At 39.3% G+C, this 71470-nt stretch overlaps 2 protein-coding genes across 2 annotated transcripts; both read left to right on the top strand.

Moving 5' to 3' along the window:
- Window positions 1-25215: 25215 nt before the first annotated feature.
- Window positions 25216-63928, top strand: LOC139469525 (coiled-coil domain-containing protein 110-like). The gene is made up of 16 exons (XM_071251716.1): window positions 25216-25255; window positions 26213-26373; window positions 26526-26610; window positions 30430-30608; window positions 31195-31276; window positions 34446-34597; window positions 36763-36868; window positions 38511-38692; window positions 39353-39410; window positions 39523-39707; window positions 43409-43472; window positions 55182-55357; window positions 60572-60644; window positions 61602-61625; window positions 62942-63198; window positions 63845-63928. The coding sequence occupies exons 1-16, from the start codon at window positions 25216-25218 to the stop codon at window positions 63926-63928; spliced, it is 1908 nt and encodes a 635-aa protein (XP_071107817.1).
- A 701-nt stretch (window positions 63929-64629) lies between these two features.
- On the top strand, window positions 64630-66693 carry LOC139469524 (transient receptor potential cation channel subfamily V member 4-like). Its single transcript, XM_071251715.1, has 2 exons — window positions 64630-65266; window positions 65471-66693. The coding sequence occupies exons 1-2, from the start codon at window positions 64630-64632 to the stop codon at window positions 66691-66693; spliced, it is 1860 nt and encodes a 619-aa protein (XP_071107816.1).
- The last annotated feature ends 4777 nt before the right edge of the window (window positions 66694-71470 follow it).

Here is a 71470-nt window from a genome sequence, read left to right as displayed (position 1 = left end):
AAGAAGGGGCAGTCGCAGCTACAATTACAAACAATGTGAAAAGCGATGATAGGCTTCTTTACACCTTAATTATTAAATAAGATTTATTTACTAAACAAGATTTACTTGCACATTCAAAACAACTAAGGATTAACAGAATGACAAAGTCAAAAAAGAGTTGTGAGAAGTTGTCATAGGTTGTAAAAACTTCATTTTGAACCTGTATGCCGCTTGGATTAGATTAGACCTTGGATAAGTTAACAGCCTGAGACGGACAATGCCCATTCATATAATAGGGGTGAGGCACTTAGCATTTGAATTATTGTCGGCGAAATGAGGTGTAGGCGAAATGAGGGCAAGCCGGAAAGAGGCTTGATACAGTCCAGACACGTGCGTCACGTGATCGGTTTACAATTACCAACACGCACTGGTCTAAGGGAGGCAAATCCACTGAACTGTGGTAGGGTGCCTAGCCTCCCACGTAAACAAATTTGTTTCATACTGGCTTATCACATGCAAGAATCCAACAAAACAACAATCAAACAAGAGTGTTAGGTAATTGATTTATTTGACGGTCGTCCTTGAATTGTATCTGATTTCGAAATTCATATTATTTATCATGTGTACATATTTCATCTATAGAGGTGGGGTGTGTATGGGGGGTTATAATGACAGGCGGATGTAAACAACAAGCAGATAGAGAGGTGTCCATATGCATTCAGTCCCTATGTGTTGATAAATTCCTTGATCTTCCCATCATCAGTCACAAATATGGAGCCATGTTTGTCCGACCAGAGACCTCGTGGAGAGCTTACACCATCCTGTGACGTGAGAACATCTCTGACATACTCCCCCGACTCTGTCAGCTGTATCACCTTGTTGGTGTACCTGTCTACAAGCAGGATGTCTCCTGTGCCTATAGAAAAAAAATGAAAAGAAAATTGTTCAAAAACTCAATATTTACACTATGTCGCCCATGGACCTGCCCATGGGCGAAGATTGGCCCATGGGTAGGCCCATGAGCGAGAATATGTTCCTTTACTTTACTTACTCCACACCCTGTCAATTCACGTTGTAAGGGCATTCACATGCAGCAAAACATTGTAGCCGTGAGCCTGTCTTTGTATGTCATGGCGACAAACATGTCTACGCCAAAATACAACAGCCGTACGGCACACCCACTCCTTGAGCACCTCTTACCTGGGACCAGTCTTTCGAGAGACAACCGACACTGCACATTGAAGCTTTAGACGCTCAATTGAACACATTTCACGGAAATAGGTAAGTTGTCTTGTAACTAAGCAGTAAACCTCTTCAGTATTGCTTACATATTTACAAACACTATATGTTTTGTGTATGCGATGTTTCGTTTTGTGTCTTTTACATTTTGAAGCTGCATGTCTTACACTAATGTCCACCGGGCCACTCTATGGAGACTCCTCCGTGTAATGTATGTTATATGCGTTGTACACGTGTATGTAGATATGACCTGTATCAATAGGCCACAGGTCGGCATGTACGCGTTGATGTCCACAGGTCTATATATGATTTCACCATGGCTTTCAACTTGTATATTCCTTGTACATGCACAACGTTTTGATGACACATCTTGCCAATTCATCATTTGGATGACAACTGATGCAATTATTGAATTTAAGAATGACATCATATGATAACGAGATCATTACGCTTGTGTGTTTGTGGATGTAAGTATGCTGTATTAGGAATACACACTTAGCCCATAGTCTAGCTGGGATTTCAGTTAATCCTGTGAGAGGGTCCAGGCAAGAGCTGCATCTGGCTGTGGCCAGTTTTACTCACGTCTGGCCATCACAGTCCAATTCAGTTTTGTTTCAATTAGTTGACATTTGTCTCAATAATCCGAAAATGCATCTACGCTCTTGCAAAGATATACCATGTGTACTTACTTTCTAGTGTTTTGCGCCATGAGAATGTATTCAAGTCGTTTCTATTTTTTTACCCGTACAAGTACATCGGTGTTGCCAAGGTTACGTACAGTATACAACTAATGAACTGCAACCAGTGATAATAATTGAGGCGGTGAGTTGAGATAAAAATGGGTTTCAACGTCGTTTTCAAGATTATTGCCTATACCGAAAAGCATGCATGCTATATAAGTCTTATCTTCCACAATAATAACACCAAAATGGCAAATGTACATCTCAGAGTGACTTGGATAGTGTGTGAGAGGCGTACAAGAAAGGTGTTATGGCGGGTACAGGTTTCGTTGCAAAAGCAGCCAACGTGATGACACAAAGTATTGGAGATGTTGCAACTTTCAAATCGTGAAGACAGAATTAACAAGCGTATAGTTGACAAAGTCATCTATATCCCCCGCCCATTTTAACACGTTATGGTCCCAAACCAGGTAACTGACCCAACATTTCTCTTAGCCCATGTCAAAATAGCTGCAATGGAAATTCTAAAATAAACATTTCTAAAACTTCTTAATATCAAATGGCACTTGTTCAGTATGCGCTGTATATATAGAGATGCAATGTTTGGCAAGGAAATATTTAACAGTTTATTTGTTATACTACTTAAGTAAACCAATCCTATATTTAAACTTAAATCCAACTTGTTGTCATGGAAACATAAACAATAAAAATTTCTAAAAGTGCTATATATCAAAAGGCACCAGTTCAGTATGTGCCTGGTAGACATGCAAAGTTTTGTAAGAAAGTATTTAACGGTTTTTGAGTTACACTCTGGAAACGAACACCACCCCTGTAGAACCTAGGTCCAACTTATTGCCATGGAAACGAGAAAAATAAACTATTCTAAAATTCCTAAATAGCAAGAATCACCAGTTCAGTATGTGTCTGGTAAACACGCACAGTTTTTGTTGGAAAGTATTGAATGGGTTTTGAGTTATGCTCCGGAAACGAAACTCTACCCTATAGAACCTAAGTCCAACTTGTTGCAATGGAAACGTAAAATATAAAATTTTATAAAATTCCTAAATAGCAAAAGGCACCAGTTCAGTATGTGCCTAGTAGACATGCAAAGTTTTGTAAGAAAGTATTTAAGGATTTAACAGTTTTTGAGTTATGCTCCGGAAACGAACACCACCCTTATAGAACCTATGTCCAACTTGTTGCCATGGAAACGTAAAACATAAAAAATGATAAAATTCCTAAATAGCAAAAGGCACCAGTTCAGTATGTGCCTAGTAGACATGCAAAGTTTTGTAAGAAAGTATTTAATGGTTTTTGAGTTACGCTCCGGAAACGAACACCACCCTTATAGAACCTAAGTCCAACTTGTTGCCATGGAAACGTAAAGAATAAAAATTTATAAAACTCCTAAATAGCAAAAGGCACCAGTTCAGTATGTTTCTGGTGAACATGCAAAGTTTTGTAAGAAAGTATTTAACGGTTTTTGAGTTACGCTCCAGAAACGAACAACACCCTTATAGAACCTAAGTCCAACTTGTTGCCATGGAAACGTAAAACAATTTTTTTTTAATAAAATTCCTAAATAGCAAAAGGCACCAGTTAAGCATGAGTCTGATAGACATGCAAAGTTTCGTAGAGAAATATTTAACTGTTTCTGAGTTATGCTCCGGAAACGATTTCGGGACGCACACACGCACACACACACACGCACACACACACACACACACACACACACACACACGCACGCACGCACGCACGCACGCACGCACGCACGCACGCACGCACGCACGCACGCACGCACGCACACACACACACACACTGGGGTGGGGGATAACAAGGTTGAACAGTTGGCCCACACTCATCCTGCTGAACCATTTAAGATGGAATTAGATGCATTCGAGACCAATATTATCTACCGGGCAGAAACCACTACTAAGAACATTCAACACCTATATGCGGTCGATATTGTCTACGGCGATGGTACTTTTTGCACTGCTCTGCGCCTGTTTAAGCAGATATACTTCAAAGTTGCTTCTGGGGGTGGTGTGTTTAGCTTCCTGTCCTCGGAAAAGGAGCTGGCTAAGTCATTTGTTTTGTTTTTATTGCTGCTCTAAGACCAGACTGTGCACACTCGTACAGGTAATAGCTGTTGAATGCTTAATTATTACAAAAATGTAACGTTACTAAACTAAAGAATCCTTTTCGGCTAAGAAGAGGGTCACATGAACATCTGAACGCTTTTGAACTGTATGCCAAATCCGAAAAAAAGAAGTTAAATACTGTAAAAATTTTGGGGATTGATTTGATTGATTGAGTGAGTGAGTTAGTGAGTATGGTTTTACGCCGCTTTTAGCAATATTCCAGCAATATCACAACAGGGGACGCCAGATAGTGATAGTGATTCATGACACTTGCTCATGATATAGTCGGAATCGTACAATTGACTCTGCTTTATGCAGAGATTTCTATTGGATGTGGAAAGAGTTTTGTCGCTTTAATCATTGCACAATATGGAGTTGGGTTGGCTCAGTTATAGTGATACCGCCCCACACCATAACCAATATGTCCAAAGGTTTCAGATTGACGTTAGCTTGACGTTCATTTCGATGCCACCAGACACGCTAACGAAGGTACAATAAACTACGGTTGTAACGAACTCAAATGGACCACTAATTTTAGTTCGTTATAACCGTAGTTCGTTATAAGCATATATACAACATCTATACAGCAAATGGCCGGGACCAAAAAACTAAGTTCGTAATATCCGTCAGTTCGTTATAAGCGTGTTCGTTATAAACGTATTTTACTGTAGTGGAAAAGTGATTCCAATCGTCGATTTGATTCGCCGTTTGAGCTTGATTTCGAATGGCCTTGCTACAAGCCAATCGATCCGGTACTCTTGACCCGTGAAGCCCTTGTTCATTTTGTAATACCATTTGACGGATTGGAATAGGCAGTTTGAAAGATGCAACATGACAAGCAACACTTCATTGCATCTGACGAACTGGTAATTTATTTACTCAGCATTATTTGGTATTATTGGCGCTATTATTTCAAAAGTCTACATACCACTCACATGATACTTCAAACATTAAGTTGGTATAGATAGATATTATTTGTCAATATTCATTTTGCGAATATTGACGGGATAAACAGCATTATTTGTGAATGAAGCCTTCTTCCACGACACAATCATTAAAGGCAGTAACTTAATTAAAAAAAATATTGGGTGCCTACCGTAGTGATTAGGTATACTTTCAATGCTAGCTACTGTTTCCTTTGTGAGATAACTGATACAATAAAAAACATATATGAAAAGACCTTCTTGATTTGTAGTCCTTACCGCTACCACTCACGCTACATGACTGAGTGACATCCGTTTTCCGCTTTGAACACTATTTCTAAATGTCTGAATGTGTCAATAGCCTCAGAGTAAGTGAGTGTGTGAGTTGAGTTTAACGCCGTGTGAACAGGGTTCTAGTTACATCACAGTGAAAGAAAGAAAGACCGAAGTGACGCTTGTCTCAGACGTATACCTCTTATATTAGTGAAACCAACGAGCACGGGTATGGCGCTGACAAACCCAGAAACATAATCGTGGCAAACCGGGATTCGAACCCACGATCATATGTTTCTGGCCCAAGGGACGAAAATCTGCACAACAAAGGGCGGCAGTTTAGACGACTGGGCCACCCGTGCCATATCAATAGTATCAACAATAGTTGATGGGTATGAACTAATTATTTAGTGTGATTGAGCAGAATGCGCCACTTTCTAAAAGTTCATAAGAACAGTTAAAGTTAACATTAATGTGTAAAAAGTACTCTTACTACCAGAAATGGTGCAAGTGACTACCAGAAAGCGGATTGTGTCTATAAACTACAGTAACACTTAACTAGTAATGGCTTTAATGGAAGATGAAGACACGACATAACTGAAACGACGAAACGCTGTGATGGTACCGATGAACGATGCTCACAACTTTGTATCGTCGAATCATCGAATCGTACCATCGTGTCATCGTCTCGTGCCATCGCATCATCGAACTGTATCATCGAATCATACCATCATCCTATAGCATTATCGTGTATCGTCTCATGATCTCGAACCGTCGTACCATTCTGTCATGTCATCTTGCCTTCTTGTCATCGCATCGTTCCTTCGTGTCATGACATTAGTACTTCGTGTCATCGCATCGTGCATTCTTGCCATCGCATCGTACCGTCGTGTCATCGCATCGTTCCTTCGTGTCGTGACCTCATGCCTTCGTGTTAGGACATCGTGCCATCGTGTCATCGCATCGTACCATCGTGTCATCGCACCCTACCTTAGTGTCATTGCTTGGTGCCTTCGTATCATGGCCTCATGCCTTCGTATTATGACACCGTGACTACGTGTCATCGCATCGTACCATCGTGTCACCGCATCATTCCTTCGTGTCATGGCCTCATGCCTTCGTGTAATGACACCGTGCCTTCGTGTCATCGCATCGTGACTTCGTGTCATCGCATCGAACCATCGTGTCACCGCATCATTCCTTCGTGTCATTGCCTCATGCCTTCGTTTAATGACACCGTGCCTTCGTGTCATCGTATCGTGACTTAGTGTCATCGCATCGAACCATCGTGTCATCGTATCATTCCTTCATGTCATTGCCTCATGCCTTCGTGTTATGACACCGTGACTTCGTGTCATCGCATCGTGCCTTCGTGTCATCGCATCGTGACTTCGTGTCAAAGCATCGTGCCTTCATGCGACGACACGTAGATAAGAAATTAAAGGAATTAGGCACGATCTTGTGGATCTTGTCAGACCTTGTGGACAAATCAACTTAGAGGTTGAAGTGTTTACATATATCCCGTACGTACAATCTCTCTCAGTTCGACCAGAAATTCCACGTATTTGATACTTGGGATATATATGGGAAACATAATGCAGTACGAATCTACTTATAGACTTCTGTTATTGACATCCTTCTCGTGGAGTAAGAACAGTTATAGAGAATTAAACGTAATTCACTTCACGTGACTACTGTCAGACAAGGATCCCATAGGCGAATGGTGCTCCCGTGTCGAAGGTCTGTCAACTTTTGTCGTTCTCCCAGTGACTCCCATGCTATTTCCGCGCAGCCAAAATAATTTCCAAACAGTTATAAGATTTTGTGAACCAAAATACCAAAATTGGTTTTCTGATAAGTATGTAGTGCATTCATCGAAGAACCGTTCTAATAATTTATGAAAAAAGGCTTGGAACATTTTATGCAAAATCAAAAAGCCAACTGGGTTTCGACGCAAACACTTACTTTTTTATGCAAATTGTGTAGGTGGGAGCTACAGGTCATCACAGATTTTCAGTGATCCATTCATGTCGTATTTATCACTATTTTGCCTATTACGTTCAATAGAATCTCTTTCGACGGATAATCGAGACTGGTTATTCTCTGGCGTTGACGTGTTACATACTGTATATGATCCAAGATGAATCTTTCATTATATGATTGTTTGGAAAGTTCAATGCATACAAAGCATACAAAGTCTATTCCCTGGCATTGACGTTTTATATTTCCGAGTTCATATGCCTGAAATATTTGCATAAAAGATATTGTCACAGTCATAAATATATATGTCCTAGGCCCCCATGACCCATTGACCTCACACTGTTCTGAAGAAAACATTACACATTAACATTCCCCATGTCACGCCGCGTTCACCTAAATGTTGTTTAAGGTGTTTGTGACAGTTATACATTTGATGCAGAGAAGACGATAGGGATAAACTAAGATAGAGTATTTCATGTTTTGAGCTAGCATATAGTTTGAAGTAGTACTTTTCAGTACCTTACTCTGATCTGACATCGTTATGTTACGCCACAGTGGGCGGTGTGACGTCAAAATAGTCACGTGCAGTGTACTTCACGTGACCACTAAGTCTTTATGTTGTTGTTTCTGATCAATCACGTGATTGTCTGGCTTATCGAATGACAGGACTGCTGTGTGGGGTCAGGTACCGTCAGAAGCGGGTGCTACCTTTTGGGAAGAACATGCTAACCCTTTTCGCGATCACCTGGTGTCATCATTGGTTTTTCAGTGATCAGTTCACGTATTTGGCCCCGCTATTACGCCCGGCGGATAATCGAGACTGGTTGTTCTCTGGCGTTGACTTTTACAATGTACGAATCCCTGCGCTACGTAGATAGACAAACCACTCAAAACACTGGACTCGAGCCATGACATCGGAAGAGATCACATTTTCATGTTGTCATGGTTGTAGGGAGATACAATCATGTGGTCCCCATGGAGCAGGACTACCTCTAGAGTTACACCGTGTTCCCTATTCTCCTTATTGCATGTCGGTATTTCTGATAATATTTCTTTGTGTACTTTATGTCTCCACGTCAATGTTTAACGCAAAGCTGGCCAGGAACTGTCATGCTATGAAATACATACATGCAAAATAGACAACTGAAAGAGATCCTACCAGGCAGATATGTTTCTCAAAGACAGATACCTCAAGAATAGCATGTATGTCCCAGTCGTGATAAGGAGTCATATTGCGTGAGACAACGCGAGTTTTGGCATGCATGATTACGTATGAATGCCATGCCTTTCATGAACTACCCGTGCTTGTTTCGTGGAAAAATAAAGCTGTGCACTCATGGCAGACGACGACAGGTAACCGCAAGGTGTGTATGAAGGTAGATGCGCCTGTATGAAGGACAATAAGGGATAGAACAGTTATGTGAGGTGAGGTGAGGTGAGGTGAGGTGAGGTGAAATGGGGTTTAACGTCGTGTCCAAGATTATTGCACATGTGACGTGCATGTACGTGTGTGTGTTTGTGTGGCTGCTTGTACTAGTCCGGACTGATGCCGATTTATAGTGATAGCTCAGTGACATACCATGCCGCAGTTTAACATGAATATCCCACTCAGACACAGTATACTGACTCCGAGCCGACCAGTCCTTGTTTTAGCCCCTTAATGCCGAGTGCCAGACAGGGTAACAACAAGTACCATCTTTTAACGTCTTTTGGTATGACGCGGCCGGGAATCGAACCCCGGACCTTCCGCTCTCCTGGCGGACGCTCTACCACTAGACCACGGAGGCGGTCGAACAGTTATGTGAGTTCTTAAAAGTTAATTATAAAAGATTTGTTTGTTTGTTGTTTAACGCCGCAATCAGCAATATTCCAGCGACATGACGGTGGTCTGTAAATAATCGAGTCTTGACCAGAAATCCAGTGATTAATATCATGGGCATCGATCTACGAAACTGGGATATGATGACATGCATCAACCACGTCAGCGAGCCTGACCACCTGATCCGGTTAGACGCCCCTTACGACAAGCATAGTCGCCCCTTACGGCATGGGTTTCTGAAGACCTATTCTAGCCCGGATCTTCAGGGGTACCAACGGTTATGATGTCGGTACCATTGTAAACGAGCTTGTCTATGACGAGGTGTCACCAGCCCGACCTCGAGAAGTCCGAGCGGAGACCAGCAGAGCGTTACCTGCTCTTTGTGGTGGTCCTGATAATGCAAACACGTGTGACATTAAACTGCTCATCCCTTAAAGACGTGACGACAAGGTTAACAAGGTAATTGTCCCGCCTCTTTGCTGTGACATAAGGACGTGACACATGCAAAAAGATCCAGTACTTTGGTATCGTTGCAAGAATACCCAAATACTCTGGGTGGCGTTAACATGTGCTGCCACCTGACGCTGAGTGTAACCAGTTTGGAGCATCACCATTGTTCAGGAGTGGTGTTCAACACTACAAATCGATGCATTGGTACAAGTGGCTACTGCCATCTGTTGGTCTTTATGAGGTTGGAGGGGCGGTCGGGTAGCCTAGTGGTTAAAGCGTTCGATCATCACGCCGAAGACCCGGGTTCGATTCCCGTCATGGGTACAATGTGTGAAGGCCATTTCTGGTGTCCCCCGCCGTGATATTGCTAGAATATTGCTAAAAGCGGCGTAAAACCATACTCACATACTTTATGAGGTTGGTAACAATGTGTCCATACCTCAAGCTGTACGTGTAATAATGGTATTTGTGGGTGTTACCTTTCTGTAACCCGGAATCGCGTTCAAGTCTTAAAACTATGACAGTTTTAGTCAGTGTTTACCTGTTGTCATTTATCCTTTTTCGCAAATAGTTTGAATTCCATTAATAATCCCAAGGGTTTCATAATCATCCTATTATGATCTCAGCTGACCGGGGTTTCCTTATCGTATATTTGTAGTTGTGAACAGGACAACTTCAACTGTTGAGTATAATAACAAAAATATGTTCAAATCCATCAATATTCATTAAGCCATTATCGTCAGCAATTAAAACAATTACTACACGACGGGAAGGATGACGGAGATAAATTGAGATACTATCGCCTCGCTGGGTTTTCCGGGGCAAGAATGGACCCCAGCATCTGTGTGTGTATATATAGGATCGTGTGGTTGCAATTTGTGATAATGTTTTGACAATGTGATGATGGTTTCTCAACCTACCAACCGCTGGTCCAGAACCGAATATACTCTGATCCGAATACCCTTAACTCAATTGTCTCATAGCATTTAATGACCTTGAAGTAAACTACTACCTTATCGTATTGGATAGACATTTAGAAGTTGGGAAAACATGAGTAGATAACTTTGGATAACTATCCCCCCTCACCCCCTCATTTGATGACGTCACAAGTGCACCTAGTAACCCCACGTGACTGATGACGTCACATAACCTTGACCTTGGGGTTGGGGGTGGGGGGTGTTGTCAACGTCATTGCCTCATTAATATGTAGAATAACTCATTAATTTGCAAATGTATGCATGACGTCACAGGTCGATTAGGTTAATAAAGGGTCAACTGACCAGATGCAATCATGCAATTAATGACTTGACCATTCGTTAACCGTAGAACACGGGATAGTAATGAATGTCCCTATATGCACATGATACTACGACCGGGGGTTGGGTTGGGTCTTGACTCACGCGGAATGGAATGTCATTGTGAGACCATTTTGGCGCGAGAACATGTGGTGAACATTTGAACCTTTTGCATTGAAGACATTTCTCTGTGGGCATTCGGTGGCGGGCTATGTGTGATAATATTAAAAAGCCCAGGAACAAGTTTACATAGAAAGATCTCCCGATATTCAATTACGTTAATTAAGGGTCAACTGATTGGATGCAATCATGCACTTGACCATTCGTTAAACGTAGAACAACATGTGTCTAAAAGCAAGATGGCCGACGTCGCCATGAACGCTCACGGGTGTCACGTGTCCTCGGTTTGAATCTCGCTCCTGACCTACAAGTTAGTTCTATGGGGCCCCCGTTCCACAAAGCGATATGAGACTAAGTTGATCCGCAAGTGCATTAACTCATTTATAGTCAAATATAATCATGACGTCACAGGTCAGAAAGGGTAATGAGAGGTCTGTTGTTCCAATGCATGAATGCAGTGTGTTAATGAGTCCTTCATTAAGTGAGAACAAAGCATAGTAATGAGTGTCCCTATATGGAAGTGGCTACTACGAGGTTCAAATGTTATTCACGGGGAAAGGAATGTCATTGTTAGACATATTCCATTGATGCATGGATTTCGGTAGTAATGACTGTCACATGTGGCAAAGAGGGGTGTGAGTTGAATTTCCATAGAAACCACATGTCCAGTTCTTAACTCTTCTCGTGTTACCCATTATAAGTTCCTTTTAACAAACAGTTGCCATGACAACTATAAAAAAAAATAAGGGTTAACAGTCTTGACTCCTAGCTAGAGGTTAGCTCGGAGAAATATAGAGTCGGTATCGCGAAACCCGTGTGTTGAAGACTGTAATGTATGCCAGTCTGGTATATGACGTTTTAATACTGTAAAATTCTATTCTTTTTTCTCAAAGATGTTTGAGTTCAAAATGTCGGTTCAGTTTCCCATTTCAATGGAAAAAATACTCGTTTAACCCATACCCAGAATAATTTTTATGAGAAAAAATAGAGTGAAATAACGTAGTTTAGTGGATAACTTCTAAGAGATAAGATTACTTGAGCATTCATTAACAAAGAACAATGGATAATAATGAATATCCTTATATGGAAACTTAGGTCACCAATCCCTCATTAATATGCAAGATAACTCATTAATATGTAAATGTATAAGTGATGTATCAGGTGAATTAGATGAATACAGGGTCAACTGACCAGATGCAATTTACTTACATTAACAAAGAACAATGGATAGTAATGAATATCCTCATATGGAAACTTGACATCGCACGCGAAATGGAATGTTATTGCGACTGAATTTGGCCGCCTTTTTGCCCCCTCTCTACATGCTCATTCGGGAGGCTGCGTCTGCTGAGATTATCAGCCCAGGAATAAGAGTGTGATTTATGTCAATATGTGTTATAAAACTCAACGGTAGTGTTGAGTGACTGACATTTTCACTCTAACCTTGCTGACAGTATTGAAGACGGAATGAATGAGGAGAATGGAGGTCACGTGCTACTGTGTCAGAGTCGTCTTAGGTGAGTAATAATTTTAATCTAAATATTTTTACAAATTATTTACTGATATGTAATTAGTTACATTGAAATCTTTTTTCTTTCTTTCTCATCTGTCTACCTCTAATGCATATTTGTGTAAAGTATTTTTGTAATGTTATGTATGCATTTGTACACCATGCTTTTGATAAAATAATTCATATTATTTAACAGTTAAACTTAAAACAGATTCTTATTTTACCAATCCATTTGTAGAGTTTAATACCCAACAGAAATTAGATATAATTCTTCTTTTTTTTGCTGTTGTTGTTGATAAAACATCACTCGTTAAACATTTTACAAAGCAAGAAATAGAACACTCATAGTGATTTTATGAAAATTTACTTTTTATGAAATGTAACAAAGTGATTTCTGATACAGACTATACTTTGGTGTGCGAGCGGCGCACAACTTTTGGGTACATGCTATGGCATTGCGATTCCTGGCTGTAGATGTTATAGTCTGTTTCTGCATGATGTATGATGTGTATGAAAAAAAACCTTGATTGAGTTTATTATGTTATCATGAGTCCAACGAATTCTCATTTAGGAAAAAAAAGTACATGTTCAAATTCAATGTTCCCTTTGTTCAAGGATGTGTGCACCACAAATGGCGTCCCATTGAAGAACCATCATAATTAAGAGACATAGTGATGTAGTTACCTTTACCTATGTGCTCTTTAATATAGTCAGACATGATCGATCAATGTATTCTTATATTGTCTTTTTTTTATCTCTTTTTACAAAACAGTTACGATTAATCTTAAGGTTTTAAAAAGGTGATCTTAGCATAGTGTTAGTTAACCATTGTCATGATACATTTCTATGACTCGAGATAAAGTTAGAATATTCTGAATTTAGCATGATTAGTTTTTTAAAACCTTAAGATTAATCGTTTGGTGTATTGTGTCCTCTGTCAGTGGTCAGGAAGATAACCCGATGATCAATTCAACGCAAGCTTCACCAAGTACATATTCGCTGGGGAGTCACGTGATCACCTTCTTTACAGCGCTCAATGGGCATAGTAATATTTCCATATTTAGTTAGTGTACTATGTACACAGTTGTCGACGCATCTAACAGTAGATCACATTGCTTATATTGTTACAAGTGAGGTTTATTTTACAACACTCCGAATGAGTTCGTATATGCTATACACATAACACCTTGTTTTGTCCGTGTTCTATGAGGCACCATTCCACATCTCAGGCTACGTTGATCCATAAGTGCAATAACTCATTCATTGTGAAATATAATCATGACGTCACAGGTCAGAAAGAGTAATGAGAGGTCTGTTGTTCCAATGCAAGAAGGAAATGTGTTAATGAGTCCTTCATTAAGTGAGAACAAAGCATAGTAATGAGTGTCCCTATATGGAAGTGGCTACTACGAGGTTCAAATGTGATTCACGGGGAAAGGAATGTCATTGTTAGACATATTCCATTGATGCATGTATTTCGTGTAGTTATGACTGTCACATGTGGCAAAGAGGGGTGTGAGTTGAATTTCCATAGAAACCACATGTCCAGTTCTTAACTCTTCTAGTGTTACCTCTTATAAGTTCCTTTTAACATTCAGTTGTCATGACAACTAAATAAAAAAATAAGGGTTAACAGTCTTGACTCTAAGAGGTCAGCTCTGAGAAATATAGAGTCGGTATCGCGAAACCCGTGTGTTGAAGACTGCAAAGTATGCCAGTCTGGTCTGAGACGTTTTAATACTGTAAAATTACATTCTTTTTCTTAAAGATGTTTGGAGTTCAAAATGTCGATTCAGTTTCCTTTTTTCAATGGAAAAATACTCGTTTAACCCATACCCAGAATCATTTTTATGAGAAAAAATAGAGTGAAATAACGTAGTTTAGTGGATAACTTCTAAGAGATAAGATTACTTGAGCATTCATTAACAAAGAACAATAGATAGTAATGAATATCCTTATATGGAAACTTAGGTCACCAATCCCTCATTAATATGCAAGATAACTCATTAATGTGTAAATGTATAAGTGATGTATCAGGTGAATTAGATGAATACAGGGTCAACTGACCAGATGCAATTTACTTACATTAACAAAGAACAATGGATAGTAATGAATATCCTCATATGGAAACTTGACATTGCACGCGAAATGGAATGTTATTGCGACTGAATTTTGCCGCCTTTTTGCACCTTTTCTCCATGCTCATTCGGGGGGGCTGCGTCTGCTGAGATTATCAGCCCAGGAATAAGAGTGTGATTTATGTCAATATGTGTTATAAAACTCAAGGGTCGTGTTGAGTGACTGACATTTTCACTCTAACCTTGCTGACAGATAAGACGTCCGTTTTCAAAATGAAGAGAGTTTCAGAGGATATATTTGGACCTACAGTCATTTTCACAAAGCATAGCAAGACCAAGTCGAGAAAAACATGTCGGAGAAAATCAATGGCATCAAAGGGGTCGCCGAAGAGACTGGTTGCATCTAAGAAGAAAAAGATGACAACCAAGAAAGCGAAAATGACTATACTGAAAATGCAACCCCTGTCGAAAGTAAAGGCTGCATAAACACCCTCCTCCTCCTCCTCTTCCTCCTCTAGATAAACACCCTCCTCCTCCTCCTCCTCCTCCTCTGGATAAACACCCTTCTCCTCCTCCTCCTCCTCCTCCTCTGGATAAACACCCTCCTCTTCCTCCTCCTCCTCTGGATAAACACCCTCCTCCTCCTCCTCCTCCTCCTCTGGTGTTTATCCAGAGGAGGAGGAGGAGGAGGAGGGTGTTTATCCAGAGGAGGAGGAGGAGGAGGAGGGTGTTTATCCAGAGGAGGAGGAGGAGGAGGAGGAGGGTGTTTATCCAGAGGAGGAGGAGGAAGAGGAGGGTGTTTATCCAGAGGAGGAGGAGGAGGAGGAGGAGAAGGGTGTTTATCCAGAGGAGGAGGAGGAGGAGGGTGTTTATCTAGAGGAGGAAGAGGAGGAGGAGGAGGGTGTTTATGCAGCCTTTACTTTCGACAGGGGTTGCATTTTCAGTATAGTCATTTTCGCTTTCTTGGTTGTCATCTTTTTCTTCTTAGATGCAACCAGTCTCTTCGGCGACCCCTTTGATGCCATTGATTTTCTCCGACATGTTTTTCTCGACTTGGTCTTGCTATGCTTTGTGAAAATGACTGTAGGTCCAAATATATCCTCTGAAACTCTCTTCATTTTGAAAACGGACGTCTTATCTGTCAGCAAGGTTAGAGTGAAAATGTCAGTCACTCAACACGACCCTTGAGTTTTATAACACATATTGACATAAATCACACTCTTATTCCTGGGCTGATAATCTCAGCAGACGCAGCCCCCCCCCGAATGAGCATGGAGAAAAAGGTGCAAAAAGGCGGCAAAATTCAGTCGCAATAACATTCCATTTCGCGTGGGATGTCAAGTTTCCATATGAGGATATTCATTACTATCCATTGTTCTTTGTTAATGTAAGTAAATTGCATCTGGTCAGTTGACCCTGTATTCATCTAATTCACCTGATACATCACTTATACATTTACACATTAATGAGTTATCTTGCCTATTAATGAGGGATTGGTGACCTAAGTTTCCATATAAGGATATTCATTACTATCCATTGTTCTTTGTTAATGAATGCTCAAGTAATCTTATCTCTTAGAAGTTATCCACTAAACTACGTTATTTCACTCTATTTTTTCTCATAAAAATGATTCTGGGTATGGGTTAAACGAGTATTTTTCCATTGAAAAAAGGAAACTGAATCGACATTTTGAACTCCAAACATCTTTAAGAAAAAGAATGTAATTTTACAGTATTAAAACGTCTCAGACCAGACTGGCATACTTTGCAGTCTTCAACACACGGGTTTCGCGATACCGACTCTATATTTCTCAGAGCTGACCTCTTAGAGTCAAGACTGTTAACCCTTATTTTTTTATTTAGTTGTCATGACAACTGAATGTTAAAAGGAACTTATAAGAGGTAACACTAGAAGAGTTAAGAACTGGACATGTGGTTTCTATGGAAATTCAACTCACACCCCTCTTTGCCACATGTGACAGTCATAACTACACGAAATACATGCATCAATGGAATATGTCTAACAATGACATTCCTTTCCCCGTGAATCACATTTGAACCTCGTAGTAGCCACTTCCATATAGGGACACTCATTACTATGCTTTGTTCTCACTTAATGAAGGACTCATTAACACATTTCCTTCTTGCATTGGAACAACAGACCTCTCATTACTCTTTCTGACCTGTGACGTCATGATTATATTTCACAATGAATGAGTTATTGCACTTATGGATCAACGTAGCCTGAGATGTGGAATGGTGCCTCATAGAACACGGACAAAACAAGGTGTTATGTGTATAGCATATACGAACTCATTCGGAGTGTTGTAAAATAAACCTCACTTGTAACAATATAAGCAATGTGATCTACTGTTAGATGCGTCGACAACTGTGTACATAGTACACTAACTAAATATGGAAATATTACTATGCCCATTGAGCGCTGTAAAGAAGGTGATCACGTGACTCCCCAGCGAATATGTACTTGGTGAAGCTTGCGTTGAATTGATCATCGGGTTATCTTCCTGACCACTGACAGAGGACACAATACACCAAACGATTAATCTTAAGGTTTTAAAAAACTAATCATGCTAAATTCAGAATATTCTAACTTTATCTCGAGTCATAGAAATGTATCATGACAATGGTTAACTAACACTATGCTAAGATCACCTTTTTAAAACCTTAAGATTAATCGTAACTGTTTTGTAAAAAGAGATAAAAAAAAGACAATATAAGAATACATTGATCGATCATGTCTGACTATATTAAAGAGCACATAGGTAAAGGTAACTACATCACTATGTCTCTTAATTATGATGGTTCTTCAATGGGACGCCATTTGTGGTGCACACATCCTTGAACAAAGGGAACATTGAATTTGAACATGTACTTTTTTTTCCTAAATGAGAATTCGTTGGACTCATGATAACATAATAAACTCAATCAAGGTTTTTTTTCATACACATCATACATCATGCAGAAACAGACTATAACATCTACAGCCAGGAATCGCAATGCCATAGCATGTACCCAAAAGTTGTGCGCCGCTCGCACACCAAAGTATAGTCTGTATCAGAAATCACTTTGTTACATTTCATAAAAAGTAAATTTTCATAAAATCACTATGAGTGTTCTATTTCTTGCTTTGTAAAATGTTTAACGAGTGATGTTTTATCAACAACAACAGCAAAAAAAAGAAGAATTATATCTAATTTCTGTTGGGTATTAAACTCTACAAATGGATTGGTAAAATAAGAATCTGTTTTAAGTTTAACTGTTAAATAATATGAATTATTTTATCAAAAGCATGGTGTACAAATGCATACATAACATTACAAAAATACTTTACACAAATATGCATTAGAGGTAGACAGATGAGAAAGAAAGAAAAAAGATTTCAATGTAACTAATTACATATCAGTAAATAATTTGTAAAAATATTTAGATTAAAATTATTACTCACCTAAGACGACTCTGACACAGTAGCACGTGACCTCCATTCTCCTCATTCATTCCGTCTTCAATACTGTCAGCAAGGTTAGAGTGAAAATGTCAGTCACTCAACACGACCCTTGAGTTTTATAACACATATTGACATAAATCACACTCTTATTCCTGGGCTGATAATCTCAGCAGACGCAGCCTCCCGAATGAGCATGTAGAGAGGGGGCAAAAAGGCGGCAAAATTCAGTCGCAATAACATTCCATTTCGCGTGCGATGTCAAGTTTCCATATGAGGATATTCATTACTATCCATTGTTCTTTGTTAATGTAAGTAAATTGCATCTGGTCAGTTGACCCTGTATTCATCTAATTCACCTGATACATCACTTATACATTTACATATTAATGAGTTATCTTGCATATTAATGAGGGATTGGTGACCTAAGTTTCCATATAAGGATATTCATTATTATCCATTGTTCTTTGTTAATGAATGCTCAAGTAATCTTATCTCTTAGAAGTTATCCACTAAACTACGTTATTTCACTCTATTTTTTCTCATAAAAATGATTCTGGGTATGGGTTAAACGAGTATTTTTTCCATTGAAATGGGAAACTGAACCGACATTTTGAACTCAAACATCTTTGAGAAAAAAGAATAGAATTTTACAGTATTAAAACGTCATATACCAGACTGGCATACATTACAGTCTTCAACACACGGGTTTCGCGATACCGACTCTATATTTCTCCGAGCTAACCTCTAGCTAGGAGTCAAGACTGTTAACCCTTATTTTTTTTTATAGTTGTCATGGCAACTGTTTGTTAAAAGGAACTTATAATGGGTAACACGAGAAGAGTTAAGAACTGGACATGTGGTTTCTATGGAAATTCAACTCACACCCCTCTTTGCCACATGTGACAGTCATTACTACCGAAATCCATGCATCAATGGAATATGTCTAACAATGACATTCCTTTCCCCGTGAATAACATTTGAACCTCGTAGTAGCCACTTCCATATAGGGACACTCATTACTATGCTTTGTTCTCACTTAATGAAGGACTCATTAACACACTGCATTCGTGCATTGGAACAACAGACCTCTCATTACCCTTTCTGACCTGTGACGTCATGATTATATTTGACTATAAATGAGTTAATGCACTTGCGGATCAACTTAGTCTCATATCGCTTTGTGGAACGGGGGCCCCATAGAACTAACTTGTAGGTCAGGAGCGAGATTCAAACCGAGGACACGTGACACCCGTGAGCGTTCATGGCAACGTCGGCCATCTTGCTTTTAGACACATGTTGTTCTACGTTTAACGAATGGTCAAGTGCATGATTGCATCCAATCAGTTGACCCTTAATTAACGTAATTGAATATCGGGAGATCTTTCTATGTAAACTTGTTCCTGGGCTTTTTAATATTATCACACATAGCCCGCCACCGAATGCCCACAGAGAAATGTCTTCAATGCAAAAGGTTCAAATGTTCACCACATGTTCTCGCGCCAAAATGGTCTCACAATGACATTCCATTCCGCGTGAGTCAAGACCCAACCCAACCCCCGGTCGTAGTATCATGTGCATATAGGGACATTCATTACTATCCCGTGTTCTACGGTTAACGAATGGTCAAGTCATTCATTGCATGATTGCATCTGGTCAGTTGACCCTTTATTAACCTAATCGACCTGTGACGTCATGCATACATTTGCAAATTAATGAGTTATTCTACATATTAATGAGGCAATGACGTTGACAACACCCCCCACCCCCAACCCCAAGGTCAAGGTTATGTGACGTCATCAGTCACGTGGGGTTACTAGGTGCACTTGTGACGTCATCAAATGAGGGGGTGAGGGGGGATAGTTATCCAAAGTTATCTACTAACATGAATACATTGCACTTTTTATGGATAGCAGCTTCTTTATATCCTTTTTCGCGACGTTTCGGGGCTACGTTTTTGTTGAACCAACGAAAAGATGGACACAACTCTATAAGGCAAATTGCCCTCAACCACTTAAAGCCTCACGTAAATAATGCGACAAAACACTTTCCATATCCAATAGAAATCTCTCCATAAAGTGAGTGAGTGAGTGAGTGAGTTGGGTTTAACGCCGCTTGTAACGCCGTATTCCAGTTATATCGCGGCGTGTCGGCTGATTGTGAGAGGAAAGTCCGAAATGATGCAGGTCTCAGACGTTAACCACTTCGGTGAAACCAACGAGCACGGGATGGTGCTGACAAACCTAGAAACATGATCGGGGTCGAACCGGGATTCGAACCCACAAACATAGGTTTCTGGCGTGCCGAGGGACGCAACTCCGCACAGCGAATCGTGGCGCCTAAGACGACTGGACCACCCGTGCCCCCTCTGCATAAAGCAGACTCGATTGTACGATTCGAACTATATCATTGCCATGTGTTTATGAATCACTATCATATAGTAAAAGGCAGTTATGTCTGTTAGACCACCTCCGTGGTCTCGTGGTAGAACGTCCGCCCGGATAACAGAAAGTCCGAGGTTGGATCCCCGGCCGCGTCATACCAAAAGACGTTAAAATATGGTACTTGTTGTTACCCTGTGTGGCGCTCGGCACTAAGGGGCCAAAACAAGGACTTTTCGGCTCGGAATCAGTATACTGTGTCTAAGTGGGGTGTTCATGTTAAACTGCGGCATGATATCTCAGTGGGGTAGCACTGTAAATCGGCATCAGTCCGGACTAGTACAAGCAGCCACACACACACACACACACACACGCACACGCACACGCACATACGTACACACACACGTACGTATACACACACGCACGCACGCACGCACGCACGCACGCACACACGCACACACACACACGCACGCACACACACATGCACGTCGCTATATGAGTGCAATAATGTTGGACGCGCCGTTAAGCCCCATTTCACCTCACCTCACCTCACCTCACCTCACCTCACCTCACCTCACCTCACCTCACCTCACCTAATGTCTGTTATATATAATGTACCTGCATGACTACTCGTTTTCTTTCTCTGAACACCAAGGTCATAATTTGACACAGAGCTGTTTATACATTCTACTTCAAAGAAAGCTCACACACGTTCGCCATGTACGTCTTAAGTTTAGTAGAAACGCTAACCAGATATGTCGATTGTGTAAAGAGTCCCCGTTAGATACCGTTGTTTTACGAGTCTAATTTGAAACGTTATCTACCCTACGATCGATCATAGGCAAATGCAAAACCTCACTGACTTGACATATTAAAGTCAAATATATATGTGATATTTTTAATAAACGTGCATCGTATTTGAACGGGAGATCTCTTCACGGATGAATACTAACGAGTTACAGTGTATATAGCAATGAGGGGGGTCCTTATTCCAGGAATTCACGTGACACCTGTTTTATTTACCCATGGCTGTTTTGAGCAAGTTTAAAGCTGTGCACCAATGACACACGACCATACATACCAAAGGGTGTGGGTGAATGTACATCTATCTGCAGAACGATTGGAGACTATACATTCATGTAAGTACTTCATAGTTAATCACTACAGTTCGGTCGGTGGGGTAGCCAAGTGGTTAAAGCGCTGGATCGTCATGCCAAATACACAGGTTTGACTCCTATCATAGTACAATGTTTAAGGTCATTTCTTGGCCCTGTCGCCGAGGAGGCCTCAATTCGCAGTTCATCCCTTAGGCGTGCCGTGATCTGTGGTGATGGGTTCGAATCCCAGATTTACCTGTTTATGATCATTGGTTTGCAACAACCGTCCGCACCTATCTTCACAGGTGTCATGGAAGTGGCAAACCTCTGGCTTCTGCATGACGATGTGCTTTCTTTCAGTAAGATGATACGCCGTGATAGAACTGAAATACGTTCACCGGACCATGCAGACTCTGAATCAAATACACCCAATACAAGTCTATAAAAGTTGGCAAATCTAGATCAGTGCAGTTTCAATTTCTGAAAATGAAGAAAGTCTCTGCGCTTCTTTGGATTATATTTCATTAGGATAATTTAGCAACTGTTTTTCTGGAAAATATTTTCATTTCGGAGACTAGATATGTCTTTCAGTTTTGGTAAATGTATCTATTTTAATCATGTTTCAAGAAGTATCGCATTGGCCTTTGACAGACTTGATAGCGTACATTTTATTGCTTAAATAACGTGCTATATGTTTATTCTTTACCGTATGCGACACTATCGTAAATTTTCTTGTCTAGTTCACCAGTACAGGTTGAAGTGGTATATAAATTTACAGTAAACTACGGTTATAACGCACTCAAAGGGACCACTAATTTTAGCTCGTTGTAGCCGTAGTTTGTTATATGCATATACACAACATAACTACAGCAAATAGTCAGGACAAAAAGTAAGTTCGTTATATCCGTCAGTTCGTTATAAGCGTGTTCGTTATAAACGTAGTTTACTGTAATACTTCCAATTATGCCGTCGTGTTTTGAGCGCATCTTACAAACAAAGTGAATGAGTTGGGTTTTACGCCGCTTTTAACAGTATTCCAGTTACTGTAAATCGTGAAATTAATGCAAAATCCAAAAGAATGCGACCGTTTTCCCCTAGCCAAAAGTGCGACTCGATATGAATGCGGCAACTCCCTCTTCTCAAGAATCAGTGGATTTATATCTAAAGAAAATTTCCTCTGTCAGGTTTACAGGAGAATCCTCATCTTAGTCCAACCTTACATTAATCCAATCACTCCAAATAGCACCGCTTATGAACGCTGAGTAGAGTACTACTGACCCCAGCAGTGACAATTCACAGGATGTAATTAGTGTTTGAATGACATTGTTTATATACTTGTTACACTTGCTGCTCAATAAACAGTTATGTGGAATACATAGTTGTTTGTTTCCAGCGTATGTCTAAGTAGGTATTTTCTCCTATCCAAAATGTCTTATTGTTGATATAAATGCGATGTTTAATAATGCGAGCAAAGACCACTCGCATTTTTCGCATTTAATTCACTCTCGCGTTATTTTCAAGATTTACAGTATATCAGCTTAATGTGGGAGGAAAGCCCGAAGTGATGCAGGTTTCAGACGTTTACCATTTCGGTGAAACCCACGAGCACGAATATGGTCTTACAAACAAAGACGTGTTATATATATCAACAACAGATACTATATTACTTATAAAGTGAGTGAGTGAGTGAATGGGTTTGATTTTACGACGCTTTTAGCAATATTCCAGCAATATCACGGCGGGGAGACCATAAATAGGATTCGCACACTGTATCCATGTCAGGAATCGAACCCTGATTTTAGGCGTGACGAGCGAACGCTTTAACCCCTAGGCTACCTCACCGCCCCTTACTTAAGGTTATTCCTCCTAGTTCATTCTGAAAAAAGAGACACTCGCATAAAGAGAAATAATTTAATTTAATCATATATTCTTTAAACCTGTATTATTACAAAACTGAATTTGATTTTTGTTTCATAATTGAAACAACAACAAATTAAACTGCATTCACCAAAATGCCTCGATTGGAGGAAACGTTCTTTGTATAATAAACGAACAAGGAGAAAATACATCAGATTCTGTCCTTGAGAACGCTATGCAAAGCGTCCATGTGAGGGTCACGTATATCAGTTTTGAACATTGCGTCGATAACTATTTTCCGTAATATTTGTTTATTATATTCTTTATGCAAAATGTGTCAATGGCGGGTGCTAATGGCAGAGCAGGACACGTTAACCCTTTTCGCGAACACATCGTGCTACCACTGATTGTTAGTGACCAATTCACATATTTACATGACTATTTTGCCTTGTACGCCTAATGGAATGTGTTTCGAATTATATACTGGCTTTGACGTTGTAAATTCAATAGTCATAAAACTGTATTCTAACACCTTACTTAATCCAGTATTAACATTTATCCTGGCCATAAACAGTCGTGTCACATATGAACTTTTTATGAACGGATAAATACATCCATATAATTAGTAGAATTTTAGTGCACAAATTATATGTACTATAGCAGACAAGTAAAACGTTAGATTAACATATATTGATGTCGAAACACATCACTTTTATTTACAGGTACATTGTGTAAGTAACATTCTTGTTCAAAAGTATGGCGACACGAGGCCTTCATGATCTGCATGCACTGTGGGGAATGTCGCTGACTTACTGAAAGATTGATCGCACAGCTGGGGTGGAGGTTACAACAAGCTAGTGTAAGCTACATACATGTATATTGAGGCGCCGTCCACCTATTGATCAAGGACCTTAAGTAGAGAGCGATTCAATGACGCATATCACATGCATACAGACTACGGAAGGTAAAAACTGGTCAGGCAACTCTCTGGCAACTGACTGGATTCTATTCACACTCAAGTCCCTTATTATAATAAGATATATGTCAGTTTGCATGAGTACAAACTCGATTTGGAAATCTTTTAAAGTGACTAAAATTAAAAGACGGCTCTACGCCCAATTGAATCTGTTTCGGCGGATAATCGAGACTGGTTATTCTCTGGCGTTGACGTGTTATATATATACTTGACCCAAGATGAATCTTTCATTATATGATTGTTGAGAAAGTTCAAAGCATACAAAGCATACAACATTCATATCAACCAAATTTTCATGACGAATTATAAACATTTGCCCACTTCAAGGATGGGTGCTGCTGATGGGTCACTGAAAGCGCCCTGATGAAGCGGCATGTACTCACTAGCAGTGTAGACCCACGAAGGTCCGGGTGAAAATAGGTCTTCAGCAACCCTTGCTTGATGTAAAGCGACTGTGCTTGGCTCGCTGACTTGGTTGATGCATGTCATCGTATCTCAATTGCGTAGATCGATACTCATGATGTCACTGGATTGTCTGGTCCAGACTTCATTATTGACAGACCGCCGTCATTGCTGAGTGCGGCGGTAAACAACAAACAAACAAACAAACACTTGCAGTGTTAGGCTGTTTATAATCAAAAGCCGCCCGTCTCGTATCAATAACGGTGAACAGTTCATTTGAGTAACGGTTTATGGAATGGTGTCGGGGAATATGGTGACGTATTGGAATAGGTTTTGTTGTCGACGAAGAATAATCAAGCCTTTTGGAAGAAAAATCAAAATGACTACTACCCTGCAGACACCCAAGAAGATAAAAATAGAATTTTCACAATGCACACAGTGTCACGTATTTACGACATTTTGAAGCTTCATTGGTGCAATAATATTTTATCAATTTGAAAGGGTTTGTGCCAATGTTTATTTTTTGATTCTCTGATGTTCCAGTAAAATCACGATGGGCGTTGTTGTGTCGTCCCCAGTTCACCCATCTGAAAGTAAGTATAACCATTTCTTTCAGGACCAATTCCATCCCGTGAATCTCTATTGTTTATTGGTTTCCACCATCGATGCTTTATGAGTATACTTTGGTTCACGGCTCATTCCCAATTGCTTCTAACCCCTCTACCTTTTTTACTAGAAAACCGGGGGCACGGGTGGCCCAATCGTTTAAAGCGCGTCCCTTAGGCACGCCAGAAACCTATGGTTGTGGGTTCGAAACCCGGTTCATCCCAATTATGTTTCGTGGTTTGTCAGCACCATACACGTGCTCGTGGGTTTCACCGAAGTGGTAAACGTCTGAGACCTGCATCACTTCGGGCTTTCCTCCCACATTAAGCTGACACGCCATGATATAACTGGAATACTGTTAAAGCGGCGTTAAACCCAACTCACTAACTCACTACTAGAAACCCGTGAAATCCGGGTTAAATTCGTGCTTCTTGTAAGAGGCAACTTTCGGGTGGTCAGACTTCCTGACTTGGGTGATGCATTTGCGTAGATCGATGCTCATGAAGTCAGTCGTACATAGTACTCGAATATTCACAGATTTCCTTAAAATAGATGGAATATTACTGGGTGCGGCGTTAAACAACAAACAAACAGTTCTCCAAGTCTGGCTCCAAGTGACTTACACCTATTTTCAAGTGTGCAGAGTCGGCGATTTAACCAGGATCAGATTTTGACTTTGTACAAAACTAACCTTCAGAAGAGAGGGACTGCAAGGATAGTACTACCATCTCGAAAGATCACGACATTATTTCAGCTCTATGTATCCTGGACTCGAAACCGTTCGACAAGACCTCGTTCTTATCGATGCAATAAGACAAATTCTTACTCGTAGGATGCTCATGAACTTATGCTTCAAAGACCTTTGTATCCTGATACTCTGTACTCGTCAATGTCAGGTTATCTATTGGGCATTGGAAGCTTTAGTTTATGTGGTTTACTTACAGACGTACTCGTCGATCTTGACGTTGCACTGGGAAAGGACCAAACAATCGAGGACAACAGAAAGGAAACGATAGGTGTACTGAGACGTTTGCCCAAACTCAAGAATGTTACCGAGAGGGATGTGGTGGACACTTGCGTCCTTCTTCAAGAGGCAAAAGAAAAGGTGAAAGAATCACAACGACCTTAGCTTAGACCAACAGATAAAGTTATTAATCTATGTCATCTGTCGCCAAGCATTACATTACTTCATAGAACAGTGACACACTGAATAGCTGGTGTATACAATTCAAGTAATCTGTAATCTTCTTGTTGTAGAAGGTTCAAGTAGCGCAAGGAACAGGCTCTATACCCAACAGATTGACGCAGAAAGAGATAGATGACCAGATACGTATTTACAACAGTAAGTATATGTTACAAGAATCACTTTAACCACTATAGCCATTATAGCCATCGACACTATCTCGAAGATGGATTACGTTAACGCCGCCTTTGAAGAGTTCGTTAAATTCATGCACCAACAACTCGATCGGACTGTTGGACGCGTCGGGTGTCGGGAGTCGCGGAGGTCTCGCTTTAAATCCGTGTACAAACCCTATTGGTGTGAGGAACTGCAAACACTCTGGGATACTACGTGTCAAGCGGAGCATGAGTGGCTCAAGTGTCGGGGATCTCATAAACGGAATCAGTTTAAGTCAGTTTATATAAGCAAAAGGAGACAGTTCGATAAAACCTTACTAAACATAAACGATCTTATCAACACTTCACAGCAGAGACACTTAGACGAATGTAACTCCTATAACTCCCGTGACTTTTGGAAAGCATTGGTAGGATATAGGTGTTGCAAATGATAGATCTCATGGCATTCCGTGGAAAGTATATAAAGTGGACCGTATATCTACTAATAAACAAACAGTTTTGAACACGTGGAAAGAATCATTCAATTCCCTGCACGCCGACGATAACGATAACTCATACGATGACGATTATTATAGGCATATATCGGACGAATTGCTTAAACAAATGGCTGAACCTTTTCCATCTGCGATAAACTGTGATGTTTTAAACAGCCCTATAAATTTGTGTGAGGTACAGAGCGCCGTATAAGATCTAAACGAGGGAAGTCACCGGGACAAGATTTGATACCCGCTGAAGCTTTGAAAAACGCACAATTTCAACTTCTGCTTCGAAAACCAAACATATCCTGAACTTTGGAAACTTAGCATTATTCATCCTATTAAGGAAAACTGACCCGAGGGACCCGTTAGGATACCGAGGAATATCGTTGCTGTCAGTCCCAGGTAAAATATACTCCGATGTACTAAACTGTAGACTTTCAACTTGGCTAAAAGATAATGAAATACTTGTTGATGAACAAAATGGTTTCAGAAGAAAACGGGAAACGCTTGAACATTTGTATTGTCTTTATTCTATTTTAGAAACTTGTAAGCTTAATAAACAATCAACGTTGTGTGCTACATCGATATAAAGAAAGCCGTAAATGTTTATGGTATAAGCTACAACAAGTTGGTGTCACGGGAAAATTCTATGAAGCAGTGATGTACGAAAATACATCTAGTCGGGTCCGAATAAATGGTCAATTAACAGATATGTTTCCGGTATCTGTCGGGGTTAGACAGGGATGCGTACTCTCGCCAACACTATTTTCAATATTCATCAACGATTTAGCTAATGATATTAATTCTTTAAAATGTGGTATTAACGTAGATGGATTAATCTTGAGCATGTTACTCTATGCCGACGATATTGCACTAATAACGCCCAATGAATCATGCCTTCAATCGATGCTGGACGTTTTAGAAGAATGGTGTAAGGAATGGCGGTTATCTGTAAACGGAGATAAAACTAAAGTCGTTCATTACAGATCAGCAACCTGTTTAAAATCTAATGTGTTGTTCAATATCGGAGAAAAAGTGATCGATTATTCCAAAGCCTATAAATACCTTGGATTGTGGCTACATGAGAATCTTGACCTTAACTTTGCTGCCAAGGAGTTAGCTAAGTCGGCTAATAGAGCTCTTGGTGTTATTATCAGTAAATTTAAAACTATGGGCGGAATGGCATTTGAAGTTTATAATACTTTATAAAGTAATTTAGTACAAACAATTTTGTCTTACGGGTCCGGAATCTGGGGACTAAGAGAGTTTAGATGTTTAAATAACGTCCAGCACCGTGCATGCCGTTTTTTCTTGGGCGTCAGCTGTAAAACCCCTAACTTGGCTGAGGGGAGAGATGGGTTGACTGTCTTCGCTTACCCTGCAGAGAATTGAAGTCATTAGGTTATGTAAGAAGTTGTCGATCATTGAACAAGCCAGAATAGTTCATAAAATCGCCGTGTGGTCCAAAAGAAGATGTAAACCCTGGATAAATAACGTTCGATCAGTCTTTGCGAAGTTAGGCATCGATATCCCAAATATACTGCAGGTGTCAAATCAAGATTTTAAGACCATTAAAGAACATTTAATCCATATGGACTCTGTTACGTGGTTTAACGACCTGTGGAATGACCGGGGACTAGCCAACGGTAATAAGCTTCGTACTTATAGGAAATTTAAAGTTAATCCCTGCACAGAACCAGACGTTAAATTAATCAGAAGCAGACAACATAGAAGTAATCTTGCTAAATTGAGATGTGGCACTCTACCTCTTCAAATTGAATTAGGAAGATTTAGTCGACCACCAATTCCTCTAGAGGAAAGAACATGTAACAATTGTAATCAAAATATCGTAGAAGACGAATTTCATTTCCTAATGAACTGCAGACTATACTCAGATATCCGTTGTAACTTACTGATGGATGCTCACACCACCGACAATAATTTTCTCAGTTTAGCCAAATATAATCAGTTTGTTTACCTTATGCAAAACGAGGAGATACAACATTGCCTAGCTGCAACAGTGTCCCTGATGTTTCGACGACGTATGGATGTAAATATATCATAATAATATCATATGTTTCCATCGGTCTGTATCCGAATATTACACTGCGGGTCGTCTTTAAGCATTGTATTGCAGGTTATATTTAGATATTACATCGTGGGTAATATTTGATATTGTAAGTGCAGGTTGCTCGTGTGACCCAATACTTATATGTTTTAAATATGTGATTTAGTTTATAATTTGTTTATATGTTAAATGTCTCTCATAACCCAGAATGGGTGGCCATGTTTTATCTTGTGTGACAAAAATAAACAATTTTTCTTCTTCTTTATTATCTTGATGATGATGCATGTGTATATAGCGCATAAAAGGCGCAAAACGTTGTGTTCAGTGCGCTTAGCATTGACAGTGTTTGTTTAAAGGGTGGGCTTTGAGGTGTGATTTAATAGACTGAAAGAGATAATTTCACATTATTTCGAAGAGAGTCCCATAGAATCGCTGCGGAATAAGAGAATGTTTTTTCGCCGTACGTGGATGTTCTGATTTTCGGAATAGAAAAAAGTTTCTGTTGTTGAGATCGGAGAGTTCTCTGTGGAGAGTAGACTGGAAAGAGATCAGTGAGATATTTTGGGGCAATGTTGTTGAAACATTAATATGCAAATGTTCGGGTTGATTTATACCTTATTTCAAATTTGGCTTTAAAACTGAGATGTACAAAAGGGATGGCACTAAGGTATGATGACGTGACAGTGTCACGTTCATATGTTTTCAATATTTCCAATCTACCGTAAGGATAAAATACATTTCATCCACCTACAGTAAACACTATGCTCCAGTAACTTCTTTGAGGGGCATTTAGAAGTTGGATTACTAAGTAAGGATAAGATATATGGATGAACAACTTCTTTATAACAATTAGGAGCGACCATTATCAAGCAAGTGACGATCGGTGTTGAATCCATACAGAACGGGTATAGTGCACATTTAAGCTGCTTCTTTGAACAAGGGCGACATATGTGTATTTGTATACTGACAACATAATGTGAGTAAATGAGAGCTCTTTAGTCAGCAGTCCTGTCATGGATGACACAACATCACCAAAGTCATCAAGCATGACTAGCCTATAGTCATTACTCGGCTCTACGATCAGCATGGGGCATTAGGAGAAAGTTCAACAGAGATATTCCAATGGGGATTTAAAGTACGTGGTGATGTCTCATTAAGATGCGCCCCTGGTGCCAGCAGGTGCTACTAATTACATGTTTACATGCATGTCTTCCGATACATTATTGCATTCTCATGATTCTTGTTTTTATTACAGCCGAGAGGTTGTGTGTAGTCATTGATCATGGGATCAGAAGACTCTATGAGGACGACTCCTGGATTACGGGACTAACATCTGGAAAAATAAAAAACGTGGAAGTGGGCACTCATGAACTGAATTTTGCTCAAGAATACATGGACGAATTCCGGAAAAAGAGAACTGAAAAGCAAGACCAGGTTAGGCCAAACCAAAGTTATTGGGTTTCTTTATTAAAAAAAGATTCAGGGCCGGTGTTGCAGGCTCAAAACAATCCCCTATAAATTCACTCTGGAGCGATTTGAGCCTAGGCTCAGGTCTCTCCCCTCTACTAGGCCTAAAACACTCACTCCTGGCTCAGATCTCTCCCTGTTGGGCTCAAATCAGTCCTTTACATTTAACAGGATCCCATTCCTACTGTTTTGGCATAATGTCCTGAAACTTTCATGTTGTTCATGAGACCTTTCTTTTTCTTACCTGAAAAAAAAGGGGGGGGGGGGGTCGGGTAGCTCAGTTGTTAAAGCGTTCGCTCGTCACGCCGAAGACCCGGGTTCGATTCCCGACACGGGTACACTGTGTGAAGGCCATTTCTGGTGTCCCCCGCCGTGATATTGCTGGAATATTGCTAAAAGCGGCGTAAAATCAAAACCACTCACTCACTCACTTACCTGATGATAGATGATTGTCGACAAACATTATATTTAAAAACCTAACAAAAAAATCAACAGTGATGCTTGGCAAGACATTAAATTTATGTAGACAAGTATATTTCTATGTTTATTTTAGGAAAAGACTAAGGACCTCGCGAACATCTTTTGTCGACGACTGGACATCCAAGAAATACAAGATGCTATTAATCATGTGAACAGTAAGTACTATCATCGTTGTTACATTGTTACGTCTAGAAAAGTAAACACTGAGTGATCGTCATGTGGATTACGGGTAAGAATACATCTCCAGCAATATCATGGATCGGGTGGTCCAGTCAACGGACGCGACAAACAATGGTCAGAATCAATCAATCTATTATTACAAAGTAGACACAATTTATGGATAACAACTTCTTTAATACTGTAAAAAGCGACGGTTCGGTATAGATCCTTATACCGTTGTCAAGCAAGACTGAATGAGGGACATTGTACAGAATATATATGGCAGGTGGAGGATTAAAAGAAGAGGATAAACAGTAACAACAATTGCATACACGACTGGGATAACATGAGTAGGTAATGACAACAGTAGGATAATCCTGTCACAACATGATGGACGAAGAACACATAGGTGGAAGCCAAATAAACAGAATAAGTTGTATAGGTGCGGTGATTCTTGCTTAATGTAACATAAATTGTGTCTACTTTGTCATCCGTCAACTTCTAGGTAATGCATATCAAACAATTCAATCTATTATATACAGAGTACGTTGATTGTGTGTCTTTGTACCTATCTGTCCTAAATTGTCATATATAGGGAGCGTTTATTGCAACAATGACACCCGTGTGCGAAATACGCATCAGTCGGAAAGCGCACGTTAAATCTCCAAAGTAAGTAAGTAAGTAACAATGACATACGTGCATAGACATATTGATATAAATACATGCAAAAAGTAATTAGGTTACATTATTTTGCAACAATTGCACAAATTGTTCACTGTCGTAATATAAGTTTTACAGTGCCATTGACTGTCATCAAAATGTAATAGGCCATATTGTGTCTGACTTTGAGACTCCAATCGGTGACCACCAAACACTTACAAATATTCTTGATGATATTAATAAATGTATTTATTAAAGTCACTATTTGGCTTTAAAATAACCCAATACAACGAAATAAACATGTTACCCGACAACCCCAACCCTGTTGGGGTCGTGATTGTAAGATCAGGCGAGGTAAATATAATCTGACTAAAACTATTTTCCAAAGGAATAAAACAACAGAAAATAAACAAAGATATATCAAAGCAAGTAAAGCTTATAAAAAGACAGATAAAGTTTAACAATTCACACCCGAAATGCTTCACGGAACAAATTATCTAACTGACAAATTGATGATACGAAATCCTTATGAAAATTGTTGTTGTTTGAAAAGATGCCAAAGTGTTGGGCCTTATCCCACTTGAAGGACTATTTTCACACTTCAAATCCTTCAATGACGATACGTTTAATGAAGAACCTGATGATCTCTTGCTGATCAGTTACATATAGACACTGACGACAGTACTCAAATTTTAAACAGTGTAATTACAAGTGAACAAATACTGTTAGCTGTCTCTGATCTGAAAAACGGTAAGCCCGGCCCCTGATCAGATAATTAATGAATGCATCAACACCGCTAGATACATTATGTTACATTTATATGCTTAATTATTAAACCAAATATAAAATGATGGATGATGGTATGCAGTGGCTTAATGGTACTATTCGTCCTATCTACAAGGGTAAAGAGGATAAACACAGAAATTGTTAATATTAGACCAAAATTTTGTTTAGATGTTTTGGAAAGTTATTTACCAACATTCCTAGTAACGGAATTCATTTTTTTAAACTATCAAAATAATGTGTCAGAAGCAGAGGTTGGATTTCGTAAGACATATTCTACTAATGACCATATATTTACCCTTCATTGTTTAGTGGACCTTTTAAATCTCGAAAGAAAAGAATGTTGTTTCATCAACTTTAAAAAAGCTTTCGATAGTATTTGGATGGCTGCTCTGTGGGCAAAACTATTTCAGCAAGGTATAGACGGTAAATGTTTACGAATGATAAAATCAATGTATAAACGTATAAAATGATGTGTTTCTGTATGGGGAACTGACTCAGAATTCTTCCCATGTCTTGTCGGTGTCCGTCACGGAGACAATGTATCACCAGTATTGTTTTCTCTATTTTCAAATGACTAAGACAGCTTCTTAATATCTAAAGATTGTCCAAGATTATCAATCATTTCCTATACACTCGACCCAATGCTTGACCTCTCAATATCAATGTTTGTTGTATTGTATATCGATGACACTATCCTATTAGCCACGTCAAGTTTAAACACCCCTAAAGCAACACATTTTTGTCATCTTTGTCAACCGGCCACTAAAGCTATGTATTTTGTCCCATTATAACTTTTTGATGGCATGATTTTTCTTGTTATGTGGGTGTGTAACTTGGGGGTTTGTTAATTTAAAACAAATTAAAAATATCCATGTGTGTTTTAGGAGAAAAAAATACCTGAAAAGAAATGTCCTCCTTTGTGTATGCTTCATGCGAATTAGGCTGAGTTCCACTTTCTGTTGACGTTAAATTCCGTATGTTAACGTTTTGGTCGAAATTAACTAAAGTCCTTGCCATTAACTCCAACAATATAATTACTCTTTTTCCGTTTACCTATTGAAAAGGGACGTCGGAATAAGATACCTTTATATGATAGAAAAAGTAAATTGTGTTGTACAGATGATATTGAGGATGAATTATATCATAAAATGTACACATTAATGAAAAGAAAGAAAACTGTATATATCTTATTCATATTTATTGAGAACGAATATATTAAAATTTCAAGCATTTTCTCCAAGGACATACAAAATTATCTGTAAAGGAGAACCTATGTAAATTCTGTAGCCAAATAATGAAACTCTGAAAATCTCCCTGCAAGAATTATCCACCATCACTAACTGTATGTATATATAATTTCATTTGGACCTCATATCCTGAATAATTTGGCATGAACGTAATACATATCCGTTCTGTCCTGTTCTGATAATGTTTAACATATAAATATAGAAAGGCACAATCGTGATTGAACAACTAGTATGTCATCTTGTATGTATGGCCCTGAATGCAGAAACGTCAACTGAATATTGCAAATTCAACTGTACTTCAGGTGCTGATATATATTGTAATAAATGTTTTGTGAGAGATTGGCAAGAAACGTTTCCAACTCGAAGGTTCGCCATTGTTATGTTATTATTGCATGCATAATCCTATTTACACGAATATCCACTACCCCACTCAACAGAACACCCATATAATAACAAGTGTTTGTGATTACAGAATACCAGTCGGTTGTCAGGGTGATGAGGTCTGCAACATCCAAAGAACTAATGGCATCAATGAAGATCAAATATTTCGACTTAAACGAACTCGTGAAAGGAAAGAAGGAACGAACGTTTGTCGCTTATCACAAATTATTGACACAGAGCAAGGTGATAAGGCACACTAAGGGTTATTTTGTTGTTTTGTTTTGTTTCTCGGCAGATCATTAAGATTTGATTAAATGTGCATACATGACGACGCTTAAAAGAAAATTGCTCCGAGGCATCTCCAAGGCATGCCCCGTTACTTAGAAACATCTCACTTATATAATGTCCTGTTCTTCGTTGCGATTATTAGTGTATATACTCTGTAAAAATAAAAGTTTTAACGCATAGTGGGTAAGAATACCTTTAAATGTACTTAAGTAATCCATGTTGCACTATTAGATGAACATAAAGTCTAACTTTTCCTTTTTACCGACAGAGTGTAAAAAAACGGGTTTATTGTGACAGTCCTTGATAGAGTGAATATCGATGAGCATTCGACATTTACATGATTTGTTTTTTGGGGGACTGAAATGCACTTTTCACTTGCAAGTCATGAAATTGGGCATCCGTTTTATTGGCATGTTTATGACTCAGGTAACGAGTGTTTTTGTGACAACTGTCATGCCTAGAGTCACTGATAAATGATAATAATGCGGGAATAACGCTATTGGTAGGCATGAAGCTGGTGAATCCCAAGCGTCAGTGGCAAGGCATTTCAACGTTGCCCAGAGCACAATTTCCCAACTTTCGAAAAGATATCGTCAACAAGATCAGAGAAACCACATATCACCACAGTGACCGAGGATCGCTACATGCGTGACCTGCATCCTTGTACACGATGAACACTGCAACTCAAACTAACAGTTTACGTCTCATATGTAAACAGACTGTCCTTTACCGTTTATGCGCTGGCGGGATCCGCGTGAGTGAGTCTGGTGTAACGCCGCTTTTTACAGTATTCCGGTTATATCGCGGCGTGTCAGCATAATGTTGGAGGAAAGCCCGAAGTGATGCTGGTCTCAGATGTTTACCACTTCGGTGAAACCCACGAGCACGGGTATGGTACTGGCAAACCTGGAAACAAAATCGGAGCGAACCGGGATTCGAACCCGCAATTATAGATTTCTGGCGTGCCGAAGGGACGCAACTCTGCACAGCGAATCGCGGCGCCTTAGACGACTGAACCACCCGTGCCCCATCCGAGAAAGAAGCTTCCCCAACTTTCGCGTAGCGCTTGGTTCAGTGTCGAATCCCGTCTGTTTCTTCAAAGGAGAGATGGGTGGATCCGTGCGTATCCACGATGGAAATAAGCGTTATATGTTGCGTACAAGAAGTAGACAGATTCGGTGGCAACGTCATTATGTGGGGAGCAGTCTCTATGGCGAAGAGCAGATCTTGTTCATAGCCAATGCAACTTTACAAGTGTGCGTTTTTGTGACGAAATCTTACGTCCCCGTTTTAGGCCACATTTGAAGCATGACACTCGTCCCCACATGCCACGAGTCTGAACCGATTTCCTGAGAGGTCAGAACATACACATACTGTCGTGGCTGCCAAGATCACTTTAGCCTCGTTGCGATGACGTAGACAGACGTTTACGTCAACGTCAACGTCAACGTCAGCTTGGGCCAGAGAATTACTCCAAGTTCTTCAAGAATTCTACAATTCCACACAGTGTCATCCACAGTTCTATATTCCATAGGCAGGAGGCGTCGTGCAGCCATTCAGGTCTATGGTGAACATATACGGTACTAAGCATTGCGATGGCCGTGCTTGAGATAAACATGTTACCGGTACACCTAAAGACGTTAACGTTTGACGAACTCTGTTTCACTTTGTAATCTTCCAAATACACCCATACTCTTAAAGCCTTGTAGATGTCACAGATAAATATATTTAAAACCACATCTATTTTTATTTTGTCGGTGAGTACATATTAGTCACATCGCCAAACGAAGAAGTATTTCTAGGTTAACAGTGAACATTACAGTAAACTACGGTTATAACGAACACGCTTATAACGAACAAACGGATATAACGAACTAACTTTTTAGTCCCGACTATATGCTGTAGTTATGCTGTATATATGCTTTTAACGAATTACGGTTATAACTAAAATAAGTAGTCACTTTGAGTTCGTTATAACCGTAGTTTACTGTATATGTGTTAGTGCTTAAGGCTTTTGGCCTTTGCTGGTTTAACTAGTCACGTCTACAGTTTGTTTTTATGTTATTTCCAGTCAGGCTCATACGAAACTACTTATATACTTACCATTATTTGTTCTTTAGGACGAAGGGGAGAAGAGAGCTGTGTATGTAAAGGTTGCTGGAAATGACAATGTAACTGACGAAGACATTAAACAGTGTCTCAAAGAGATCAAAAGAATAATCGCGCGTATGTATTATATATTCACCATTGTGTTCACCTTCCAATATTCTTATCATACACAGGGTCATACACAGTCATGCGAAGTTCTCTTAACCATCTGTTGGCAAGTACTTTAATAAACCAGACCGCCTCCGTGGTCTAGTGGTAGAGCGTCCGCCCGGAGAGCGGAAGGTCCGGGGTTAGATCCCCGGCCGCGTCATACCAAAAGACGTTAAAAGATGGTACTTGTTGTTAGCCTGTCTGGCGCTTGGCATTACGGGGCTAAAACTAGGACTGGTCGGCTTGGAGTCAGTATACTGTGTCTGAGTGGGATATTCATGTCAAACTGCGGCATGGTATCTCAGTGTGCAAGTATCCAAGGTACTTTTAACACCTTAATTACAGGCGTTAATTGATGTTTATTGCAGGAGTGTAACAGTTGTTAGCTCTTCACCTGACTACGGCAATCCCCTCGTTCTTTTTGGTGCTGACAGTCTGGGATGTGCGAGAGGTACAATGTCAGTACCCGAGGGCCTTGGATAAATTACCGTAGTTCTCCCAATGAGCACAAAAGAGTTTTTTTCCGTCGATGGCTTTATTCAATCACAAGATTGATCACCAACTTCTGGTCACGATGTTCTAAAGGACTTAAGCCGCGAAGCTTCAGTCCTGGCCGAAATACTGGAGGTATGGTCTGGTGTTTCTCAGAGTAAGGCCGAAATCGTGGTGCTCAAGTGGAATCCTCCAGTCTCCCCGAAACTTTAGTCTCCCCGTCTTTTTACCCCCAAGCTTACGTCAAGGTTTTACCCATTTGTTCATATTCTATTGGTCAAACACCTTTCCCCCCTCACCTTAAGTCGTTCTTCCCCACTCTTCTCTAATAACCAGAACCTTATTCGGACTTGCCATAATGTAGCTTCTCACCCTTTTGGAATTCGAACTATTTCCCCCCCATACCATATATGTCCCAAGTCCCTGACGTTCCCGTACCTCTCAACTCTATTCTACCCCTTTATCTATTTCCTCATCTGGCTAATCATTTTTCGTTAATGTATTAGCCCTTGACCTACTACCCTCACCCCTGGATGCTCGTGGCCAGGCATGCTCCCGTAGTCTTCAACTACTAGAGCTGCCTGTATTATACCTATATATATTCCCGACTTACCGACCCCAACTCCCCCTCTTGATCTTTTATATAATCAGTATGTCTATTAATGCTTTATTAATTACTTTAATTATTTGTTAATTATTTAAATATATATTACACTTTTATGCCTATAATACTAGCACTATAAATCGGCATCAGTCCGGACTAGTAGAAGCAGCCACACAAACACACACACGTACATGCACGTCGCTATATAAGTGCAATAATCTTTACGTTGAGCGACGTCAAACCCCATTTCACCTCACCTCACCTTTAATAAATCCGAAAACCAAAACGTATCTTTGGCCCCTTGCAAATTAAGAATATATAACTCTCTTGCACACCATACCAGGTGCAGTCCGAGTGCCCACTTCGCCATCGACGGTTAAAACAAGCTTAGCGCTATTATCATTATTTGGTGTAACTTATTCACTTCCCAAATAAACGGTTACCCGTTACTGAGTTAATAAATTTGAAGGTGTCCCAAAGTTATAAATATTCGTATACAACTTTTATTTACAGATCATGCTGCTATCTTGAAGATCAATCAAGTTATATCAATACGAAAGGCGGACACGAAGAACATCATGTCTGCTTTACAGCTTCAGGATGCTGAGCTAGAATTGCCTTCAGAAGAAACAGACGAAGACTCTGACAGGGAGAGAGAATACCAGATACTACTGTACGAGGCTTACACAGATAAGGTACAAACAGAGACAAATCTAATGGGAATTTATAGCACATGCTGTTCTGCACCAAGAGACCACACCAACTGGGGATTTACTGTTAGAATTGATCCCAAACAAAATATACTTGCTACTGAATGGATCAGCTGGTCAGGCTCGGTGCACGTGACTTCGTTGCCATGGTACCCCGACGGTGTGGATCGTTGCTCATAATATCAATCATTTGATTGTCTGGTCCAGCCTCGATATCCGCCGTCATATAGCTGGAATGTTGCTGAGTGTGGCGTTAAACCATACCTGATCTTTTTCAAAGATATCAAAGCAGCCATCTCATTATACACAGACCACAGAGCGTTATAATGTAGATAAAGCTAAATGGTCATGAAGAAATGGTCCTTTAGTCCTGTAACTCAGTGGTAGAAAGCGCCATAATTCGCAGCGTTAATTCCCTTAGGCAAGCCAGGATAGTCTGATCTTGGGTTCAAATATGAGGTTCGCCCTAATTAGTATCCTTGTTATGTCAGTTTATTATTTGTTTTGTCACGAAATCCTCGCATACAACCTATTCACAGCTGAAACGGGAAAATTGTATTATCCAGACAAATACTCAGATATGTGAAATCAATAAGAAATATAATCTTGTCACACGCTTTTGAAGCGAATGATGATGTTTTGCAGGCAGTCGGTAAAGCAGATATCAGAATGGAGAGAGATGACATCCAAAGAGTCCTATTAAGTAAGTACCGTTATTATTATAATGGATCGGTTTAGGGTAATTTGAATCGTCAGCGTGATTTGGAAACCCTAATCCTTAAATGTTTAAACAATTATTTGATAAAATGTTTCAGGTCGGGATATACTTAAGAAAATAGACCTGCTAAAGGACGACCAGAAGGATGATACGTGTTTCTTGTTAGAAAGCCTCAGAAAAGATGAAATGAACATTTGTGAATATCTTGAAGACGAAATGGACGAATCTGATGAGTGGAGCCTCGCGTCGTTAATCTTTTGTGAGCGTGACAACAAAAAAACGGTGCGGTATACCTTTAATAGTTGTGTTTGTTTGTTGTTTAAAGCAAATATCAACAATATTCCAGCTGTAAGCTGGCAAATTGAAACCGACCTAAAGATAATTTTCATTAATGTGTTTTTTTGCCTTTTATGATAAAATGGATACACCTACTAATAATGCATCCTCCTGTGTAAAACAAAACGGTCATATGTCTTCTTTCTTTATTAATGAAAGAGGATGCAGACAAGGAGACCCAATATCGACATATCTTCTTATATTTCGTTTTGCTGTAGAAGTCTTAGGTTGTATGATAAGAGACAATAAAAATATTAAAGGAATTGTATTGAATGATTACGAGTGTAAATTAGGTCACGACGCAGACGACACACAATTATTCATAAACGGAGAGGCGGAAAGCATGTATGCAGCAATAAATACACTTGATTGTTTCTTCAAAATGTCTGGACTTACAATAAATATTGATAAAACAAAAGCCATATGGATCGGGTCGAAAGCAGGTAGCTCAACAAATATTTGTGAAGATTTAAAATTAGACTGGCATGTAGGCAATTTTGAAGTATTAGGAATTACTCTCAACCCCCATTTGCAAGATCTATGGGTTATCAATACCCGATAAAGACTTGAAACAATAAATAGGCTATTGACAAACTGGAGAAGAAGAAACTTGACTCTTATAGGTAAAATTACTGTTATCAAGTCATTGGCTCTTGTCCATATTTTTATGGCACTGCCAAACCCCCGAAAAACTATATTACAAACTTAAACAAATTTCTGTTTAGATTTTTATGGAATGATAAACCAGATCAAATTAAAAGACAAAACCTGAAAAAAATATGCTGATGGTGGGCTTAGAATGGTGGACATTAAACTATTCATGGAATCACTAAAATTATCTACATTAAGAAGGTATTTAAAAAAGAGTACATATGATAATCCTTCAGTTTTTTCTTTCACTGATATGATTAATTTAGGAGTTAATGCTGATCAATATTTATCAGTGAAAACCCCTTTTTGGAGAGATGTTTTAAATGTTTGGGGAAATTATGGAGGAAATTTACAACAGAGTCAGAAAAGATTTCCGAAATTCTCTTACAGCCCCTATCATCAATTTAAACATGACAACTACATAATTAAAAATTGTTTTTAAAAGGGTAAAATGACAACTTATGTAATGAGAATGGATTTCTTCCATTTGAAATATTAAAAGTACGTTATGATAAACAGGGTACAAAACTAGATTATAATCAGGTTAAACTTAGTATACCTAAAGAATGGAGAGACACTGTCAATCACTATATCCAAATACCAATATATTACTTAAATTTTAGTCCACAATTGAGTCCCCGTTCAAGGATCTAGATACTTTAATGATAGAATAATTACAATAACCAAACCACCCGAAGAAACTGGAAAATGGCACTCTTTTTGACGATGATTTTTCCATGGAAAGAAGTTTATTCAAACTTCAGAAAATGTACTAAAGATACTAAATTGATTGACTTTCAGTTTAATTTTATCCATAGAATCATTTACACCAAAAAGGAATTATTAAAAATGAAACTAGTTGACAATGATATTTGCTCCTTTTGAGATTTAAATGGTGAAAAGCTTATACACGTATATTGTGAATGTGAATATGTTAAACACTTTTGGAGCAAACTGGAAACCTTTTAATCCTTGATATCAATACTAGGATCTCATTTACCGAATACTCAGTTATATTGGATTTTACAAAAATAAACTTATACTAAATCATGTTATAACATCCAGTATAGAACATCCACCCATAGATATATATATCAAGTATTAAGGGTGAGAGACCAAGTTTTGATAATTTTAGGAAAATTGACGTCCAAAAGAAACTTTACCAGAGTTTGAAATCACTCTTGCTCAAAAACAACAAAACATACATGCATGAAGTAAAGTGTATTGAGAAGATCAATATCTCAACATAATCAACACTGACAATCATACCGCGACCGAGAATGACGTCCGAGACCCCCAAAGTCGGGTGTGGTACAAAACTCGAGCTTTCAGAATCATGGACAATAGGCAGAGTACATTAACAATCGCTCACGTTCAATAACAAGTCATTAGTAGAGCGTGTAACCACCAAATGCCTCAATACACGCAAAAACTCTTCGACGCCCAGAAAAAGTCAGTCGTCTGATGAGGTCACGTGGGATTTAACGCCATTCGTCTTGGAGGGCCAAGATCAGTTCTTGCCGGTTGGCTGGAGAGTGTGGTCGTTGTCGAACACGACGATCCATCAAGTCCCAGATGTGTCCTCTGGGGGACATCTCGGGTGAGCGTGCAGGCCCCGGCAGGGCGTTGACGTTGTTGGCTGCGAGGAAGTTAGTGACAATTCTGGCTGTATGGGCTCTAGCGTTGTCATGCTGATAAACGCCACCACGTGGCTGCTGTTCGAGAAATGGTAGGACAACTGGACGAAGAATGTTATCCATGTACCGCTGAGCTGTCAAGTTTCTGTCAACGATGACCAGCGGTGTCCTCTCCTGTCAACAGATCCCTCCCCACACCATGACACTCCCTCCACCATATGGTACGACCTCCTGCACGCTACACGCCGCCGTTCGTTCACCCCTTCGGCGGTAAACACGTGGTCTTCCATCAGCCCTAAACATACAGAATCGACTTTCGTCAGTGAAGACAACCCTCTGCCAGTCACGTCGTTGCCAACGTCGTACAGTTCGGGCCCATCTCAATCGCAGACGACGATGTTACGCTGTCAATAGCTGTCCTACGTATGGTCTAAAAGCCCTGATTCCATGAGCCCTGAGCCTCCTGGCCACTGTCTGTCGACTAACCCTGGGACCTAAGGCATTTGTCGCCGATGACGTCACTGTCAGAAAGCGATTTCGGAGGTGCAAGATACGCAAGTACCGGTCATCATGATTCGGTCACCCTGGGTCTGCCTGTTCTTGGCCTGTCAGCGGTCCGCCCTGTCTGTCTGTAACGTTGCATCAAGTTAGTAACGGCAAAACGGGAGCAACCGAAGGTTCGTGCAATACGGACGTGGGTGGCTCCCATCTGTACCATACCCAAGGCTCGTTCACGTTGTTCGACTGTGAGTCGTGGCATTTCTTTTGTGGTGTTTTTTTTTATCACTGTAGATGTCTGACTTGCCGTTGCAATCGTTTTATACCCTTACCCGCACGTGCATATGCCGTTGTCGTGCACGTGTTTTTCACTTTTTCGCGTGTTATCTCGCAAACATGTAACAGACAATTAACATTTTCTGCATACACTATTGTTGTATTTAGGTTATGTGTTTTAGATAGACTTCATCGAAAAAAAGTTATACGTTGTCTGAAATTTCTATTTTCTATTAACGTATGTTCACTACAAATGATTAAACCTACTTTACAACCTTGGAACCTGATGTACACCCCTTTTGACAGGAATAAGACATTGTAAAAAATCAATTTACATTACTATAATCGTTATCAATTTAAATTTTTAAAAAAATACAATGATGTAATTGAAATATATATAATCACACAAGCACAAATCAATGAGCCCTCATCTAATGTCATACAATCCGTCTTACCCAAAGTACAATACATCTGTCGAACACATCAATACCAACTACAGTCCACGTGGTAACTTATCAGAGAGCTCTGATTGTGTTGTATACACCGAGAGAAGCGTATTTTCTCTATATTGAATTCTCCTTTTAGGGGACCACCGATGAGAACAGTTGCAAATTGCTGACACGACAAGAAATAAAGCGCATTGTCAAAGGTATGGTAATTAGAGAGATTTCACTTATCGTCTACACTGAATTACCTGTAACATGAAGAGTATTGTGGCACGCTTAAAATGCACATTAGAATTGCTCCCAAAGATACAAGCCGTAAACTTTAATTCTTCAGACTTATAACAGTGGTTTTCAATAAATAATGTAACAACATAAGAAATGTAATTAATGTGCAGCGTTGGAACGCCTCGTGTATGCAACACAAGGGAAAATTCCAATATATGCAAAATATAAAATTTGTATATATGGTATATCCAAAAATATACAATTTTTGTATATATGGTATATCCAAAAATATACAATTTTGTATATATGGTATATGTAAAAATATACAATTTTGTATATATGGTATATCCAAAAATATACAATTTTGTATATATGAATAGATTTTACCACTGCTTCACTCAGTTTCTTCTTACCAGATTCTCACAATATGTGGTTGATATTGAAAATATTACTAATAATACCGGACAGTATTATTGCATGTGACAAATATACTTTAAAACTATGTTCATTATGACAACTATATTTGCAGTGTTATGAAATAATTGGCATTTATTCATGTTGACAGCATTTTACATAATAAAGAAAAAGAAGATTTCAGCAGACTTCTGTAACAGTTAGATATATAATACGTTCACCCTACTGTTAACAAATAAGATGATCTATACATACAAGTAGTTCAGAGTAGTTTTAAACACTGACGGTAAAAAAGATTTATCGTGAATAGCGGCAAATATGAATATATACAATTTAATATATATGTTTCTGTTATGTCATGGTATGGTGATTCTGAATCTAAAATATTGCTTCATATTGCTTGACAAACAGTTGTATGCACTGTCCATCGGGATACTTCTACTTAAGTATATAAAGAGGATGTTTGTTTGTTCAATTGACATGCGTTCATTGTAAACAGGGATTAGTGTGACAGGATAACTAAGATTGTCATCTGGTATAATGCACTTCCTCGATTAGCATAATTAGAACAGAGTTTGTAATTAGTTATATCCGGACTCCAGTTAACCAAGACAGTTAGCATCATTGGAGAGTGTGCGCAACTGGAGAAGAGGCGAGCAACTCAATGTGATTTATGAATTTGTGGAATTTTAATAAATAAACGAACACCTGTCACAAAAATGGAGTCGAACATTGAACACACGAAAGCAGATTTTTCTATCGTACATTTGAGGGTATATGTGAACGAAGCCGTGCAGGATGGCTAACAGGGATTTGACTTCAGAACACACAGTGAGCTCAGGTGAGTTTATTAATGGTGATATTTTCATTCATTCGTACAATGGATATGGCAATCACGAGCGCGGACTCTATATGTGTTCGCAATAGAACATTTAGAAGAAATAAAATTTACTTACAAGACTAGTACACAACAAAGTCATTAAGTTATATTAAATAAATTGATTCATGATATGACAACATCAAATCCTATATTTGTTTGATGAAACAGGTTACAGCAATCCAAATTTTACAATCATTATTATAAAATACAGCATGTGTCGATACCCCTCTAACGTCAAATACATAAATGTATAAATATGTTTATTAGAATTCAAAATCACTATTATTTTTACATTATAACTAAAACTATGGCGCTTAGCATGTCGAGCCAACAAACTATTGTATATATTTTCACCCTTAGAATCAAACCCAGAAAGTTTACACTTAGATTCATAATGGACTATTTGTGGTGCGACAAGGGGTACAAGTCATGAGTAACCTTATAGAGAAACTAACATAGCCAAAAGAAAACACTATTTCACAGAGTTTGAAAACATCTCTTCTGTTAGTGATTACTTTTAAAGAAATCGAACCAATTTACAGGCTACAAGTTGCTGAACAGAATGCTATGCCAAGTCATTCCTCCCTGATACCATTAATAATTGGAATAGTCACCTGATATAGAGGATTACTAAACTATTATTATAATTGGACAATGTTACTAACATTCAGTCATACCAGATTTTGTCACATAATCATTTATCGCCCCCGACTCGGTTGTAGTGATAAACTTCCACCGGCTTGAAAGACACATCTCAGATAACGCATCATGCATGCTCCCATATTCTGCATTTTTTCACATGCCCTAACTACAATACTTTAAGATAGGATTCATCGTCCTAATCTAAAGGTTAGAGTTTGAATTCAGTGCTTTATGGGAAACAAAATCTGTCAATTTAGCTATTTTAAATTTAGTCCATATGTACATCCTACCATTTCATGTACTCAACCATTTCCCCTATTATTTTTTACAAAAGATCTAAGATTAAAAACAGTTATCAAGATATATTGTACATAGCTTCAGAAATACATAATCTTTACATGGAAAGTGCATCCTTGAAGTACTATTCTGTATTGTAAGACATTAGATATATGCTCCATTACCGCCGCTGGTGGTTTAATTTATGAGAAATGAACAAGTCATAATTTGGTTTGCATCCAACAATGCGAGTGCTAAATTATAAAGACCAACGAAGCTTTTCAAAGTAGAATTTAAGCAAACCGAATATTCATCAAATTGATTATTGCTAGAACATATGCATGAACAACAAGTTCTATAATCGGAAATATATTTACAAGTCATACATGCAGCCGGATGCTACAAATCACAATACAATGCTAATCCAATATTTGTGTTCCAGCGAGTTGACTACCAAATAGACAAGGACCAAACCAGCTCTACAGGCACAGACTCTCTCAAAGGCAACAAGGTGCAGGCTATATAATTTGGATATTACTTATTCTGTTAAGGAATTGGCAAAATCAGCAAATAGAGCGCTTGGTGTTCTTGTCTGTAAATTTAAATTAGCGGGTGGTATGTCATTTTCAGTTTTTAATAAACTGTATGATAATCTTGTTCAGCCTTTACTATCGTACGGTTCGGCTATCAGGGGCCTCAAGCAATTCAGCTGTATTAATTTTGTTCAAAACAGAGCTGCTCGTTTCTTCCTTGTGGTTAATAACAAAACTCCAAATCTATCAGTCCGTGGCGAATTAGGATGGACAAGCCCACTTACAAAACAGCATATTGAAATATTTCGTTTTTGGCGGCGAATTCAAGCGGTCGATCCCAATAGACTTCTGTGTTGGATTAGTAAACAATGTTATGGATTTGCTTAATAGTTTAGATCTAACTATCTCTGACGGTCTGCATTTAACCCAACTCGATTTTACCCATCTAAAATATAAGGTATAAGCGTAAGATGAGCATAATTGGTATTCGGAATTGTGGAATGATAGAGGTTTACAAAATGGAAATAAGCTTCGTACTTATCGATTGTTCAAACACTCGCTGTCTGCTGAACCCTATTTTACATGTATTATGAACAGGTCTCATCGTAGTATCTTAAGCAAGTTTCGCTGCGGCACATTACCCTTACAAGTTGAAATTGGTAGATTTGCTAAACCTATCACGCCTTTACAGGATAGCATTTGTTAATTATATAATAATAAAGCTGTAGAAGATATATTTTCTCATTAACTGTCCATTTTATTCTGACTTTAGATATGATTTATGGTCGAGAATTATAAAGTCTGATTCATTTTCTCCTGTAGACCAGACAGTGTTCTTAATGAACTGTAACACATATATAAAACCTCTTGCCGCACTTATCTCAAACATGTTTGCATGTAGGCAACATTTCCTTACTTAAAACGGTAACACATTTTTATCGGGTTTTGCAAACCTATAACTTACAATTCTTTTATATAAATAATGTTGTTCATTGTCCTTTTATGGCCTCATGTTGTATGTATTGACGCAAGTTGTTTTATGTCTAATGTGTACACATACAACATGTGACACAAATAAAATATGTATGTATGTATGTATGTATGTATGTATGTATGTATGTATGTATGTATGTATGTATGTATGTATGTATGTATGTATGTATGTATGTATGTATGTATGTATGTATGTATGTATGGTGTTGCAGTGTGGAATGTTAATTATTTATTGTGACTGAGGCTAATCCCTTACTTTCAGATATTAATTGACATGTCTCACCAACAACTCACAAGGGATCAATCCTTATTTAAACGCAAAAAGATACAGTATACTGCAGGTTAACTATACTAATTAACTAACTGAGGGTTAAATGACATTGTTTACTTAGTGCTTAAATGGTTGGATGCTTAAATAGTGACACATAAATAAACTATTCTTCATTCTTTTTGTTCATTTACGAGATGTGTATAACTGCTAACATAAGTAATTTCTGAAATCTGTTGGAACGATAATTTAATATCTAATTTAGGAAACATTATAAAAATTATCTTCCCTCACGCAGAAAACAAGCATGGAATTCTCCGTTCGTTTTCGATAATTGGGTTTGCATACAGGCGATTAATAAAATACGAAACGAGTCTATGTGTAATACCATGTTTTATGAACCTTGCGAAACCAAACTGTTCCCTCTATTCCTAGAAATGGTACGACACAGGGATCATTTAGCGATACTGTTGTTCTCTCATCTATATTAATCATACAAATATATATATTTTTTTATTTACGAGTTGAAAGCGCTAGCCTATTAAAACTGTGTTCAATCTTACTCCACTTATTTAATTATATATATATTCATATATATCACATATATATATGTATACTGAACAGCATTGAAAACGCACCAGCAATAAATCTTGAAATATTACAAAAACAACTTGAGCAATGACCGATTTTAATTAGAACAGACACAGACGGATTATTAAGAAAGACGACAAAGGAAACAGGAATACCACACAGTAATTACATTTACGTCCTCAGTGTAAGAAAGACACATAGGGTTAAAATGAAAACTTTAAGTCAATATCTGGTATGTCCGCCATTTGCAGCAACACAGGCCATGCAACGTCTTCTCATTGTTCGAATAAGTCTGCGAATAGTGTTCTGGGGCATTCCACTCTTGACGTAGTGTATCTTCAAGTTCTCTCAGGTTCTGTACTGAGAGGCGTTGACCCAGGTAATCCCATAGATGTTCAATTGGCGATACATCGGGTGACATGGCTGGCCATGGAAGCAGAGGCACATTATTGTTTGCTAGGTACTATGTTGAAACACGTGCTGTGTGCGCTCTTGCATTATCTTGAAGGAAGGTGTGCATATCCTGGTGCTGATGAAAGAATGGGATGACGTGATTTGCCAATATGTTATTCCTGTAGTATAGGGAATTAACTCTTCCACGACAAACATGGAGCTCTGTTCGATGGTTATGACTGATGTCGCCCCGCACCATGACACTCCCTCACCCCATCCCCCCATCGTTCTGTCTGTACAACGCAGTCATTGTGGTAAGGTTCTCCACGTCGACGCCACACTCGCAGTCGACCGTCAGCATTCCGCAAATGAAAACGGGACTCATCAGAGAACAGCACACCATGCCACTGCCGCAATCTCCTATGAAAATGCCTTTTGGCCCAACGCAGACGATCATTTCGATGTCGATCAGTGAATATGGGTCCAACATATGGAAGTCGACCACGTAGCCCTGCTGAGGGGTGTCAACGCTGATCAAACCCCGTCGGCCTTGTACGTGTGCTGCAGTCCTGGTAGCCGGAAGTGTACGATCACGAAGATGCCGACGAACAATATGGCGATCCTGACGTGGTGTAGTTACACGACGTTGACCCGGACATGGTCGATCTCTGGTGGTTCTTGTCTGCTGGTATCTGCTCAGGAGCCTGAGGACTGTTGAATGATGGCATTGAAACCGTTGTGCAACGACTCTACTTGACGTACCAACTTGAAGCATGCCCAAGGCATGTTCACGCTCCTTTGCAGTTAACCTTGGCATTTATTGTGTCAGTACTCTTTACGTCTGCAGCAACACATGATGTGGCTTTTAAAGGTATGTCTTTTATAGCCATATTCTGTATGCTTCACGTGAAACAAAACACGTTTTCTATTATGTGCACGCAATTTGTTGCGTTTTGGCGATGTCGCTCACAAAAAATTAGGAATGTGTTTTGACGAGCTGTTCTTCTTCATGCTTCGTCCAAAACGTCGTATATTACTCAATCACTTATATATTTTCATGTGACTTAAGCGATCATACTGAACCGCAAAAGAAACGCGAGATTGTAAAATATAAATTTTATATGGTACAATGCGGAAAATATTTGTCAAGACTGTATATTGTGTGAATATTCCGTGACGTCCTGATGCGTTTTTGAGACAAACATTCCATCGAACGGTACAACGAGGCCTGACATTAGTCGCCACAACGCAGCCTTGTCCAAGGCCGTGGGTGACAGTTACCGTGCTTTGCCGTGGACACCAACATGGACGTGTAACTCATGGAGGCTAAGGGTATAAAAAACAACTTGAACTCCCTTTCTGGAAGTCGTAATTTTGATGCGGCAGGTATGCCCCGATTATCGAGAGAACAAGCGATCGGTCGATTACAAGCTGGACAACGGTCCCAGGTTGTGGCCAACACCTTCAATGTCCACGTCAGCACCATCCACCGTCTGTAGCAGCGCTACATCGCAAACAGTACTGCAGACGGCGTCCGACGTGGACGCCCCCGAGTCACCACGCCAAGGCAGGATCGGTTCATCCACCGCCAACACCTACGGGATCGCTTCAGACCAGCCAGTGTGACAGCTCGAAACACCACTGGCACTAGAGGGCGACCGATCAGTGACGATACGGTACGACGTCGGGTGACCACCAACAACCTGTATTGCCGTCGGCCCAATCGAGTGCCCATCCTCACCGCCCGCCACCGCGAGTCACGGCTGCAATGGGCTACACAACACCGACATTGGCGGCATCAACAATGGAGGACAATTGTCTTCTCTGACGAGGGCCGGTTTTGTGGATCCACGTCTGATGGGAGAGTGAGGGTGTGAACGCTATAAGGACCATTGTGTCGTGGAAAGAGACCCGTGGAGTGGTCAGAGCATCATGGTTTGGGGTGCTATAGGCCTGAACCAGAGAATTTGCCCTCATGTGTTTCACAATATTGGCGCTGGCAGGGGGAATGGCATCACAGCGCAACGCTACATTGACCAGATCCTGAGACCTTACATCGTTCCCTACTTCGCACGTCACCAGAACCACGTGTTCCAGCAGGACAACGCGCCTCCCCACATGGCCAGGCTCACCAGGAACTTCCTGCACCAGCACAACATCCAAACCATGTCATGGCCGGCCATGAGCCCGGATTTAAACCCGATCGAGCACATGTGGGATGAAATACAGAAACGTCTGAACCAGGTGGTACCAACACCAAGAACTCGTGCTGATCTGGAGGCAGCTTTCGTCAGGGTGTGGGCACAGGTGCCTATGGCCTTCGTGAACCGTCTGCTACACTCCATGTACCGTAGGTGTATGGCTGTGTTGAACACCCAGGGAGGGCATACGAGGTACTGACATTTCCCACCCCACCATTTCCATGTGTGTGATCGGCCCAAAGCAAGAACTTACAAGAACGTTCCATGGACTGTGGTCAATGTGCATGCAAAACATGAACTGTCTCAGACTTATCATAATTGACCTCTCTGCCGCTTTGTGAATTAACCATATTTCACAGTCACACAGTACTCGCGTATCTTTTGCGATTCAGTGAAATTACTGTACAAATATAAGAGTTCATTTTGTATGAGTATAAATATGAGGTTATCATTTTTTAACTTCAAATACTACGATGTGTCTACTAATACCGTCATTTTGTTGATTGTTAACAAGCATGAGTTGCGATATGTTAAATGATTGCTTTGGTACTTCCATTGGTACTGAATTTTCTTTGCGCAATAACCAGAGTACTTTTTGTTTTAGATTTAAGCAAGTTTTATGTTTTGTGGAATTGTATATGAAGAAACACAATTCGCATTTATATAAGTAAAGCAAAATATCAGTTAAATCTGAATACGTCAATGTGTAAATTTCTTGTTCTAAAAAATACAGGTATTAGTATTCATATTCCACTTGTTAATATTTGGATTTGTAATATTTTTTTATTTCCTTGCATCGGTTGTACAATACATTTACGGTCGTAGTTTGTTGACTGAGCCCCCAGAAATATTTTAAACATTGCATTTTTAGCAATTTCGTGCCGTTTGGACAATATTCATACCAACAAATGTAATAAGTCAGTGGCAAAAGTAAAGTCAAATAAACAAAGATGGCGGATGCAGTAAGATATCGAAGTTAAATCAGTACTTTAAAAAAAATGGGAATAGCTTCAGCGCACCCGGCTCCCCGCCAGGTCTGCGAGCAATACTGCTACAAACGTGCAATGTCTGACTCTTTCCCATGTTAAAGCATATTGAGAAAAACTTACATTGTACTTGCTTTCCTTTTGTAAAACATAAGACATTAATACAACATATATCCCCGTGTTATGATTTTTCGGACGCTGAATAAACATTCATAGTTTTTTTTCACATGAACAACTGTGAAACATCTCATTCATTTAAAAAGACTACGTTATCTTAAAAACAAGCCTTGATCGGAGTATTAACAATTTCTGTGTGATGCCATACCCCTCGTTATAGTGCAAGTATTCGTGATAGAAAACGTATGATGCCCGGAAACTTAAGATCAGACAATAATAGTATCGTGTTATGAATAATAATAAAGGCATGTTTGGTGCTGAAAGCTCTGATCAAAAACAGGACAATCCGCGACGGTTTTTCGGAGTACTTTCATTTAAATCTTTGATTATATTTTTACGCGGAGATGATTTTTCCGGGGACTACTGTTTTAAAACACGCGATTTTCCGCGGAGAATTCACATTATAACAATGTATACCGTACAATTAAACCGTAAAACCAAATTTAACACATTTAAATAATAATGATATAGCTTTCATCCTCTGTGCAATCCACCCAGTTGGCTAATCTGCTATGCACAAATCATGTTACAAATCACTTCGCGACATCCCGTACAAACCAATCTGAGCTCAGCACGAATTGATTTCAACACTTTCAAGTGATTATAATAAAGAAGTCACCGCCAATGCAATGAACCTCCGACTGCTAATCCGCTCTGTGCATTTGACCATAAAGTCTACACACATACTTGTTCTGTTTTTTTGCAGTGTATCTAATATATTACACGCAGGAATAAGAGACATGTAATATGGTATGATGTATGTCTTTTTCATTTGTTCCAAATATATTTTATTGTCCAAGGAGAGAAAGGGATGGGACACAAGTGTCATACTTATTGCCATTTACACGTTATATACAATTAAACATAATATCTCGCATCGGAAATGAACACTTAACACTTGAAGTCATTGTGGAAACATAGTGCACAGTATTTACACACACACACACACACACACACACACACACACACACACACACACACACACACACACACACACACACACACAGACACACACACACACACAGTTCTTCACTCATCACAGAAATCTTTTCCTCATTTGCTTGGCATTTCTTCAGCCGTTATAATAATGCAGTGCGCTGTCACGGCATGCTGTGTAGGTCTGTTCAGCACAATGTATTTTATTAGTAATTGGTAAATCCTTCACAAATCATATTTTGGCCATTCATTTCACATATGCCTCGATAGAATTGAGGTAGGGGAAGGACTTCTGGTCAGTTAACAAGGTATTCAGATATCCAGAAACTCATTTATCTGGACAACATTTTAGAAAAAGCAATTGTCCGGATAAGCGAGGTTCGACTGTATAGCGCGTGATACATGACAAAACAGATGTGTCAGGACCTGATTCGCACTTGCTGAAGGGATACCAATGAACCCGGATCATAATACATTGGTTGCTTATATATATGTATCCACGTCAAACACACCATGAACAAGTACACTTATTTGAATATTACTAATATTACATGAATGTTACTGTGCAGTCAGCGAGAGTTTATATATTTGCGCTTAATCAGCAGCATTAAGCCTTTCACGTATATCACAACTTTGTAAGTTTACTTTCCTTTCCAGAAATGACATAGAATGGTGACAGAGATGAACTTCTACCCTAAGAGATGGGTCTTTGACTAAAATCTGCTTTGTTATTTTGATTTTAGGTGATAGCCTTCACCTGGAAGGAATTTATATTAATTTGTATTATTTCAATTTTTCTTTTCAGAAATATCACTCTTAATTTTGGGTTTGAAATAGCATGTCGCAATTATAACTTAGAACCAGACGCCGTTAAGATACTAGTGAGCGCGGCAGATACAGAATATGATTTAAACAGATCTATTCTCACAAAAATGTGAACATGGATTGTAAACAAGCCAAGCGCTTATGTTAATACCGCTCCATTTTACATGAGACAATACAATAAATACATCAATGGAGGTGAGATGTATGAAGTGAATTGCACATGCCAAGCTAGATGTGTATATATAATGAATATATTTGCTGTTTATATTAAACAATCATTTACTTAATTGAAAATCTGTCTTAAATCCGTTTCAATATGAAGTTTTGAATAGAATCTTTTGTTTGGATTTGCTTTTCCTTACTCAAATGCGAATTTCCGCTTAGCACGGTTTGTAAAGAATAACAATAACATTTCATTTCGAAGAATATCGTAATGTGTACACACAAAAAAGAAGTGTAAAGCATCTTCGGTATGATATCAACAGGAACAAGTTTTGATATCCAAAATATATCTATCGTACTGCTCTGCGTTAAGATCACTGCAGCCATGCCTGAGGCGACTGTGAATAATTTGACATATTAAACCTGTTTCCATAATTTAAATCCAAGTGTATATCATTATCTCCTCTTACGTGAAGCAAATTCTTATATTGTGTAACGGTCTCTGCCCCCGTTAGGTTTTCTGGTAACATATTGTGAAGTTGTGTTGTAGCTGGTATAAATGAATCTGCGTAAGCTTTTGTATTACACTTCACTTTGAAGATTAGTTTTATCCCTTAAGTTATAATTTGTGTTTTCCGAAACTGTATTAGGAATAAGCCTACACAGATACTGAATATGGATTGGTCAATGCCTGTCATATTCGGACAGCAAAATATGGTGTTAAAGTGTAATTTGATGTTTACATTTGCCAAACGCCTGATAAAATCGCAACATATATTGAGGTGTATACAGATAAGCTAGATCATGACACATATTCAAAGTACTTGAGCGAACTTCGCATGGAAGGAATGTGTATCAACCTGTAGTATTAAACGTGGCTAAAACATTCCCATTGCATATTTGTCGCTTAAAATATCTGAAGCTGAAAATACGCCCTGATCACATACATGTAGTCATCACTGACTCTACCATTCAGACCGCCTCCGTGATCTAGAGGTAGAGCGTCCGCCCGGAGAGCGGAAGCTCCGGGGTTCGATCCCCGGCCGCGTCATACCAAAAGACGTTGAAAGTTGGCACTTGTTGTTACCCTGTCTGGCTAAAACAAGGACTTGTCGGCTTTAAGTCTGTGTCTGAGAGGGGTATTCATGTTAAACTGCGGCATGGTATCTCAGTGTGCTTGCACTATAAATCGGCTTAAGTCCGGACTAGTACAAGCAGCCACACACACACGTGCTTGTACGTCGCTATATAAGTGCAATAATCTTGGACGCGACGTTAAACCCCATTTCACCTCACATTTACCATGCATATACGTAATCATGCCTGTTGACCTTTCTCTTTAAACTTAAAAGGAAACCAAATGTTAAAATTTACTCACACTAAAACCATCAAACCATGTTTTTATTCAAGAATTCAAGGCAGTTTGGGATATACAGAAAGGAAATCCACAGGAATTGCAAAAACATTGGGATACAGTGCTCCGCGATGCCAACGTTCTTCCAGATGGCACAAAGAGCCAGAAAGAAGCAGAATTTGAAAAGTTGGAGGGCTATCGTAAGCTGTTCAAAGGCGAAGTTGAACATCAGGTATGGCGTGAAATTATTCTGATGATATACATTCTTCCATATATATAACGTCGCCTAAAACGTCAGTGTTCGGGTTTGCATCCATTAAGAGTTCGAGAATCCTGTGGGCATTGGTTCATATCTCAGATTTGTCGTTAATTCTATTCTTCGTTTGTCCGGAAAATATCTGTGCTCATAGGTTTCAACAGGGTGGTAAACACCCTATACCTACATCACGTCAGTCTTTCCGCACACAGTAACCTATGGTGGCTGGTGAGGGCCATCGCCATATCGCCCTAAGATATCCATGCGACACGGCGACAAAGCGATAGTACGACAAGACATTGCGATATCGCGATATAATATAGCGACAACACGCAAGGACATTGCGATAACAAGACGCGTAATGGCGATAATACGACGCTACATGGCGATAATGCGACCCGACATGGCAATAATACAACACGACATGGCAACAACACGACGCGACATTGCGATATGGTCACGCAATGCGGCAAAATAGCAAACATCGATATTACGATATGGCGACATGGCGGGCGATATTGCTCAGTGTCCATTTGAGAAGTAAAGGTAAGCGGATATGTAGGATCCCAATGAACATATCTCATCATAAGAGAGCGGGTAGAAGGTTAGATAAACGCACTCATAAGCCCCTATACTGAATAAGCAAACACGAAGGTATCCTGTATCTAACCCTAGCGCAACTGTTGTAATTCAATAACAAAATATTCCATCCTCGCCGCAAATGTGTTTTGTTATTCAATTACAAGAAGACTGATCAATCGAACAAATTAGAAACGTGTTATCACCGAATCGTAAAAAATAGGCTAATAGAATGCGCTGTTATGTTCTTTATGCATGTCATATTCGTTATGTGAAATCATACATCAGTTAACAACAGTTCAGGTTATAGTAAAATGTCAAATCCATATAAAATCCTGAAAAGAAGTTTGGGTGTATGTTAAGCACACGCCTGATGCACACCCTCATGTCTGTTGGCATAAATCACTATCCTCAACGCTGTACTAATACTGTAAATAAGAACAAAAGTTTGGAATACTGTAAGGGATCTCGACCTTTGGAAACGAGCTAAATATGCCAAACACACGAGAACGCGACATTTGGCCAAATAAAAATTAGTACATGATGAAAAATGTCGCAATCTCGACTTAGCCACAAAAACACTTCATTCTCCAAGTAGCATTTAGAAACCTTATGACTTGAGCTTGAAAATGGTAGGTAATTTACATACACTAAGTCCCATGTAGAGTAGAGTCCTCTCCCTTTGGTACAGTTTCCAATGTACTTTAAGTTACCCCCTCGCTAAGATGTGTGTTCCTACTCCTTCACGTAGCCCTACTGAACACACATAATGCATGTGAATCGCACCTATTGACAGCAATTGTAAACAGATGCCTTAAATAGTTCGACAAGAAAACAATAAAATGTTTATACTGAATAAGTACCCCCAATATCCAGGCTGAGGGGCCGGCATGGCTCTGAATGAGTGAGTGAGTTTAGCTTAATACCGATTTCAACAGCATTTATATATCAGGTGTACCCTACCTTGTCAGCTTGAAATGGGACGAAACTAACCATCATAAGTTTCTGGCACGCCCTAGGAACGTAACTCTACACAGCGAATTGCGACGCCTCAGGCGACAGAGACACTAGATGATCTGACTGTATAGGTAATTGGCAAAAGAACGCGAGATCGCGACATTGGTCAAATATCGCAATCTCGCGTTCTCGCGTTTTTGAAAATAGTTACATATAACTGTATAGGCAATTGACACAAAAGCGCGAGAAGGCAAGATCGCGACATTGGTCAAATATCGCAATCTCGCATTCTCGCGTTTTTGAAAATAGTTGCAAATGACTGAAAGGCAATAGACACAAAAGCACGAGAACGCGTTATCGCGAGATTGCGACATTCGTCAAGTGTCGCGATCTCGCATTCTCGCGTTTATTACGGTTTGAGTCGAAACATGCAGTGCTTGCCAATCAGAATTCGCGTTGTAATTGTGGTATTTTAAAAAACATTTTCTCGCAAATAATCAGTTTAATACTCATTTTGATAATATACTTGAGTTGAAAGTGAAATTAATCACCACTAGCAATATATTAGGTACCTCTCTCAATATAAAACCCAATGATTTCAGTTCATTTGTGATATTTACACATTTGTCTGTAATGTACAAAACTACATGTTCGCGAAATTTAACTATTTGTCTATTTGTAGTAGTTGTCTGAAGGGTCTATGGTTCTTACTGGTAATCCAGGATAGGTTGGACCAACTAACACAACGCATTTGAGACAAGTAGGCCGTGCACAGAATTTCGGCAAACCTTGGTGTGTTACAGTTGGAGAGGTGTGCGCATGTTGTACACGTGCAGATCATGGCGATGAAATTGACTACAGTCCCTTTGATTCCATCTGAGACCGATGAATTGCTTACTAACTCAAAATTTAATAATTGCAACAAAACCAAAATGTGAACAGCGACATGAATTGGACAGACCAACTCTGATGGTTTGTCTCATAATTTTGGTCACCCGAATAAAAAAAATTGTTTAACAAACGATTATCATATTGTTGATATTTTTCGCCATCCCATACCAGGGAGGACCAGTCGCTCATGGAACAGCCAGGTGGTAATCTGTTTGTTGATCTTTGTATGATCAGTGGTTTTGTGCTACTAAACAACAATCGGAATCTACTCAGGAGGGCAGTTTCCTCTGTAAATCTCCTAAAACTATTAATTGTTTCAGATCCTATCCTCTACTCAACGTTTATCGGCGACGAATCCGGGTCGGAATTGGTCAATAGCAAACTAAAACCAATAGTGCGAGCCATTCATGATAGAATGTGTGTGGTTCTGGTGGCGTGACTCGATGTTCTTATAACGAGGATATTGCTGAGTGCGGCCTCAAACAGCACACACACACTTTTTTCAAACTGGAGAGCTGTAGCCATTTCGAATATGTCGTTCAAACCAGCTAACTCACTATGTTTCGAATATTTAGTGCAAGATATATGTTAACTAGCTGTGAGTTGAGATATCAGATTTCCGAATAAGTCGAATAAGGGGGATAAAGGACCCCTCACTGAGTAGGTTCGTGTTCACTTAGGAAATTCATATTTGATTGTATAACTAAATTTGTTGGTTTGTTGTTTCACGCCGCACTCTGATATTCCAGCTATACGACGTCGGTCTGTAAATAATCGAGGATGGACCAGACAATCCAGTGATTGACATCATGAGCATCCACGTAATTGGGATACGATGTCATGCATCAAATAAGTCAGCAAGCGTGACCACTCGACCCCCTTACTCGCCTCTTATGAAAAGCATAATCGCCTTTTACGGCAAGCATGGGTTGATGAAGACCTATTCTACCCCGGATCCGCATGTCGTTTCATAACTGTCAGGTCGAGGCTTTGATTATTTGTGTTACGATTGAGGGTGGTGGGGGACATGGATGGGGACTGCACTCTCGTTATGTCGTGTTTCGTTTTCAGCTCAGTCACACGTGTTGTCTTTAGAAGAGTGGCTGATACAATACAATTATCATTCAATTGGATCATGACATTAGAAAAATATATACACTCTTCAAAAAAAGAAACGCACAGGCAGTATGTAGTTCACTGAACCGGACTTGTGGGGGGTGGGGGTGGGGGTGGGGGTGATGGTGTGTTTGGGGTGGTGGTGTGTGCATAGGATAATATTGTTTTATTGCCCTACCTCCTGGATGCAGAAAAAAGCGTTTGATTGTGTATGGCACTTGGGACTCTTCTTCAAATGTATGCTCATTGGGATCCCTGTTCAGATTCTTAGATCGATACTATCCATATATGTGGATATGAACAGCTTAGACAGCTTACTGACTGCCCTCGCGGTGCCATGATTCCTGATCTGAACAGCTCCTCCCTAACACAAGCAGATGACATCACTCTGTTTTCTGGCTCGATCAGATGATGATGACCTTCCAGGAATATATTAAATGGCATTTTCGGAACGCTGACACTAAACGTAAAATTATTATTGATTCAGACAACTCGTGACACAATGACATAATATTCATGTTTTACATACAAAGGTTGCTATTACGTTGTCCACACTCACACGTAGTCGCGCACACACACGCGCGCAGTCACACACACGCAGTCACACACACGCAGTCAAACACACACGCAGTCACACACACGCAGTCAAACACACACGCAGCCACACACACACAAACAGTAGATACGATATCGTCTTTTCGCGTGACCATATCGCAGTGTCGCTATATCGCCTTATCGCAATCTCGTGTGGTGTTTGGCCTTGTCGTATCGTGTTCATGTCGTGTCATGGTATCGCCATGTCGTGTCGTGTTATAGCATTTCGTGTCATGGTATCGCCATGTCAAGTCGTGTCGTGCAATAGCTTTGTCGATTCATGTTATCGTTATTTCGGTTTTCTTTACTGTATGGCACTTTCACTATGTCGTGTCGCGATATCGCAATATCGTGTCGTACTACCGCTTTGTCGCGATATTGCGTGGATATCTCAAGGCGATATGGCGATGGTCCTTTTCAGCTACCATAGTAAGCTAATATGCTGAAACTGAAGTACTGTTCAAAGCAGTTGACAGCATCCCCTTCACGGAAAGACTTTTGTGGAATCCCCCTATTTATACTTGTATATGTGAACAGTTCACTTAATCTGAAGAAAGGGAGTGAATAAAAGTCTTCCTTTGCAGTTTGTAAAATATACCTTTCACGATTTAGAATTTAAAGAAAAACCCACACATTTACTTACACTCAAATTTAAAAATTATTGTGATATGGCTCGCGAACTGTCCGTTCTACAGGTGAAATATTATCTGAACTGTCCGTTCTACAGGTGAAATATTATCTTAACGACCAAAAGTGGTATTTAACTCTGCACTTCCGAACATTGCTTAGAAGGCATTGATATCTGTCATTTAAGAGAAGAGTAGAAGCAATCCCTTCAAAAAGGATATTTGATTCAAAACCAGAAATTCACAGAAAGGTTTGAGTATGAAAATCAAACATCCCAAGAACTGCTTTTGAGAATATATGACTTTCTTCTTTAATTATGTTTCGGAGCTTATATTGTACCGAAATCAATTTCTCGTTAGCCAAATAAATTCCTTTATTATATAGTTTTGTTTTGATGTGCCATCATAGTTTAATGCTGTGCAACAGCAAGGGGAAAAGGCGAAACGTGGATTTGAAAATCTTCTGAGACGGAAAGATGTTCAACGCATAATGTTTGAGTGTAAGTACTTCATTTTCTCGGAATTTGACATATATTCCTTAGAATTACAACATAATGCATTTGTAGTTGTTTTGTTTTGTTTGTTGTTTAACGCCGTACTCATCAATATTCCACCTATATGACGGCGGTCTGTAAATATTCGAATGTGGACCAGACAATCCAGTGATTGACATCATGAACATCGATTCACGCAATTGGGATACGATGACAAGCATCAACCAAGTCGGCAGGCTGACCACCCGATCCCGTTAGTCGACTCCTACGACAAGCATGGGTTGCTGAAGACCGGATCTTCACGGTCGCATTTGTAGAGATATGCATAATCTCCAAATATGTCCAGGGGATCAGCTATCATGTTCATCGTTCCAATACGATGTAAATCGATAACAATATTCAAATCTCTTGACATACAACAGCATCCGTGGTCAGACGATAGAGCGTCTGCCCTGAGAGGGAAAGGTCGGTGGTTGGATCCTCCACCACTTCATACCAAAATACGATAAGACGGTGCCCTGGTGCTGGGCATTCAGAAGATAAAACAAGGGTTGTTGGCTTGGAGTCAGTATAGGGTGTGACTGGGGTATCCAACACGCCCGTTGCTATAAGTGCAAAAATCCTGGACGCGACGTTACACCCCAATTCACGTCATCTCACCTAACATTTCAGTATGTGTGAATTTGTGGGGGGTTACGTTCATTTATTGTTACTAACTGTATTAATGGATTACCCTTTGCATACGTTGATGAGGAAAAACTGTACATCGTGTTTTGTTTGAGTTGTATCGGCAACATGCAATGATTGTTTCACTATTGTCATGACGCAGTTATTTAATTTGAATTTAAGACTTTAGTCATTTTGGCCCCTGTCGCTTCTGACGGACATTTTTGGCATTCCTCGTGTTCAAACTAACCAAACATGATCTTTATCGAAAGTCTCATTCTTACTTTACATACACAGCTCAATTTCGCAGTATTGGCCAAAGTATGCTAATCAGTGAGAGGTGAGAGAGTGAGTTTGGTTTAATGCCGCTTTGAACAGTATTTCAGTTATGTTACGGCGTGTCAGCTTGATAAGAGAAAACAGTCCGAGAGCTAGCAGATTGTACCACTTGAAACCCACATGCGTGGGTAAGGAGTTAAGAAAACCAGAAACATGTCTGGAATGCCAGCTGATGCTCATTGTGTTCTGTCACGACAAAGCGACGCAAGTTCACATATGCAGCGAACGAAATGACTGGGCCACTCTTGGACAATATTAAGAACGTGGTATTATGATTCCATGGAAAGTGGCATGACAAAAATTCGTATCATGTGTACAGTAAACTACGGTTATAACGAACCACTCATTTTTGTTCGTTATTACAGTAGTTCGTTATAAGCATATACACAGCATATATATAACAAATGGCCGGGACTAAGACTAAGTTCGTTATATTGGTCAGTTCGTTATAACCGTAGTTTACTGTTTATTGTTTGACGAAACATCTTTTGTTTGTTTACAATGTGGCATACTCAGTGGCATCGAAATATAGAAACACAAATCGATTCTGTAATGAAATATTTTGTTATAAAAACATTCCATGGCAACAGTATTTGACTACCCCTGTCTATAGCTTTCTTTGCATCTTCCCATCAAAGATGAGATCAAGTTATTGTGACCATCTGGCGGAATATAATGTAAATTGTTCTTTCTTAAACCAATTTTTCATCGTTGATCATTTTTAAAATGAGGCCAGCTTCATATAAAGATAATACCAAAGGTATCATTGTACAGTGAGTGGGTGAGTGAGTGAGTGGGGTTTAAGGCCGCTTTTAACAGTATTACAGTTATATCGCGGCGTGTCAGCTAAATGTGGGAGGAAAGCCCGAAGTGATGCAGGTCTCGGACAGGTAAGGTGCTGACAAATCTAGAAACATAATCGGGGCGAACCGGGATTCGATCTCACAATGACAGGTTTCTGTAGAGTCCCAAATGTACCAGTATATGAAAATAATAGAGTGATGTTTAACTCTTTCCAGTTGTAGTCATATAGCATTTCTCATAAGTCATCAGGATGTAGTCGCCCTCGGTTGCTAAGAACTTTTGTGTAATAAGTAACCCCTTCGCACTGCAAGTATTCAAATATTTCAAACGTCTACTAGCTTAAAGAACGGACGGAAACGTATATTGAATAATGTACTATTTACGTACAGCAACTTTATTTCGTTTGAACAAGTTATTATTGTAAATCTAACTAAACTTCTGTGTATTGTGGAATATAATGTACATGTATAAGTAATACGATCTGTTCGATATAGTGTACCCTGCCATCATCTCCATCAATAAAGTCATAGAATTGTTCATCGATGCCAAAACGCAAGGAAAGAATGAACAGCAGGACAAGGATAAGGATAGGCAGAGGAAGAAGGTCATCGATGATCTCGAGAAGAAATGTCTCAGGGCCATACGTGAAAAGTCCGCCAATCTGGTGGATAGAATCCTTGTAGACAACAAGAACAAAGGCTTTTTGACAGTGCTCTCTGGAAAACGAGAAGGAAACAAACAAGAATTCCAGGTTAGCTAAAAAACTTACTATAACAGAAGCTGTTCCTTTTGCCTGGAATCTGTTTCATCGTGTATTCGAAACTAATTATTCTCCGGCGTTGACGTTTTCAATATTATGCACACGACCTGTTAATTGTTCCTCTCTTAGCGTCTCTGTAATTAGAGACCGACCAATCGAGAGGTGTGAAGAGGACTTCTGTAGAAAATATACTGAACAAAAAAGTTAGCGATCATGAATATTTTTGGGGATTTCTTTTGTGAAATAGTGTGCTCAGTCTACACGACAAAAATACCCCCATTAATATTCCTCATCCCTCACTTTTCTGTTCAGTTTATTTATATACTTCAACTCCTCCATTCTTATTCTATGTGCATGTACTGAGGCAGTGACCGAACAATTAGAATGTTAATAACAAAAGTCCCTGGACCTACATCGTCGCACGGAAAAGGAATACCCATATCATAATGTAACATAAAAGTTTACTAAAAAAATTCGTACTAAAAACGTATTCACTCTAAGCATCAAGTTGTCATGTTTCGTAAAAGAAATATTAAAAATATGTATGTTCTCACTTGAAAACCTGAGAAAGAAAATATTTTGATTATTACACGAAACGCGTTTTAATGACATTGTGCATACATGCATGTTGACCTAGGTTGCTGAAGACAAGTGTTTCAAAGAGCGGTTGACATGGAAGCAAATGCGGGAAACGCTTTCTGGTAAGTATATATGTTGTTGAAGAGGCCTCATGAATACATTACGTGAATCAATGAATTACACGAATAAACATTTATTCCAGAACAACTGTTACTAATGTCAAGAATATTCATATACACAATCCATGTGTCCAAAAACACACCTACATTGTGTATTTATCATTCAGAAGAAGATGTTAGACATTAGCCCAACACACTCAACACAGTTCTTTAATTAGCAAAACAAATGTTTGGTTTTATTACAAATTTGGAAAGGCAGTGTTTATGTTTGACAAAAAGATAGTTCGGGTTTACTAATCGCATAATGTACTGTGGAAAGAATGAATATGAATGCATATTCAATGGTTATTTTCCAGATTTGAAAGTCTTTGAATGTTTTGTGGTGAAGATTATCTCCAGGAAAGTAACTGATACCGAATGTCTTGACTATTACAAAAAGGAATTAAAAGAAAAGGCAGATATGATGAAATATTACCGATACAGAAGTGAGGGAGGGAATAAAGATGGACATGAAGGGGAAAACTATGAAGAACTTTGGGGTCACACAATTCTACATCTGGCAGTGTGCTTTGACAAAACAGAAACAGCTTCAGCTATTTTAGAAGGTACTCCGGATCTTATCAACACTGACATTGGAACATGGCCTGATAATAAGGACACATATAAAGGACTGACACCCTTCCACATTGCAGTGGCCCATGGTCAGGTTGGCCTGGTAAAACGCATGCATGAAAGGTTTGAGTGGGAGAAAGCTGACAGGATTGGTCGAAGGATGAATGGAACAGTGTTCATGGCCCAGTTGCCGTTTCACACGGCTGTCCTGTGTTACTTGAACGACCCTACCAAAGACGATACATGCTGGGACCCAGAAAATAGATTTGTGAAGATTATCCAATTGTTTGTGGAAAAAAATGACGTTTTTGAAAAGAAAAACTACAGAGGAGATACAGTTCTTCACAGCATCATGCGATTTGTAAGATGTTTTCCTTCGCTGGAGCGACGTACAGTAGACATGATGTCATGGTTGGAGTCCTTAATGGATAAAAGAGCAATGAAGGCTGGTGAAGATGTTATTGACTATAAAAGAAAACTATTTTTTACAAAAAACAAAACTCACATGACAGCACTTCAACTTGCAACAGAAAGCGGTCACATTAATCTGTTTGCCTACTTTATGAAAGTTAAAGGAGTGTATCTCATTGAATATCCCCATGATAACATCTATGAGATACAACGATGTGATGTGACTGAGATGGACAAGATTGCTTTGATCACAGCTCAACGATATCAAACACAGACGGACAAAAATGGTCACCTAAAAGAGACACATGCTGCGCGAAAAAACGATCAAACTACCCCAGATGAATCTAGAAATGTTGGTTCCAATTACGGAAAACTTGATGACGAAAAAGGTCCAACAAAGACGGACAAAAATGGTCACCAAAAAGAGACACATGCTGTGCGAAGAAATGATCAAACTACCTCAGATGAATCTAGAGATGTTGGTTCCAATTACGGAAAACTTGATGACGAAAAAGGTCAACCAGAAATCTGCAAATCTTCTTTTAGTAACTTAAGAAACCAATCTGTTGCTGAACTTCTCTGCTGTCAGAATCTACCAGTCGCAACGGAACTGGTTCGCGCAGACGTGTTTGAAGAAATGGTCCGGCGCAAACTGAATACATATTGTGTTCCCTTTTGGATTCTGAGTGTATTCCACGTCTCGCTGATTTGTTTGTTGTGTGTGTATGTCGTTGCGAGGGCTGGTGCTATAGAAGGCATATCCTGGCCACCACGAGTATTTCTTGAATTGTGTAACATTGTTACATTTCTCTGTTCTATTCTGTACTTTGTACAGGAATTCCCACTTCGGTATTGTTTTGCAAAACAACCATTTGCATTGACAGCCGTACACCACAACGTCGTCTACAGGGTGTTGTTTGTCCTGTTTGCTGTTTGCTTGTTTGCCGATTCGATATTGTACAGGATACCCAATTCAGTGTTTGTTGACTACAAAACCACTTTTCTGATTTTGGCTATAGTTGTAGGGACATGGCTAATATTGTTCTTTCTGCGTAGAAGCAGACGCTTCAGCTTGTATATTGTACTACTGAATGAGGCGTTGTTTAAAACTGTGGTGCCATTTGCCGTTCTCATCCTCATGCAGGTGTTAGTGTTCTCGGCGTGTATGCATGCAACGTTTCTACACAATGAACAAAATAGCAGTGTTCTGGAGGAGTTTTCACAATACGGCATGTCTTTACTTACCATGGGTAAACTGATGATTGGTTTAACAGAAATTGACCAACTATTGAAATCCCGTGAAGATGGGATAATAGTATTTCTGTTTAGTGTGTTCATACTGATCACGTTTCTGTTGATGATAAATGCCCTCATTGGTGTGATGACCAATCGATTCCATGATACACAAACGAACACTGAAATGGTTTGGCGGTTACAAAAGTTGTCAATTATCATCTTCATTGAAGGTTGGTTTTGTGTTTGGACTTCAAAACGGAAATTCGAGAGCCTTGGTGATCCTGAAAACTATACAGATGAAGCCTTTCCATCAAATATTGATGGATACACTACAAAGAGATTTGTGATGTCTTACAGGAGGGTTCTAAGTGCGACCGCAGATAATCCAGGAAATGCTGAGCATATTCTAAGAAAACAGGTGAAAAGGAGTGAGGAACTTAATGTTAAAATGGACAGGTTATTAGATTTGCAAGAATCAAAGAGTTATGATGGAACCAGAGCTTTGCAAATTTATCATTACAAGTACTAGTTAATGGTGAAGTGCATGTATTCGTGTGTTGGTGTATTCATAACACCATCCATTGTGATCCATAATCATAGGTTTCTGGCGTGCCCAAGGGACGCGACTCTGCACAGCGAATCGCAGCGCCTTAAACGACTGGGCCACCCGTGACCTCAGACAAAATGACCAGACACATTGTTTGAGTGCATTTGATGTAGGAAATTGTTACTGTTTATACAGTTATAACCATCTTTTAATATCAGGTTCATGTGTTCAGAAACAAACTAATGGGTAATTTACTATATAAAACATAAACTATTATAGATCTCTTTTAACACGCATATTTTTATTAGTCTTAATCTCAACAGGGCATATATACAGCTGGATTGGTCGTAAAAAACACTTTCTGTTTGATTTTGGTAATTGATTAAAACCTCACGACACGGTCTGTCTAAGTGATGTCGAGTCCAAAGTAAAATGGACAATGTAGTAAAATATGATATTCCCAACCCAATATTGATATATTTCCAGAGTAATGTATCACCTATCTTCTCTTTGGACTAGGAAACTTCTAAATGTGCAAGGCTTACACATGTATATACTTCTAATGTAAACATCTTCATTAGGAAAGTCGTTTTCCCTTGGTACCCTTATTGCCAGAAATATTTATAATGTAATACATGCTCATGACATAGCCAGAGTCGTACAAACGACTATGCCTTAACTAAAATGGGTGTGGCCGAAAGCTGAAAATTTATGTATGTAAACCAAAACTCTAATATTTAGTGGATCTAAAAATGACTTAGGGTTTTATAATTGGAGATACCATCTTTGAAAATGTTGGTTCTCAGCAATACCTTGGCGTTTCATATAGTCGCAATTGTACACTCGACTCTGCTTTATACAGAGATTTCTATTTGATATGGAAAGGGTTTTGTCGATTTATTTAGCTTGTTAACCTAGTTAAAGGCAGAATGATATGAAATTGTCTCTGGTTATTTTCAAACCAATTTTTAATGACCACTTTCTTTTAATCGTATGACCATGAATGGATAATCCGCATTAAGAGAACATTCGATAATCTTGGGTTAAGCCACATTTGGACAGCACAGAAATTCAAAAATATCCATTGGCTAAAAATTGTCATCAAAACTAAATTGAATGATATTCATCAGCAAATATGGGCATCTTCTGTAAAAAATAACTCTTCTGGAGTTACTTATAACATTGTTAAAAAACTTCATTTTGAATCGTATCTAAGTATTCTGCAAGAGAATAACTGGAGAATATTGCTTACATTTAGAACCTCAGATCATTATCTCCCAGTTGAGACAGGTAGATTGAACAAAATCCCATTAATTGAAAGAAAGTGTAGTTCATGTCACCTTACATATGTCGGTGATGAATTTCATTATCTTTTTATTTGTCCAAACTTCGAAACTGATTGGAGAAAGCTTATTCATAAACATTTTTACTCGAAACCAAATATATAAAAATGAATATTCTTTTTGATAATCATAAAGCATGATCAAAAGGGAAATACTCTATTTCTGTAAGATTATGTCTGCCTTTAGAAAGTAAGTGTAATTATTTCATGTCAGTAGCTAACAATCTTTACTGTTTGACTTGTACCTAATCGTTCTTTTCTTTCTCTTTTTTGATTAAAGGTGTTACAAACCAAAGTTCAACATCAATGTTTATACTGCATATACCACGTGCATATAACATGATGCAGATTGCAGCCTGAGTGTAATAAACTTCAGTTCAGTCGATATATTGTCAAAGTGGTGTTTTAGCTTCTCTTATTTTATTACTGTATCCTTTATAATGTCGTCCATTGATACAATAGCGGATAGTAATAAAACTGTGAACTTTTACCTCGTTTTCAATTATTATTTTATTCTTGTTAAATTACACCCTGGTCCCAGGAGCAAAGCGCCGTGACACTGGGCAACATAGCGTGGCGGATACTGAGTTGTGAAGGGTCCTAACTGTAGTAACTAAATGGATCCTCTTGGTCATCTAGACCACCCGTACCTCCTCTCATCCTTTACTACTACCTTGCGTGTCAGCACAAAGTATGTTTTTCATTTTCGTCACACGATAGTCGTATAATCTCAAGATGCGTAGGGAATTCAATCATAAAATGACTCTTTCTTGAGCTAATGTGTTCAGGAATACTGTGTGTACCTAAACGGTAGGGTTCGAACTATATCCAGTGTTGGTTGTTATAGTTGTAGTAACGACATGTATACAAACATTAATACATACTTGATAAACTACGTCAGTAATCGTTCAACCAATCGACACCACTGTGGCGTGTTGGGACTTCCTGGTCGATATGGTTAAGTGTCAAGTACAAGTTTTCCAAAATGATAAAATGGTTTAGAGATAGATAAACACACTATTGACCGTCAATTGTCAACATCACAGATCCCACATAGCACTGGGGATACATTGGATTGGATTACATTCAGGACATGTGTGCTGACATGATCATTAATGTCACAAAATGAATGCCAATGCGTCAATAATGTGTATGGCCTCCACGTGTAAACATACAGGTGCGCATACGTCGGACATAGTTCGTTAGACGCTCATGTCGTCATCGGGAATTGCCCTACAGTCTTCTCTGAGTCCTTGCGCATCTGAGAGGTGGAACATTACTGGCAATGACGTGGAACAGCATTACACACTCAAACCCCTATCCCATCATCCTAGCGTAATATGTCATCACTGTTAAAAGGGAGGCTAGGTTTTACATTACAGACACCATTATCAATCTTAGAAATTGGAATATGTGTCATGAGTCATTTGTTTGTTGTTTAACGCCGCGCCCAGCAAAATTTCACCTATATGAAGGCGGTCTGTAAATAATCGAATGTGGACCAGACAATCTAGTGATTGACATCATGAGCATCGATTCACGCAATTGGGATACGATGACATGCATCAACCAAGTCAGTGAGCCTCACCACCCGATCCCGTTAGTCGCCTCTCACAAGCATATAGTCGCCTTTTATGACACGCATGGGATGCAGAAGACCTATTCTACCCCGGCACTTCACGGTTTTATTGTGAATCATTAACGTTTAGGGTGAGGCATCATATAATTTTTGTGACATACAAAGTGGACTGCAACTGAGGGGGTGTTGGGGTACGGCCGCGGATTTAGTAGACAGATAGATTGTTTGAAATTGAAGTGAACCACCCGTTAAGGGTTGCGAGAGGCTTTAAATATTTCACAGTACATACAGCATAAATAGGTAAATGTAAAAAGAGTTTAATATGATAAATATAATACCGATCACCAGCCATATAAAAGGTATTTTCTTCGTTGGAGAATAAAATGCAGTTTTCGCTGTAAAACATACATAATAATTAAAAAGTAAAATAATCTTATCAGTGTCACTGAACTCTAGGAAGTTGGGATAGCTAAAACTGACCTTTTCGAATTAACTTTCACGCAAGTCATCGTACAAAGAAAATCCAGCAATACATGACGTTCATCCTAAATACTTTATTACACTGAAAACACTCTTTCATTCACATTCATATTCATATGTCTGCCTGTTTCCAACTATAGAGGAGCAGTACCTGGTCGAAAGAAAGCGCGTTAAGAACGAGTGAGTGAGTGTGAGTGAGTTGGGTTTTACGCCGCTTTTAACAGTATTCCAGTTATATCACGGCGTGTCAGCTTAATGTTGGAGGAAAGCCCCCAGTGATGCAGGTCTCAGACATTTACCACTTCGGTGAAACCCACGAGCACGGGTATGGTGCTGACAAACCTAGAAACATAATCGGGGCGAACCGGGATTCGAACCTACAATCATAGGTTTCTGGCGTGTCCAAGGGACGCTACTCTGCACAGCGAATCGCGGCGCCTCAGACGACTAGGCCCCAAATGTACGCAGATATTTGGATGAAACACGGTTGACACCAACTGTTATGACGTAATGGTTGATTCAAGGTTAAAATTCATAATCCCTCAAAACATGGAACACATACTTTAGGCCCTACTCATCAAGGGGCTTCTAAAGGTTCCCGGACTGTAATTCTGTGTGAACATTTTAGCAGCTCTAGATCTATAGCTGGGATCATTCAAATGTTGGCTGCACATGCCCTGAAGGTTCCACGAAAATGTCGCAAATGCAGTGAGATCAGATATAAAGGGGTACATGAACGTCAAAGGTCGTACAACAACACAATTGCTACATATCAAACTTCATAGTGATACTTTAGAAATGGCTAAGTCATGGGAGCAAATGGCATTATAAATATCAATATGGTATTTTAGAGATACGACAGCTGGGATCATTGACAGTTTCAGCTCGACAGGCGGAGTAGTGTCAGAGGAGATGTCAAAATTTAGAAGAATCAAAGACTTGCAGTCATGTAAGCTAATAATAAAGAAACTTTATGTAATGTCACCCCTAAAGAGAAACTTTACTGAATGCTTCCTATTGTTATGATGGCGTAAGGCAATCAAATTATGACGTTATGAACAAAGGCTCAACGATGAAGCGCTGTGATCTCATATGGCTTCAGGCGCACGGGTGTCATCTAAGGCATTTAGCTGACAAGCCATGATATAAATGGAATACTGTTTAAAGCGGCGTTAAACCCAACTCACTCACTTACTACCACATATGGCTCCAAACGACCAATGAACATTGATAATCTCTAAAATGCTAATGTGAAAATATCGGAAAGATATTTCATACGATCGTTCTAGCCAATGTGTGATATATTAATATCTCCGGAGTGCATGTTAAATGCAGTGTACATATCTAAAACAACAGCA

The sequence above is a fragment of the Haliotis cracherodii genome, unplaced genomic scaffold, assembly GCF_022045235.1.
Source record: "Haliotis cracherodii isolate W230 unplaced genomic scaffold, xgHalCrac1.p SCAF_2, whole genome shotgun sequence".
NCBI classification, from domain to species: domain Eukaryota; kingdom Metazoa; phylum Mollusca; class Gastropoda; order Lepetellida; family Haliotidae; genus Haliotis; species Haliotis cracherodii.
The sequence above is the reverse complement of the archived record's forward strand: the minus strand, read 5'-3'. Positions and strand labels throughout refer to the sequence as shown.

What these genes read in the sequence shown, in the direction of transcription:
- LOC139469525 (XM_071251716.1), top strand. Translation starts at nt 25,216, where the DNA reads ATGGGCGTTGTTGTGTCGTCCCCAGTTCACCCATCTGAAA. An exon ending in TTCAAGAGGCAAAAGAAAAG is followed by an intron (nt 26,374 to 26,525) that starts GTGAAAGAATCA and finishes TTCTTGTTGTAG; the next exon opens with AAGGTTCAAGTAGCGCAAGG. An exon ending in TCAACGCATAATGTTTGAGT is followed by an intron (nt 60,645 to 61,601) that starts GTAAGTACTTCA and finishes TTACATACACAG; the next exon opens with CTCAATTTCGCAGTATTGGC.
- LOC139469524 (XM_071251715.1), top strand. Translation starts at nt 64,630, where the DNA reads ATGCATGAAAGGTTTGAGTGGGAGAAAGCTGACAGGATTGGTCGAAGG. An exon ending in AAACGATCAAACTACCCCAG is followed by an intron (nt 65,267 to 65,470) that starts ATGAATCTAGAA and finishes GCAAATCTTCTT; the next exon opens with TTAGTAACTTAAGAAACCAA.